The 71170-nt window shown below is 44.7% G+C and overlaps 2 protein-coding genes, 1 long non-coding RNA gene and 1 other non-coding gene across 4 annotated transcripts in view; 2 read left to right on the top strand and 2 right to left on the bottom strand.

Annotated features, from left to right (window-relative positions):
* Window positions 1-2098, top strand: part of LOC144370573 (uncharacterized) — a 4283-nt gene extending 2185 nt beyond the window's left edge. The window contains exon 2 of the long non-coding RNA XR_013430488.1: window positions 1841-2098. This is a non-coding gene — a long non-coding RNA (uncharacterized LOC144370573). The remainder of the gene's footprint in view (window positions 1-1840) is intronic.
* A 23680-nt stretch (window positions 2099-25778) lies between these two features.
* On the bottom strand, window positions 25779-29860 carry Nkx3-1 (NK3 homeobox 1). The gene is made up of 2 exons (XM_078030872.1): window positions 29493-29860; window positions 25779-28635 (listed from the first exon to the last, which is right to left on the bottom strand). Exons 1-2 carry the CDS (start codon window positions 29803-29805, stop codon window positions 28217-28219), a joined length of 732 nt encoding a protein of 243 aa, XP_077886998.1. The 5' UTR covers window positions 29806-29860; the 3' UTR covers window positions 25779-28216.
* Window positions 29861-48582: 18722 nt separating this feature from the next.
* On the top strand, window positions 48583-48686 carry LOC120884407 (small nucleolar RNA U13). The gene has a single exon (XR_013430552.1). It is a non-coding gene; the product is annotated as a small nucleolar RNA U13 (small nucleolar RNA).
* A 2618-nt stretch (window positions 48687-51304) lies between these two features.
* Window positions 51305-54568, bottom strand: Nkx2-6 (NK2 homeobox 6). Its single transcript, XM_005329327.2, has 2 exons — window positions 54301-54568; window positions 51305-51909 (listed from the first exon to the last, which is right to left on the bottom strand). Exons 1-2 carry the CDS (start codon window positions 54566-54568, stop codon window positions 51305-51307), a joined length of 873 nt encoding a protein of 290 aa, XP_005329384.2.
* Between the last annotated feature and the right edge of the window lie 16602 nt (window positions 54569-71170).

The raw sequence follows: 71170 nt of genomic DNA, 5'->3' as shown, positions 1-71170 counted from the left end.
TTATCAATTGTATAAAGACAAACAGCATTCTAGGTAGCAGCAACACAGAATTAAAAAGATTTAATTTGAAAAAATATATTATTTGCAATCATAACAAAACCCAACAAGGTACCTGGGAATCAATTTAACAAAAGATACTTAAAAATCTGTGCAAGAGCATCTAGAATGTATTGAAAGACATGAATAAAACTCAAATAAGCTTAACTAGGTGCAATGCAATTTGCGGGTTGAATTGTGTACCCCAAAAAGACATGTTGAAGTCTAGTTGCCAGGGTCTGTGAATGTGACCTTATTGGTCATACGGTCTTTGACGATGGAGTGACTAAGTTAAACTGAGTCAAGATACTAGATTAGGGTGGGCTGTAATGCCCCTGACTGGTGTCATTACAGGAAGGCCACGTGAAGACAGAGCCACACACAGGGAAGAAGGTCATATGATGGTGGGGACAGAGATGGCAAGATAGAGCTATAATCCCAGGACTGCTGAAACCCCCCTCCATCTGGGTCCCCGTAAAGAGCCAACTCTGCTGATGCCCTTTTGGGCTTTTGCCCCCCTGAGGTGTGAGAGAACAAACTTCTGTTTAAGCCACCCAGTTAGTGATACTTCGTTTGTTACAGCAGCCCTAGGAAACTAAAACAGGTTCCTACTCAGTGTTGCACAAACTCCACAAGCTGATCATAAACCCCGATGGAAGAATAAAAGACCAAAAATAAACAAGAGTGAAGAAGAGGGGGAGTTCTTGTTCTAGCGATAGGAGGACTTGCTACAAAGTTGTGGCTATTGAAATGGTTTGGATATTGACACAGGGATGATGGTGTTGACCCAGTTTCAGGGATGGACAAGCTAAAAACAGACTGATGAGTGTGTGAGGACTTAAGCATTAAAGTTAGTGAAAGGCTGCACTAGTCGATAATGGTGCAGGAACGTGGGTTTTAAGTCAATCGGTAAAATTAGATTCTCATGTCACACACAAAAGGAAACTGTATGGATTAAATATTTAAAATCTAAGACACAAAACTGAACTACATAGAATGCAATAGGGAATATCTCTGGTTTCAGATAGGTAAAAATTTCTGTAACAAAAAATACGTTTTAATGAAAAAATTAAGAAATTGGGTTATATTAAAATTCAGAGTGTTTGTTCAACAAGAGACACACCAAGTCCAAAGAAAATCCACAGACTAGGAGAAGAAATTTGTAATCCACGTTTCTAAAATCTAAAGGGAACTTCCAAAAATCATTAATGTGAAGTAAGAATTAAACAGAAAAAAAAATGGACAAATGAAATACAAAGGAAATTCTCAGAAGATGAAAATAATGGCTCATAAACTTACAGATCATTCTCAGGCTCACCATAATCTGGAAAAATAAAATGGTAGCGAGATTTATCTTGTTCCTATAAGACAGGGAAAAATCTGAAAGCCAAGTGACAATGAATGCTAGAGAAGATGTATGGAAAAGAAACTTTTGTCTGTTTCTGAGGGTTGCAGGTAGATAAATTGAAAGAGCCACCTTGGAGGACAACGTGATATCACCTAATCAAGTCCAATAATGAGCATGTCTCTGACTTAGCAATTGACATTTCTTGGCATCCTACTGCTATTGCACTGGTGTGAGCCACCATAAACCCTGATGATTGGAATAGCTTTCTAATTATTTTCCTCTGCATAGTCTCCTTTTAAAAAATATATTCAATCGTGTCACTTAAGATACACTGAATAATGCCTCTCCCCAAAGATGTCCACATCCTAATCCCTGGAAGTTGTCAATATGTTACTTATATAACACAAGGGACTTTGCAGATGTGACCTTGAGAGGGGTCCACTCTAATCCCCACAGAGTCCCTGTGAGAAGGAAGCAGAAGAGGAAGAGTCAGAGAGAGAAGACCATCTGGTGACAGAGTGGAGAGGGTCTGAAGATGCTGGCATTGATGACGGAGCCAAGGGCTAAGGATGCCTCTAGAAGGTAGGAAAGGAGTCTCTCCTCCAGACTTCAGAAGGAACCATTCCTGACAGCATGGGTTTATCCCAGGGAGACTGGTTCTGCACTTCTGATCCCCAGAACTGTAAGACAATAAATTCAAGCTTTTAAAATCCACCAAGCCTGTGGTAGTTTGTTATAGCAACAACAGGAAATGTGTATATCATTCTTTTGGTCAAAACCCCTGTATAATCTGTAGCCCCCTTTCCCCCAACCACCCAGTACCTTCCAGGTCACAGGCTTCTCTTCTCCTTCTTTGCTCCCATTCTTTCCATACCATAGCCTCCTGGCTGTTTTTCAAATGGCCAGACATTTTCTACCTTGGTACCTTCATTTTATTCTTCCTTTTACCTGGATTTCTATTGCCCCCCGATATCTTCTTAACAAAAACATCCACCCCATCATTTCCTTTCTCCTTGCTCAACATTTCCTCTTATTATAACACTTCCCATCTTCCAGCATGCTATTCAACTTACTTATGTGTTGATTTTATTGTTTATTATTGGTATCACCACTGCCGTCACCCAAGCTAGTGGGTAGCAGGAGGGACTTGGTCAGTTTTCTTCATTGATGAATCCTAAGCACCAGTGCCTAAGACATGATAGTGACTCAGTCCAGATGATCCTTGACTTAGAACAAGGTGATGTCCCAATAAGCCCATCTTAAGTTGAAAATACAGTTAATAGTAATGCATTTATTACACCTAACCTACCCAATGTGATGGCTTAGCAAGGCAGTACTCTGTACAGGGGGCCGTTTGCCCGCTGTCCAGCATCTCCAGGCAGGACCACACTACATAACATACTGTATATCCCAGATAAAGATCAAAATTCCAAAAAGCTCAGGTTCTAATGAGTGCTTATCACTTTCACACCATCATAAAGTTGAAAACTCATGTGGAACCATTGTAAATCAGGAACTGTATGTATATATTTGTGGAATGAATGCTTATTTTTAAAAATTTTATTATAATTGAGCACAAAGTAGATACAAAATACTATGTGGATATAGGCATAAATAGATACAGTGAATATTAGTGTATCCAGCAACCAGTTTAATTTTAAAAAGCGCAGCCATTACCTTTGAAATTCCCCAGTATCATATCCTGAATCAGACCCTGTTTTCTTACCACTCAGGAAAGAATCTAGCATTTTAATCTTATCATTCCTTTGCTTTTCTTCAGTTTTACCAAATATATCAGCATCCCTAAACAATGGAGCATTCACATTTATGTCCATTTGTTGTATGTGTAATATATTTGTATATCCATTTATATGCATATCATTACATGAATACTGTAGGCATTAATCTTTGCTTGCTTTTCTTTTTTTTTTAATGTTCATTTCTCTTCCTTTTATTTTTTGGATGTCATTGTAGGAAGAACACATAACATGAGATTTACCTTCCTAGGAGTTTTGAGTGTACACTACAGTATTGTCAATTAGGTACAATGTTGTCCAGCAGATCTCAGAACCTTGTTCATCTTACATTGCTGAAACTTTATACCTATTGATTAGTAAGTTCCCATTTTCTCCTCCCTTTGTTGCTGGCAACCATCATTCTACTCTGGATTTGCTTATCTTGCTTAACATTGTGTTCCTGAAGTTCAACTTTGTTGAGGCATTTAAACTGCAGATCATTTGCTTCTCAGCAATAAAGTATGGCATAAGAAAATAGAATGTTTTAATAATACACTGTTGATGAAAACTTTCCTTATTTCTACTTCATTACTGTTACCAACAGCTACTATGCCATTCTTTTGGATGTGTCCCTGGAGTGTGTGAGGGTTTCTCTAGTGTACATCCTGGGAATGATAATGCTGGGTTATTTGGTTTGAACACCTTTTTTTGTATGTGTGTGAAATTAGGGATTGAACCAGGACTTTGGGAGTGCTCAGCAAGTGCTGTATTCCCAACCCTTTTCATTTTTTTCTTTTGAGAGGGATCTCACTAAATTGCCCAGGGTGGCCTTAAACTTGAGACCCTCCTGCCTCAGCCTCCTGAGTAGCTGGGATTACTGTGCCTGCCTGGCTGGAACCATCTTAAGCCTTACCCATAATGTCAAATAGCTTTCCAAAGTCACTGGCTCATTTACCAGTGCTCTGAGTGTTCACATCTTTGTAGACTTGATGTTGAGAGGCTGAGAATTTCACCAGTCTTATGAACAAGAAATCTCTCTTTCTCATTTCAGGTGAAATTTCCATTTCTGTGAATGCTGATGAGGTTGATAATCTTTTCTCCATTGCTTATTGACTACTTGGCTTTCCTCTTCCTATTCTCATTTATGTCTTTTGCCCATTTTTCTTTGAGGTTACTCTTGCTACCCCCACCCACACCAATTTGTAGAAAATCTTTATCTTAATATATGCTAAAAATATTTTTTCTCAGTTTGTGGTTTGCCTTTTCACTCTTCTAACAATGCTCTTCTATTTATGGAAGTTATTAATTTAATGTAGTCTATTCTACTTTGCAGTTTTTGTTTCTTATTCAAGAAATCCTTTCTACCCTGAGTTAATACGTACATTATCTTATATGAGCTTCTGCAAGGGTTACAGTTTTGCCCTTCACCTTTAAGTCTTTAATCCACCTGGAATTGATTTTTGTGGAATGTGTGAGACAGGCATCCAATTTCAATTTTTCTATATAGATATCCAATCTTCTCAGTACCGTCATTCCCCATTGATCCGCAGGGCCAGTTCTGTCATGAATCAACTTCCCATTATTCTGTTTTCTTAGTCACTCTCTTAAGTATCGTAACTTTGTATAAATTCTTGATCCCTGGAGGGAAGTCCCCCTACTTCATTCTTCAAGCCAGCTATTATGGGTCCTTTTCTCTCTCGTTGTCTTTTTAAGAATCATATTGTCATAATTAAAAATAGCAAGTGCTTCTGCACTCTCCGTCCTTTATGTCCACGGATATAGCAGGTCTTCTTTAGTGTCTTTCAGTAATATTGTTACATTTTTTCTCTGGAAAAGGATGGACAGCTTTTGTAGATTTATTCTTAGGTACATTCTTTTTTTTTTTTTTAGGTAAATGTTTTCTCCTTTAAAAATGAGATTCTATTTTTTTTATTGCTGACGTATAAAACTGTGATTCATTTTATGGAATCACGATTCAACTCAAAGATTTTGGGGGTGTGGTTGATTTTTTTAAAGTAGACTTTATTTTTTAAAGTGGTTTTAGGTTCACAAACTGAATGGAAGGTACAGAGGTCTCCCACATCCACCCGCCCCCAGGCTCCCCTAGCCTCCCTTGTTACCAACACCCCCCACCGTAGAGGTACATTTGTTACAATCAATGAACCCACATCAACGCATCCTCATTGTCCAAGATCCACACTCGACATCAGGGCTCCCTCCTGGTGTACTTCTCTGGTGTGGACAAGTGTCTGATGCCAAGTATCCACCATCACAGTGTCATGCACAGTAGGTCCTCTGCCCTGAAAGTCCTCTGTCCTTCTCTGTTCTTCCCTCACTCTCCACAGTCCTTGGCAACCAAAGATCTTGGTACTGTCTTCACGGTTTGCCTGTCCCAGATTGTCACATAGTTCGAATCATCCAGACTGACTTCTTTCACTTGATAATATGCATTTAGATCCCACCCCATCTTTTCATGGCTTGGTAGCCCATGAAATAAAAATATGTCTTTTTTTCAGCACTGAATGCTATTCCATTGTCTGGATGTACTCATTTATTCATTCACCTACTGAATACCCTGATTATTTCTATGTTTTTTCCACTATGAAGAAAGCTACTGTAAACACCCATGTACAGGTTTTGTGTGGACAATGTGACCAACTTTTGAGCATTAACTTAGGATCTACCCAACAACATTGCTAAATCTCAACAATGCTAATGATTTTTCTGTACATTCATGTTACTAGATGGATGAACATTTTATCTAAGGAAAAGAGTTTTCTTTCTTTACTTCCGATTCCTGTATTTTTCCTTCCTTGCTTTGCTGAGCTGTAGAAGACATCCGAATGTTGAACCCAAGTGACAAAGGTGAACACATTTGTTAACTACCTCAAGAGGAAAGATTTTAAAGTCTCATGTTTTGATGTTTACTTATAAATTTTATAAGACACATTTTACTTGGGTAAGGCTACCCTTTTTATTACTATTTGCTGAGGTTTAATTATGGATAAATGTTAAATTTTATCATCTGTTCCATGTAAGTTGGAATGTTGAAATATTTCTCAATCCTTTAATTTGAATTAAACTTAGTCTCCTAGTGTTAGACCAATCTTGCATTCTTGGGATATATCCAAGTCATGTTGCATTACCTTTCTTTTTTATTCATTTGCTCAACTGCTGCTAATTTTACAGGATTTTGTCACAAATTTGAGTTTTTCCTCCCACAAAGTACCTTTTTTCACACTTTAATACCTTGATTATGCTCAACTCTTATATGAATTAAGGAGAATTCTCTATTTTTCTACACCCTACATAATATTGGATAAAACTGAAGTTCTTTTTTGAATGTCTGAAAGAATCTTATGGTCTAATGTTGATTTTCTTTTTTTGTGCATGTGTGTAATAATTTTCAGTCACGGGTTATTCTTTGAATATGTATAGAACATTCAGGATTACTAAATTTTATTTTGTTTTGTTTTTTGGGTTATGGAGATTGAACTCAGGGGCACTCGAGCACTGAGTCACACTTCCAGCCCTATTTTGTATTTTATTTAGAGACAGGGTCTCACTGAATTGATCAGTGCCTCACTTTTGCTTTGAACTCAAGATCCTCCTGCCTCAGTCTCCTGAGCCACTGGGATTACAGGTGAGCACCACCACATCTGGCTAGGATTTCTAAATTTTTGACAAAATTGTGATGTAATAATTTTCTGGAAATTTTATATAATTTAAGGGTTTAAATTTATTGGCACAAGTTTATTCATAATATTCTCTTAATATCTCTTTAGATTCTACTGTCTTCATCTCCCTTTTTCTATCTAATATTGTTGAGGGTTTTGTTTGTTTGTTTTTTCTTCTTTTAGAGATCAGTCTTACCAGATGTTTGTCAATTTCATATGTTTTTCCCAAGAAACCAGCTTTTGGCTTTGTTGACCTTCTGTCACACCTTTGTATTCATTAATCTTTTATCATTATTACATCTTTCTTCCATATCCTTTGGGTATAATTTGTACTTTTCTTATATTCTGGACTAGAGATCGATTTACAGATAATTGATATTTTAGCTTTTCTTCTTTACTAATATTTACTTGTAAATATAGGCACGTCTCTCTACATATCAATTTAGCTATACTCTTAAGTTTTTTTTTTAGTTGTAGATGAACACAATATCTTTATTTTTATGGGGTGCTGAGGATCGAACCCAGCACCTCACATGTGCCAGGCAGGAGCTCTACCACTGAGCCACGGCCCCATAAGTTTTGATATGTCATATTTTGTTATTATTCATCTTGCTATCAGTGGAATTTTATGTTCATATATTGAAAATATAAACTCTTGAATGTGACTGAATTTAGGCTGGGACCTAAAAGGATATATTTAAGACTAAATGAGAGTAGGTCCTGATTGATAGGTTTAATGTCTTTTAGAGTATTTATATCAAAAGTCCCCCAAAGGCTCATGTGCTGAAGGCTTGGTCCCCAGTACAACAAGGCTCAGAAGCAGACCCCTTGGGAAATGATTTGGATCTAAGGGCTTTGACCTCAAAAATGGGTTGATCCATTGATGGGTTCTTAGCTGACTGCATCTTGGGAGGTGCTAGAAATTTTAGGAGGTGAGGCTGGCTGGAGGAAGTAGGTCAGTGGGGCATTCCCTACGTGATGGTTTGGATGTGAGGTTATCTCCCACAAGCTCCTGTGTGAGACAATGCAAGGAGGTTCAGAAGAGAAATGATTGGGTTATGAAAGTCTTAACCCAATTGGGATTCACTGAGTGGCAGGTGAGGTGTGGCTGGAGGAGGTGAGCATTGGGGGCCTGGCTTTGGGGTATATATTTGTATCTGGTGAGTGGAGTCTCCCTCTCCGCTTCCTGATCATCGTGTGAGCTGTTTCCCTCCATCACACTTTTCTAACATGATGTCCTGCCTCACCTTGAGCCCCATGAAATGGAGCCTACTGTTTATGGACTAGACCTCTGAAACCAGGAGCCCTCAAATAAACTTTTCCTCCTCTACAGTTGTTCTGGTTGGGTCTTGTAGCTACAGCAGTGAAAAAGTTGACTAAAACAATCTAGAAGGGTGTTTCTTGTCCCTGGTCCCTTCTGTCTCTTTCTTTCTGCCTCCTGTCCCCCCTGAGGTAAGCAGATTCCTCTACTATGCCTTATGCCATGATATTCTGCCTCACATCAGGTCCAAAGCAATGAAGCCAGCTGTCCATGGACTGAAACCTTTGAAATCATGTGACAAAATAAGTTTTTCCTCTTTAAGTTGTTTTTCTCAGGCGTTTTGTCACAGCGAAAGAAACTAACAGAGTACTTATGAGATACCAGAAAGCCTGCTCCCTCCCCATCTCTCTCTCCCTCCCCCCACACCCCCCACCTACCTGAGGACACAGTGAGAAGGTAGCTGTATTCTGCAAGTCAGAAGACAGCCCTCACCAGAAACAAAACTCTGACAGCTTTTATGTTCTATTTGCCTCTGGTACTCCACAGTTTCCTCACATTGCAACTGATTATATTTCTTTTCTATTTTTTTCCCTTTTGATGTTTCCCCCTGAATATTTTAGACTAAGCTGTTTTTTTTTTTTTAAGTAAGTTCTGAAAAATTCTCAGACTCTATTCCTGTAGCACATCTCTCTTCTTCTTTTGGAGCTCTGATTATATATCTGTCAGGTCTTCATACTTTACCTTCCACATCATTTGATCTCTGTTTTGTATTTTACTTCTTTTTGTCTCCTTGTGCTACATTTGAATAATCTTAAGACCTAAATTCAACAAATTTCTCTTCAACTACTTTTAATATGCTGTGAGTTCATTTGTTACACTATAAATCATGAAATTTTTATGTCTCGAAGCCGTATTCAGTTCTCTTTCAAATCAGATGATTCCTTTCAGATATGATTGGGCTGTGTATTGATGGTACTGATCTCTCTTCCAATGCCTTGTTTTCTTGTGTGTTTATGATTTCAACTGTCAGATTTCTTTGAATTTTGTCTTGGGGAATTCCAACAAGATTCTGTTTAAGGTAAATTCCTTCAAGAAGGAAATGTAGAATGTGTTTCTTCAGGGCATTGGGCAGACCCCACCAACTCAGAAACCCTCTAAAGTTTTGGTATGAGTTAGTGTGCATTCAGGATGCAAATACCTGTGACTTTCTTCTTCTGGTCGTTAATCTCTGTGGAGAATTTCCTTCGCTCATTTACTCGTCATTAATTTTTGAGACAAACAAATTTTTAAGCAGTCCCCTGTGGAAGGTCAAGAGAAGGCAGGTTTATTTCTAATTCACTGTTAAATGAAGGTGTAATCCTTTGAGGTCCCAGTTCCATCCCCAAATTGGACTTTATTTCTGTCTCCCATTAGCTAATGGCGCCATGACAACTGAAGGTCAAAAAAAAAAAAAAAAAAAAAAAGAGGCACCAGCTGATGCTTACCTCTTCAGATCTCCATTTCACACAGATTTTGGTTCCAGAGTTTTCTTCCCCAGTCCGAAAACTCATCAATACACTAGGAAAAGGGTTTTTCAAAAAAGGAAATCAGTTTTCAATTATTTTCATGTGAGGGATAATTGGTGTACAGTAAAATCTACTTTTGTTAGAGTGCAGTTCTACGAGTTTGGGCAGATGCATATAGTCAAGATGGTAAGATAAAGAAGAATTCCAGAAGCCTCCAACATTCCTTCCTGCTTCCCCTTTGCAGGTGATCTCTCCTTAGACCCCCCTAGCAACCAATGAGCTGTTTTTCTGTCCCCGTTTTCTGTCCTCTGTTTCCAGAGTGTCGTAAAATGAAATCATACAATATGTAGCCTTCTGAGCTTGCCTTCTTTCACAGAGTGTAATGCACTTGAGACAGGGAAAGTATTTTTATTGAACGTATTTTTAGTTGTGTGCAGAAGAGGGTATGGAGGTATACTCTTAAGGCAGCCAAGGTCCTGCTGTCCAGCCAAAGTCCTCTGTAAAGCCTTGTGAGTTCTTTCTTATTTGCATGCCTATGATGCTTAAATTCTCTAGCATACTTATTGTGCACTAGTTGTTTCTTAGGTCAGTCTCCCATTCTTGATAGCTGGTTAGTTAAAGTCAAGGACCATGTTGTCTGCCAGAGTAATCTCTCTTTTTTTTTTTTTTAAGAGAGAGTGAGAGAGAGAGAGGGGGACAGAGAGAGAGAGAGAGAGAGAGAGAGAGAGAGAGAGAGAGAGAGAGAATTTTAACATTTATTTATTTATTTTTCTTAGTTCTCAGCGGACACAACATCTTCGTTTGTATGTGGTGCTGAGGATCAAACCCGGGCCACACGCACGCTAGGCGAGCGCGCTACCGCTTGAGCCACATCCCCAGCCCCCAGAGTAATCTCAAAACACTGTCTTTATGAGTCACTTCTCTGCCTGGTATTTTTCAATAGATATAAATGAGCTACATGGTGAAATTTTATGTTGACATGAGGAGTGATTAGGTTTTAAATTTTGGTATATTTTCTTCCCCTAATGCAAAATTGCTCTGATCAACCTGAGAAATAGAAATAAACTATATAGACACTCCAACTTAAGAGCTACCCATTTTCCTTTTTTTTAAGTGACCCTCCTTGACTTAGCTTTCAGATGTGTCTGATTACAGCTTTCTTTATTTCCTGGGCATGTGTTAAATTGCTTCGTGTTGAGTTAAAGACCTAATAGAGCTAATATATAAACCCTAATCAGTCACTTAGTATTAAAGTAGATGAGATGATCATCCTTCTTTCTAAGGAGCAGTTGTGTCTAAGGGAGTGTAAAGGAAGAAGTGGATACATGGAATCGGAATCTCAAAATTTGAATCAAAAGTAGAAATCGCAGGGCCTTTGGGAGGAAAGCTTAACAGGGAGCTGAGGAAAGGATTTTGTTGGGCTGGGCTTGGGTCTTGTCTGGAGGGCTCCAGGCCATACTAGGTTGCCCTGGTTATTTGCAGAAGAACAGGGTTTCCAGTGGAAGTCAGGGACCTGTTCATCAGCAGAACCACTTTGGGAGACTGGCAAGAGCATGTAGGCATTTGGGAGAGGGAGGTGACTGGTTCAAAAGTGCACGGGGCTGGATGGCTGAGTGAGTTTGCTCAGGAAGTGGCTGCGAGACAGGACAAACAGGGCTCCAGATGACCTCCATACAATAGATTCAATGCTCTGGCCTGGGCATGGTTCTTAGTAAAGAAAGCTTGTTGGTTCTTGGGTGGGAGGTGCTGCTCAGGTGTTGGAAGGCTCCGCCCCTTCCCAGCCTCCCCATCTTCTCTGGCTTGTCAATCCCCCTTCAGGTTTCAGCTGAGTGCAGGCCCGACCACCTCCTTCGTGCCGTTGGTAGTCAGCAGTCCTCTAGCTCTTCTGCTCTCTGCTCTGCAGGAGAATGTGGTATTGAAGAATATGGGTCTGGAGGCAGAGAGAGTGGTTTCTAATCCTGGCTTCTCCGTTTGCTTATCCACTGAGTCCTTTGGGAAAATTATTAAAACTCTCTAATGCAGTCAGGTGCCGTGGCCCACTCCTGTAATCCCAGCGGCTCGGGAGGCTGAGGCAGGAGGACCGTGAGTTCAAAGCCAGCCTCAGCAAAAGTGAGGTGCTAAGCAACTCAGTGAGACCCTGTCTCTAAAATGCGCAATAGGGCTTGGGGTGTGGCTCAGTGGTGGAGTGCTTCTGAGTTCCATCCCAAATATCAAAACCAGAAACAAACTGTCTAATGCTCAGTTTCTCTGTGAAAAGGTGAGGGATAATGGTTCTAGGGGACTCGGTCTACGCAACGCAGTGGTTGTCATGATTAATTCAGGTGATTCTTCTAAAGTGCTAATCTCAAGGCTTGGGACACAGACCATACCTTGTAAATGTCGGTTGAGGTTGTACTTGGTTCCTCTGCAGGCTTATCTATTCCCATGCTTCTTGGCACAGGCTGCCAAGATCCTTCATCTGGCTCCAGTCTTCCTGCAGAGAGCTAGAATCCTTTATCCGCTGACGTCTAGGACATCCCAGTACCACTTCCAACTCAAACTTCGGAATCTCCTGACTTCTTTGTCTCAGGAAAAACTCTGGGGCTACTTCTGAGTCTAAAGACTTTTGCCTCAATGTCCACATCTGACAAGTTGATAAACTCTGTCACCTTCAGGGGAAATTCTGCTTTTCATCTTTTGACCCCTTCTCACCCTTACTGTCTCCCCTGAGACTTCATTTCTGGGAGTCCTTCTCCCTTTTAGTTCTGGTGTAATCCAGCCCACGGATTTATCCTTGGAGATTCTCCAGATTGTACCAATTTCAAGAGATGTATGTTTCCTTTGAAACCTTATAGTATTTATTTCCTGTCGCTCCAATTTTAGTACTACTTATAGTCTACCTTGTCTCCTAGAATCTTTTGTGTTTTTCTTCTAGAGTCTTTTTACCTGTAGATCTTGGTCTCTCACTAAGCTGTCAACAGAAACTGTGGCTTGGGCTTGTCATTTCTCCCCAGTCCCTAGATCTCTGGTGAGAATATCCTAGTTTCCCAGTAAATAGACATGCGGATGGGTGAGTCCCATCAGGGTTGTTATCTTTCCTGAGATAGTGTAAGGGGTCTGTGTTCTGAGTTTAGCGACCATGCATAAAGCTCCGTTCCTCCTGCAGATATGGGAAGTGAGTAGATTTCCTCGGAATTCAAGCATTGCTATCGACTCAGAATTTGCTGTATTAAAAGTATGATTTTTCTGTATTAAAGGTTCTTGTCTTGCCTCTTAGCCATGGACAATGGCCATATATAACCAATACCATGGCACAGATTACTTCTTATCTCTGGAAATTTAGAGCTGTGTACAGTGGAACAGTATAGGGTTGAAACAGTACAGTGGAAATATCAATCCCACATTTGTCTTTTGATTTCATTGCTAGTGACTTTTTTTTTGTTTGTTTGTTTGTTTGTTTTTTTTTTTTTGCATGCAACCAGGCGTGGTGGGATCCAGTTGGACAGGGGCAGTCAGGGAGCTGATCATTTACCTCTGAGGCCTTATGGTAGTGACTTCAGGGCCCCAGGGAAGCGTGTCCCTGCCATTCTTAGAATGGCTCCTTTCCTGGTGCCTGAAGTTCCTCCTTCAGACTTGCTGTTAAGTTTTAAAGCTCAGCCTGATCTTATGGCCCTCGCAGGTATGCGAATTGAATATGGGGGGAGAGGAGAGGAAGGAGTTCAGGGACGTGGCAGAAGCAGTCCAAGCTCATATACAAATTTTTTCCTGACTCTTCTTTTAAAATAGGTTTTATGTTTAGAACAGTTTTAAATTCACAGCAAAAATGAGCAGAAAACAGGGTTATTTCCCATGTGCTCCTTTGCCCTTCCCCACTCCTTGCCTCACTATCAAATTTCCCCCAGAATAGTACATTTGTCTCAACTGACGAAACCACACGGACACAACATTATCATCCAAGGTCTATAAGGTTCATTCTTGGTGGTGTGCGTTTTATGGGGTTTGATAAATAGTAAAGGATGTGAAACAACTTATAATTTCATACAGAGTAGATTCACTGTCCTAAAAACCCTCCGCAGTGCACCTATTCATCCCCCTCACTGATCTCTGGAAACCCCTGATCTTTTTTCCCCATTTCCACCATTTTGCCTCTTGCAGAATGTCAGAGTTGGATCCACAAAGCGTGCAGACTTTTCAGATGGGCTTCTTCCACTTCACAATATGCATCTAAGCGTCCTCCAGCTCTTTTCATGGTGTGGTGGTGTGCGCCTGTTGGCACTGGGTCATATTCCACTGTCTGAGTGCAACACAGTGTATTTATCCTTTTACCTACTGACGGACATCATGGTGGCTGCCATGTTTTGGCAGTTGTGAATACAGCTGCTCTAATCCCCTTCTCTAAAGATGGTTCTGGAAAAGATGAGGGAAGTGCATGGCTGGGCAGCTGGAATGAAGCTGACAGATCTGTAGCAGCCACAGCCAGATTTTCTTTCATTTGAGGATTTTAAGTCACCAGTTCAATATCCTTATCAGCTATGGGTCTGTTCAGATTTTCTGTTTCTTTGTGAGTCAGTAGGTTTTGTTTCTATTGACCTGCCCATTTCATCAAAGTCATCAAAGTTGTGTAGGTACCATTGTCCACGATACTCTTATAACCCTTTTTGTTTCATTGGTAGTAATGAAACAAATTAACATTGGTAGTAATGTCCCTACTTTCATTTCTTATCATAGCAGCTGAGACTTCTTACTTTTTTCACAGTCAATTTAGCCAAACATTAATCATTTTTACTCGGTTTTCAAAGAACCAGATTTTGGTGTGGTTGTTTGTGTGTGTATGTGTGTGTGTGTGTGTGTGTGTGTGTGTTGTGTGTGTTGTTCTTGCTTTTCTCTCTGGCTTTTTCGTTCTCTATTTCATTTATCTCGCCTCTGATTCTCTGTCTCACATGATACTGTGGAGGAAAAGCAAGCAAGCATGTGTGAAACAGGAAAATCAGGCTGAATCCAACCTTTTTACCAAGAGCCCACCTCTATGACAATGGCCTTAATCCATCACCTCTTAAATGTCCTACCTCTCAATACGTACAATGTTGATCTGGAATGTCCCCAGCAAAGCTCACACTTTGAAAGCATGATCCCCAATGTAGCAAGGATTGAGGTCTGACTTTAAGTTAATGATTAGAGCTCTGACCTCATCAGTGGATTAATCCACCAGATGGACTGGATTAATCCATTGATAGATCAATGGACTACTGGGTGGTCACTGTAGGTAGGTAGGGCATGACTGCAAGAAGCAGGTCTCTGCAGGTGTGGCCTTGAACTATATCTTCCAGGGCTCCTTTGTCCCTCCCTGCTCTGGATCTAAAGTGAGCCTTATAAACATCACCTTGTTGGATCATGTCTTTTTTTTTTTTAAATCCATTCGATCAATCTCTGCTTTTGACTAGAAAATTCAATCCGTTTACATTAAAAGTAATTACTGATCATTTATTTTTGACTGTCATTTCCTGTATTTTCTATGTGCTTCATTTCTTGCATTACTTTCTGCTTTTGTGTTTGGTTGATTTTTTTTGTACTAAAATTTTAATTTCCTTATTTTCTCTTGTATATTTTTATAACTATTTTCTTTATAGTCACCGGGGGATTATGATTAACATCCTAAAGTTATAATACTCTAACTTAATTTTAATACCAGATTAACTTTAATAACCAACAAAAATGCTGCTCCTTTTTAAAAAATATTTTTTTAATTATACATGGGCACAATATCTTTACTTTGTTTATTCATTTTTTTTATGAGGTGCTGGGGTTAGAACCCAGGGTTTCACACGTGCAGGCGAGAGCTCTACCCTGAGCCACAACCCCAGCTTAGAAATGCTGCTCCTTTACAGCTCTGCCTCCACCCCAATTTTAGCATCACCAGCCTCTACCCAGTTCCACAGTTACTTAGATCACCACCTCCCCTTCTCCTTTACTGCAGTTGTTTTATACATTATTGTGTAATGCAGGTAAGATTCTCCATTCCTTCTTGGATCCTGACCTTTTAAATAATTTTTTCACTCTTTGTGCTATATGGTTCTATGGGTTTTGTTAAATGCATAATATCATATAGCCACTATATCACAGTATCACAGAGAAGTTCCACTGTCCTAAAATCCCTCTGTGCTCCAACTATTCATTCTTTCCACCCCCAAATCACTGGCAACCACTGATTTATTTTGATTTTATTTTATTTATTTTGGTTTTTTTTATAAATGTTTTTTTTTAAAGAGAGAGGAGAGAGAGAGAGAGAGAGAGAGAGAAATTTTTTTTAATATTTATCTTTTAATTCTCGGCGGACACAACATCTTTGTTGGTATGTGGTGCTGAGGATCGAACCCGGGCCGCACGCATGCCAGGCGAGCGCGCTACCGCTTGAGCCACATCCCCAGCCCCTGTTTGTTTGTTTTTAACTGCTACTTTAGTTATGACTTTTCCAGAGTATTGTGTAGCTGAAATCACACAGTATGTGCCCTTTGCATTCTGGTTTCTTCATTTAGCCATATGCATTTAGGTTGTATCTATGTCTTTTCAAGGTTTGCTAGCTCATTTCTTTTACTTTTAAATAATACTGAAGACCCTGGCCAAGCCAGCATCTGCAGCACCCTAGTAAGGACACCCCTGTAGTCACCTAGTTATTCTGACAGCATTGTTTCCTTTGATTCTAGCAGTCACGTGAAACAAACCCTTTGTTTAGATTATACAAATTAACTCAATCTAAACTGGGCTGGACGTTGTCACAAATTACTGGGCATCTGCTTGAACGATGTCTTCCATGCAAATGTTGTTCTTAAATTTTAATGGTTTTGAATTTAGACAGTTATGGAAAGGGTCTGACAGCTTCAAAAACAGACATTGTTAAATATAGACTGGTAGGAGCGGGAAGAGACCCTAGAGATGACTTTGTAGATGAGGAAACAAAGACATAGAAAAATGGATCATTTCCCAAGGTTATTAGACCTTTGGACAATAGTCTCATTGAATCAACTAATAGGGGAGGCCTTCTCCTCTGGCTTCTCCTCCGTCCCTCCATACTCAGAGATCTAACCTGGCCATGAAAAGTCTCCAGTCTTTGGATCCTTTCCTTTCTTTTATAAAGAATGTTGGAATTTGGGTACAGGGGCACACCCCTTAATCCCAGCTATGCTGGAGACTGAGGCAGGAGGATCACAAGGTTGAAGCCTGCCTCAGCAACTTAATGAGATCTCAAGATAAATTTTTAAAAATAGCTGAAGGTGTAACTTAATGGTATAGCATTTGTCTAACATGTGCGAGGCCCTGGGTTCAAATCCTAGTACTGAAAAAAAAGTTGGAGAAAAAGATATGGTCCACGTGGTCATAAGACACTGAACTTCAGCTTCTGAATTCCTCCCTCTAATCCACACTTAAGTGGATGAGACAGTGGCCAAGTGTAAACTGCTTAGGCAGGCTTTTTCCTGCTCCATACCTCTCCCAGGGCTGGGAGAGTCAATGAAAAACCAATCAATATAATGTTTCATTTTTGTTTTCTGTATAAATAGTTGTCTTATCTGAAATGACCTTTCTCCAAGAACTAATGGTCATAAATATTTGCGGCTGGGCATGTTTAGAAATGCCTCTTAGCTATTTTTGTTGATTTATTTTCTTTGTACTTGTGCAATCCAGTTTTGGGCAGGGAAGCAAGCAGCCCTGTTCTGTGGTCTAGCTCTAATGATTTAATTCAGAGGACATAGTCCTTCCCCTATAGGAAGCATCTCATATGTATTCTGTGGGGTTATAGCTCAGCCCAGGAGAAATTACCGTATCTTGAAGACATAAGTCTTTAATTCTCTTTGTAGTAAGTTTTTCTGCACTTCTCTTTGAGCCTGTTTTCAATCTGTTTACCTACTTTAAACTTTTGTGTCCAATAATATGGTGGTTTATATTATGGAATATTAACTTACTGGCATATTAAGTGGTCACAAAAATGCTGATGCAAATACCGCTTGTGATGTTGCTTCATGGAAAATCATGTGTATATTGAGTGAGTGTTCTGAATATGTATATATTTAATTATAGTTTGCAATTTTTAATGCATACATTTGGATAAAGTTTAGACAGTTTCTCAAAAAGAGTAAAGTGAACTGGAAATTCTTGATGACCTATTATGTGCTAGATTTATCTCATTTGATTGTTAGAACAACTCTGTAAATAAGGACTTAATTTGAAGATTATGAATTTGAGTCTCAGTTTTGTCAAATAACTTGTCTAAGGTCACACAGAACCAACCTGAAGGGACAATCAGGATTACACGTTGCACCTGAAGCTAGAACCCATCGTCTTCATCATTATTACCATACTGCATTTAGAGAATCCTGTGTGATTATTGACTCAGGAGGCAAAGGGCTTAGAACTATGACATTTCGGTTAACAATAAAAATAAACATGAAGACCTTTTTGTTCTCTTTCATACTCCCTAATTTCTGAGTTGAAGGAAAAGAGGCATAAATAATGCACTAGAGAGAAGTCATCAGATATTCATTTCAGGCAATGATGTGCATGTTCTGAGATCTAAAGTTGAAACGGCTCCAAGAGAAGAATATAATAGCTTAAGCTTAGAATATATGACTAAGCAATAAGACAATCAAAATTATTTGGCTTATAGGCAGGACTAAACTTAAATGAAATTTAGCAATAGAAATGTTTTTTTTTTTCCTTAAGCCTCCAGCCTTCTTTTGTGTATGTGTGTGTGGAGGGGAGATGGGAGTGTGCGTGCACGCTTTACCCTGATCCATTTTCTGCCTCTATTGAAATCAATAAACTTACTCATATCAGGGATAAATTATTCATTATACTTAGTTCATTATTTCTCCCAGGAATATTCAAATGGAGAGGAATTCTTAAGATTCAAGAATGAATCTCTAAGGATGGTATTTCAGATATCAGTCATCAAGTATCAATCCATCAATCAAAAGATCTCCTTTTTTGTCCCTTACACAATGGTGTCCCTTAGGAGTCAGAGATAGGACCTGTAGGAATGATTTGATTCCACTTACCACCTAAAGGATTGATTTCCTCATTTAACAAAGAAGTAGCTGAAACTCAGGGGAGCTGGGGTGATTTGCTCCCATCTCACAATTAGCAGGTATTAGCCTGGTCAGAGCCTGATACTTCTCTTTTGAATGGTAGGACCAGAGGGCTGGCAAGGATCTTGGAGTTGGACCATGCACCTCCACCTTCTTCTGACCTCTTCACCAAAGAGTTGTCCATTTCAAGGAACCTTCCCCATGACAGAGGACCCACATCAGAACCCTCCCAATTATGATGCTTAGAACTGAGCCTAGTACTTCTGGAGCAGCCTGGATTCATTCATTTGATTATTTATTCTTCATTCACCAGACACAAAGCTTCTCAAGAGTCCAACTTCTGTCTGCTCAGTGCAGGGGAAGGAGGGGCTGCTTAGCTCTGCTGCTCAGGACATCATGCCCTTCTGGTTGCTGCCCAAGGTCAAATTAGATCTGGCTTTGGGGGTTCATGGTTAACCGTGTCTTCTGAGTCCTTTCTCACGGCCTCCTGGAGTAAACGGCACCTTGTTCTCCAACACGGCTGCTTCTCTGTGTGTGAAGTGTCCTATTTGTGCAAACCCATCCTGCTCCTCTGGGATGTGTGCCTGAACAGGATCTTATAAAAACTATTTGGGTTGTAATGTGAACACCTTTCCTCAGATCCTGGTCCAGCTTTTGTTCCTTCCTGAAGCCAAAGTTGACATGCCCCCAGTCTGTCTCTCTAATAAAACTTAATTTCCAGGATATTGAGCCATCTCTCCACTCAGGGGTCAATCGGAAGCCATTGAGAGGAGTCGTGAGCTCACGTGCACACAAGGATGCCTCCACAGCCCATGGAAAACTACCTATCCAGTTCTTCCCCTTGAAACTCGTCGTCCCTCCTCTCCCTCTCTCTCCTTTGTTCTTCCTTTGCAGGTGAACTATCTCCCAGGAAACATCGAGACCCTGTGACCGGGAACTCAACTGAGATCCAGGCCTGAAAAGCATTTCTGGAGTCAGGATTCTGGAGCTACAAGGGTGCAGAACTCTGAACTCTACACTACTGTTGTCTTTAATGGGTATTCCTTGCTAGTACCACTAGCTCTCACTCCATTCCCTCCCTCTCTCTCTCTCTCTCTCTCTCTCTCTCTCTCTCTCTCTCTCTCTCTCTCTCTTTTTTCCTGTTTAAAAACTCCTGGGACTGGGCTTGTGGCTCAGTGGTGGAATTCTTACCTAGCATGCACGAGGCACTGGGTTCAATCCTCAGCATCACATAAAAATAACTAAACAAAACAAAAAAAAAACTCCTTCCAATCCTGGCATGGTGGTGCATGTTCGTAATCCCAGTGACTCGGGAGGCTGAGGCAGGGGGATGGCAGTACAAGGCCAGCCTCAGTAATGTAGTGAGGCTCTAAGCAATTTAGCAAGACACTGTCTCAAAATAAAAAATTAAAAAAGGCTGGGGATGTGGCTTAGCGGTGAAGCACCCCTGGGTTCCATCCCCAGTAACAAATAAATAAACAACTCCTTCCACCAGAATTTCTTTCTTTTTTTATTGGTTGTTCACAACATTACAAAGCTCTTGACATATTTCATACATTAGATTGAAGTGGGTTATGAACTCCCAATTTTTACCCCAAATGCAGATTGCAGAATCATGTCGGTTACACATCCACAATTTTACATAATGCCCTATTAGTAACTGTTGTATTCTGATACCTTTTCTATCCTCTACTATCCCCCCTCCCCTTCCCTCTCATCTTCTCTCTCTACCCCATCTACTGTAATTCATTTCTCTCTTTGTTTATTTTCCCATTCCCCTCACAACCTCTTATATGTAATTTTGTATAGCAATGAGGGTCTCCCTTCATTTCCATGCAATTTCCCTTTTCTCTCCCTTTCCCTCCCATCTCATGTCTCTGTTTAATGTTAATCTTTTCTTCCTGCTCTTCTCCCTGCTCTGTTCATAGTTGCTCTTATTATATCAAAGAAGACATTTGGTATTTGTTTTTTAGGGATTGGCTAGCTTCACTAAGCATAATCTGCTCTAGTGCCATCCATTTCCCTGCAAATTCCATGATTTTGTCATTTATAGTGCTGCGTAATACTCCATCCACCAGAATTTCTTAATGCAATTTGCACATTTACGTAGGGTATTGTCTATTCATTTAGCAGATAAGGAAAATGAAAAACCCAGAGTGGTTTTAATTTGCAGGAGTCACACTGAGGACCCTGGAACCTTGTCCAATCTTCCATCCTTAATTCACCCTGCCAGTTTGGGCATTTCACTAAAGGGCAACCGGAGAGAATTCTGCAGGCTCTGGATGTGTCTCACTTCTCTAGTGCAATTCAAAAGTCTGTCCTGCTGATGTCTCCGTTATTTGTTATGTTATCGCAGGAAGGAGATGTAGGCAGTCTAGCCAGAGCTCTGCTAAAGCTACATAAGTACCTTGCCTGCATCTGTACCCATGGCAATCCTCAGAACACATGCCACACTCACCACTGTCCATCTTGGCAAGACCTGAGAACCTGCAGGAATGGCCTTTGGTGCTTTGGATCTTCCTCAGAGGGGAAAATACCATGAAAGACCTAAGTAGTAGCAAGTTCCCAGCATGGAGTGGGGGAGAGATTCCAAACTTGTCATGAGAGAATCCCATCCCTTCCTGCCCCCAGGTTCCTGCTGTGACAGTCCTCTCCATGGAAGAACTGGGCAGAGGGAACTCCCTTCCATCACCCCATTTCCAAATATTGGTTGGGTCACATGGAAGCTTTTCAGGCATTGGGGTGGAGTTCTAATGCCAACTCTGCACGCAAATTTTAGCCAAAAACCTTGTTGCATATTCTTTCCCCTCCTTGAATGACTTCTACCCTTATCCATCTCTTCACCCAAGCTTAAAAAAAAAAAGTTTAATATAGCAATTTGGCAGAAGGAAGTGTAAATGTTATGTCAGCGGTAAGACACCATTTAATCCTGATGGATGGTTTGTCAGGGAAGCGTGACGTTAAATAGCACCTGCTGTTCCCAGCCATGCGCAAACAGGACTCTGTGGTTCCAGGCAGGTGAAAATCCTCAGCGACTCTAGAAGGCCATTTTATTTCCCTCCTTCCAGGGGGCAGAACATATTGCCAGCCCTGGTGGGTACGGGTTGGAGATGGGTAGTGATTGCTTCTGGATTACCAGGTAAGCAGAACACCCATGCAGGTTGGGTTCCGTAAGCATTGAGTGAGGGATTTGCTGGATAGGCTGGGTTTTCCCTGATTCTGGTGTCAGAAATTCCAAAAGGGGGATGCTTGGGAAGAAAGTAAGAAACGATCGGAAGAGCAAACCAAAGGAAGGGGGATGATGGGAAATTCCCAATGCCTCCCTTCCTGGCTGACACCTCCGGGTGACTCTCTCCTGTCCTGGCACCATTGAGGCTGAGATACTAAGGAGGACAACCCCTTGTAAAGAGGCTTAGTGAGTGAGTTGCAACCTTGGACATTAGCATTAAAAAATACTGATGTCTGAGATTCCCAAGATCTTCATCCAAGGAAATGTTAATGTGTTAAAGTAGACTCAGGGTCATCTTGTAGGTGCTCCTGAGAATGTGGGCACTACTGGTATTTGAGACTAAATGCTGCTGGACTTCCACTTTTAAGAAAGCAAAATCAGGGGCTGGGGATGTGGCTCAAGTGGTAGCTCGCTCGCCTGGCATGCGTGCGGCCCGGGTTCGATCCTCAGCACCACATACAAACAAAGATGTTGTGCCCGATGAAAACTACAAAATAAATATTAAAAAAAAAAAAAGAAAGCAAAATCAACATTTTTTGTTTTTGTTGTTGTTGTTTCTCCCATGCATCACCACACATTCTAGGCTTTTAAAAATATATCATGGTTTTATATATATATATATATATATATATATATATATATATATATATATACACACACCTGTGGCTGGGAATTTTTGTCTTATGGTTTTGAAGGCCTAAGAGTATGGCACCAATCTTGGTTGCTGGTGAGGGATTCATGGTAGATGGTATCACATTGCATGGCAGAAACACATGTGAGATGTCACATGGCGAAACAGAAAGGAAGAGACTAGGGAGGGACGGGGCTTGCTCTTCAATAACAACCCATGAAACACATTAATTGAATCATGAGAGGGAAGCCCCTGGGGCCTAATGACTTCCACTAGGTCCCACCTTTTAATGGTTCCACCACTGTGACACTGCAACACAAGGAAACAGATTTCTAGCACGCTAACCTTTGGGGGCTAAACCTCTTCCAAATGACAGCAGTCATTCCAGTGAGAAAATGGGACTAATCCCTGTCACTCCTTTCTCTGTCCCCCATCGCCTCTGGTAAAGGCTCTCCTGTGACTGAACAGGCTGGCAACTGGAGACTATCCCGTTAAAGGAGGCTACGTCTCTGTCCTAAACCCAAATCTGACCCAGTGCAGCTCAGGAAATAAGTCCAGGCCACATCTGGAGGCCCTGCAGAGGTGAGGGAAGGACACCCATGCAGGCTGGGATTCTTTTGCTCTCCCTGCAGACGTTAGATCTGCCTTTTCACAGGCTGCTCTGCCTGGGAAAGTCTGCAGGGAGGCCAAGTCCACGGTTAAACTAGGAGCCCTTCGTGTTCCAGGACTCTCGTTCCTGCCCTTTCTCTTGAGCAGTAAATAACTCAGCTTTGAAAAACATGCCTTGGTGACACGTTCATGATGGCCAAGGGAACGGCAGAGCCTGGATGCCTGAGAGTAGAGCTCAGAGCTCCAGCCCTGGTCTCACTCGCTCACACAGATTTCCTCAGTGCAGAAAATGGTGGTGACCATGGCCCCGAGGGCCACCAAGGAAGGGGTCCTATGTCTTATAGTGGTGTCCACCCAGTCCCCCTGAACAGGGTGGACATAATCCCACCAGCTGGTGGCAATATTGGTACAAAGACTTGTCACTGTGTTCCTTGATGGCCACAGCCCTACACCCAAAGAAACTGCAATTCCCAAGTTTCCTTCCACTTTCAAGAGGCAGTTAATGTGGAATTAAATGCCCATCTCACTTCTCTCAGTGTGGGACATCTTGGTTTTGCAGCTTCAAGAACTGGGTGAGGCCTCAGGCACAGCTGTGTTATTGGTCGATTATGCCCTCTCCTCAAACCTGCCTTCCTCACGGCCCTCCAGGTGTATTTCTCTCAATTTTGCATGCCGCTCTCCAACACAGGGTCCATTTCCAGGACACCTAAGCTATGTGACTTTCTCTTCATGGTCACTATTCCCTCTGAGGGCAGTTTCAAGATGCATGATATTAACATCATCCTAGAAAAATGATTTGCTATAATTACACTAAGATTTAATCTCACTCTGGTTAGAATGGCAATCATGAAGAACACAAATAATAATAAATTCTGGTAAGAATGTAGGGGGGGGAAAGTATACTTACACACCATTGGTGAGAATGTGAATTGGTACAAACGCTATGGAAATCAGACTGGAGGTTCCTCAAAAGATTAGAAACGGATCTACCATAAGACCCAGCTATACTGTTCCTCAGTATTTCTCTAAAAAAAATTAAAGTCAGAATACTGTTGTGCTACCTGCATACCTATTTATAGACTCAATAGTCAGGTTATGGAACCAGACTAAGTGTCCACCAACAGATAACTGGATAAAGAAAATGTGGTATATATACACACCGGAGTTTGTTATAAAGAATAAAAAAATTATGTCATTGCAGGAAAAGTGGATGGAACTGGAGAACATCGTGCCAAATGAAATAAGCCAGACTCCAAAGTCAGGGGTCATGTGTTTTCTTTCATATGTAGAAAGTAGAGAGGAAAAGGTTGGGCACTTCATGAAAATAGAAGGGAGACCAGGGGGAATAAAGGAGGGGAGGGGACAGTACGAAGTGGGTAGGGGACAAATTAGACCAAATTATGCTGTGTGCAGATACAAATACATCACATTGGAGCCTGTTATTGTGTATAATTATAATTTACCAATAAAAATATTTTTAAAAGGAAAATGATTTGCTTTGTGGTTAGAAGAAAAACATTTTTGTTAGGTGTAAATCCCTGACATTTACTTCCCCTCTGATGGCCATCGGCTTGCTAAGGAGGCCTGGGGAAAACCAGCAGGGCCAGAAGTGACAAAAAAGTCACTGAAAGGCAGACTGAAAAGCAGTTCCAAATAGCAGGGACATGGGACATGCCAAGGGAGCTGCTGAAAGGAGCCGGGTGTGAGATTAGCAGAGATAGCAGGGAAAGTTGGAAAGGGGACAGAAAAGAAGAGGCAGAGAGGACTACTTGAGAGATAAGATACTTTTGTTTAATTTCCTGGATTAGTTGCTTTTAAATGGTTTACCAGAAGAAAAAAAAAATCTGCTCTGTTAATTTACTGCAGGAGCTTTGTAATTGGAGAGCTAATGGCCTTCCAGGGGAAGGGAGGAAGGGAGGATGGCTGGAGATTTGTGCTCAGAGGTGAGCATGCTACAAGAAGCCCCACCTGTGTGTACAATGTACTTAAGGGATTAGAGCATACTTTGAAATTATGATATGTTTTACCTAAAGTAAGCACCTCACTTTTTAAGCTTCTATTTCCTTGAAGGAGGAGGGAAGAAAACCATCCATTCTCCCAGGTAATCAGGTGCATAAGACTTTCTGCTTGTGGGATTTAATAAAGTTTAGTGCAGGGGGATGAAGGGTGTGCTATTGATCTTTTAGCATGATAAAACTTATTGTCAACACTTGTGATTCTAATTCAAAGGTCTGGCTTGCAAGAGGTCCATCAGCTCTGGTTACAGGTAAAATTTTTTGGAAGACTCAGGAGTGAGAGGGCCAGGGAAGCTGTAATATGAGGGGTGAGAGGACATGCAAAAAGACTTTTTAAAGCAGAATTGCTGTAGTCTCCATGTTTCCTTCAGGGTCTTCCAGAAATGCAAGTAAATACTTGATGGTCTTTATTTAAATATAAAGTGTCCTGGGGCTGAAGTGGGGGTGATTATTAAAGACAGAAACTTCATCTCCCTTTCCTCTGTTTATCTGGAAGGGAGGCAGGGCCCGTTTATAAATGAATAATGCTCGTCCACTACCGGCTAAGCTGCTGTTTTGGATGATTTTGTAGCAAAAGGTTTGTCAGTCAGGCAGAGGGCCAGAGGATATGGTAACCAGAAATACCTACCTTAAACAGCATGCAGTTTTTAGGAGACTGAGAATCACACACAGATATGTCTAATAAAGACATAGAGACTTTATTTTTAAAACACTCATGTTGCAAAAAAATACATAGAAAAATAAAGTTCAACTGGGGTACTTTACTAAACTTCAAGTCACAGACCTTTATGTTACATATTGAAGCAGTGTTCGTGAACTAATTTAGTAAACAGGATAGAAACAGACTGTCCTGGTCACCCGTCAGGCTCATAAACTATTTCTTCAAATATTTTTCTACCAGTTCAGGTGTGGGTGAATGACTAGTTCCAACGGGGATTGATAAACAAAATAATTTGAAACAAACTTTCTTTTTGCAACACAATACACATCACAGGTAAATGTTTAATCCTTGTAGAACTGCAGGTTGAAAGAATTCAGAGAGGGAAGAAAGAGTACGAAGTGGAGAAGCAGCACTAAATGCTTAAGAGACTGTCCAAAGCAGACAGCAATTGAGGCTCCTCTGCATTTGGAGCCATCTATAGTACTGTGGAGGAGGGGGGGCGGCAGCCCATGGCACTGGACATTTCAACTTGGAGCACAAGCCATGGAAAAATGGGCTGAAACTGGCTAACTTTCTATCAACTCACTTTAGGAGTTTGGCCACCAACAGTAAACTGGCCCTTTTAATAGGAGGAAATTGAAACGTTTCTTACTGCACGGGATTAAGTAGTGGGAGCAATAGACTTCCCAGCCTCAGGGTACCTCATAAGCAATGTTTTTGGGTTATTCCCCCCAATGGCTCCTCTCTACCAGGTCACCTGAAGGAATACAACAGAAAAGTGCAGCCAACCTTCTTTTTTGGCTTGCTGCTGGTTTTCACTGAAGTCATTCTGGGGATCTGTTATAGTACTGAGCACAGGTCCTGAAGCTTGTGAATAGTTGTTTATTTGGTGATGGAAGCCACGACCATGTTGTTTTGGACATGGTTTCCTTTTTCTTAGCCTCTTCCTGCAGAGCATATATCCCCTCCTTCTCCTGCTCAGTGGATGAGGCTACCTACGGCCCAGGTACGTTTCTTCCCTGCTCGCTCTGGGAGCCCTTCATTTCTCCTGGACAGACGGGTCAATGACATTGGACCCTGGGCACTACATTCTTTTTTCCAATGCAAAAATGCATTAGTCCTTACCTTCTCTGCCTACAAGGATTTCCAAAGAGGGTCAGACTCTGAAGTGTAACGGAGCCACAGTGTCCTATAAATGCAGCAGTGACCTTCTCAAGCTGTCAGGTCTTTAAATAGGATTTGGGATTTAATGCTGTATATTTTTAAAGGAAAGAAATAAGCATTGCTACTTTAGAAAATGTATGTCTTTTGGCCGACTCAGAATCTGCCCCCCTCCCCCTTTTTTTCCAAGGCTGGGTGTGATAAGAGAAAAAAGAAAGACCAGATCTCGGGCTAAATAAGAAAGGCCTATTAGGTGTAGCCAAACTAAAAGCCTAGTCTGAAAAGAAGCCCTTCAGTGGGTAATTGCTGCAGAAAAGAAAAGAATAAATAAAATAAAATAAAAGGAGGGAAGAAAAGACCTTACCCTAAAAAAGAAAAAAAAATGAAAAAAAAAAGTGTCACCTCTGTTACAATGGAGAACAAATTCTACCCTAAAAACCCCAGGAACCTCTCATTCTAAATTTTCCAGCTAGGGCAGATGGGGTTGGCAGACGCCCGTCCACTTTTTGCCAATAAAACAGGCAACAGGACCCTCCTTAGGCCCCTGCTTGGATACGCGGAGGTTCTTCTGGCACAGTCCCACCCCTTCTGGTCCAGTTCTGTTTATACAGCTTGTCTTAAAAACCACAGCGAGTGCATCTTGTTCTACTCAGGCCACCCTGTAAATACTTAAATTGGCATACTACTGAAAAAGGAATAAGCAGCTCAGATTTTCACCTCCCCACCCCTGTCCCATGCCAACCTGCCCAGAGCATGAGGGCTTTTCATTGAGACCTTCCTCACTTTTACAGGAATAGAGAGAACCCTGGGCCACATTCCAAGGCCAATAGGAGTTTTTTGAACCTAAGTTTACTTCAGTAGGTGACATCCTCATCTTGGCTGTCTTTCTCTCCTTAGGTTGGCTCTTTCAGAGTTGATATCAATCACCCAGGAGGATGGGGCCACAGCAACAGAATCCTCAGGAGCAAGGCACACAGCTCATCCAAAGTCAAGCAAAGTGCTGGTAGCAGCACTTGGTTTTTCTCTTCCTCTCCTCAAACAGTAAGCTAAAAGCAACAGTGATCTATGGCAGGCACTGGGGGAACTATTTAGATAGTGAAATAGTCGCTGCCCTAGGTCTTTCACTGGCCCACCAGTGAAGAATCTGGGATTTCCACAGAAACCCCCAACAGTTTTGGTCTGCACACCTCTGGGACCCCAGCTCTTCCTGACCTCAGCCCCTTCAGTTTTCCACAGAGACTCTCCGGGGAAGGCAGTTTCTGATCGCACACAGTTGTCCTTTGAGCTGGCGTTACCAGAGAGCAGGGCTCCAGCTGCCCAGGCAATAAAGGTAGGGGTAGTAAGGGTAGCTGTTATACATGGAGATCAGGGAGGCCCTGGAGAAGCCCCCCTCCTTCAGGACTGGTAAGGAGGAGGGCTTCTCTAAGTCGCCCAGATCGGAAGACAGCTGCTTTCGTTTAGTCTTATAGCGTCTGTTCTGGAACCATATTTTCACTTGGGTCTCAGTGAGTTTGAGGTTCTTGGCCAGGTGAGCCCTTTCGGGGGCAGACAGGTACTTCTGATGGCTGAACTTCCTCTCTAACTCAATGACCTGAGTGTGGGAGAAGGCAGCTCGGGAGCGCTTCTGAGGCTGCTTGGGGGTCTGGGAAAGGCTTGGTAAGGCGTCTGAAGTGTGCTCACAGTCCAAGAGATAAGTCTCAAAGTGACTATCTGGAAAAGAGAGGAGGAGGAGGATTAGAAGAAAAAAGTTACATGTTAGCACAGAATTCAATCCACCCTTATCTCGTCCCTGAGTGAACAAAACAGCCCACTGTTATCTTGGAAACATTTCACTTTTTTCGCATGATTAAGGAACTCTCTGGAAAGGAGAATGAGTAAATTTGTATATTATGTATTAGTTTTCTAAGAATCAGCAAGAATCCGAAGTTACAGGCGTTTAGTGGTTGCACTTTCTGCCATATTGTTGAGTACAATTAAATGGGAGATTCTGGATATGTTTGTTAAAGATATGTGGGAGCAGGCAGGCAGGAAAATACCCCAGAAGTGAGACACCCGGTAAAGGGAGACAAAAAGGTATCCGGAGATAGCATCCGGGTGGGCAAGAGAGGGCTTGTGCGATGGGAGAGGCGGCAAGGGCTAATGGCAAGTTCATTCTCGGGCTTTATTCCTCTTTACCCTAAATGAGGCGTTAGGTTGGTGCAGAAGAAGTGATGGGAAAGAAAATGAGTCTACTCTATAAATATTCCAACGGTGTTATTTCTCCTTAAGACCAAAAGGAACAGTCCAAAGTACTGTGTTACGGGCCCACGAGACTGAGAAGCAAAGGGACTTCTGCTGATCAAACAATAATTAATATTAACACATTCTTATTTGTTCTAATCGCCTGAGCAGGTGCCACTGACTTTAGCGGGTCAAGCGGTGTCAAAATAGGGCACCACCCTGCACAGGGGCTCAGGTTTTAACCTCGAGGCTCGTCCGTGGCCAGGGGATAGCGAGGACAGAGATGCCGCACCCCAGCATCCCGAGCTCCGGGAGGTCCCCCTGGGACCAGGCCTCCCCGGTCTTACCTGGCTCGGACTCCGCCAGCGTCTCGGCCTCCCCCGGAGCGGCGCAGGGCCCGGCGCTCAGCGGCTCCGCAGGCGCCCGGGCGCGGCCTCCTTCTCCTCCAGCCTCGGGCTCGGGCTCAGGGTCGCGCCTTGGGTCCGGCCCGGACGGTGGCTGCGGGTGACCGGCTTGGCCGCGGCGCCGCTCGGGGCAGTCCCGCAGGATGTCCTGGATGAGGAAGGAGGTTAGCGGCTTGGACGGCGTGGGCGGCGCGGCCCGCGGACTGCAGCCGGCCGCCTCCGCCTCGCCGGGCCGCGGCTCGGGAGCCCGGAGCATCCCGGCGGCTGGCTGGGGCCCGGCCCACTGCGCTCCACCACTTTCGCTTTCCGCCGCCCCGCGCGCACTTATAGCCCCGGGGGAGCGCGCCGCGCCGCCTTCCCATTGGCCGCGGGGCCACGGGCCGCGCCGCGGATTGGCTGTCCCGCGCGCCAGGTGACCCGGAGGTGGTGGGGGTCCCTCGCACGGTCGCGCACCGCTCTTCCCAGTCTCTTCCCAGATCTCTTCCCCGACTCGCCTCCTTCGCTCCAACCCGTCTCCCAGGCTGGGCGCGAAAACCAAAGCGGTCTCCTTTGCCGCTGGACACTCGCAGGCGTCTTCCCGGGATAACGATGCCCCAGAGTCACTCCGTTTAGCTCTTACAGACCGCCGCCTTTGCTCACAGGGACAAGGCGGTCAGTCGCGACGACTCTGCTTTACCAATGAGAATCCTGGGTACCCCGTGACGGGGAGGGGTGGGGCGGGGGGATTGGTGGTAAAGCCAGGTCTGCTGAATCTCAGGTTCTCCAAGTGGTGTTGTGTGACCACTGTGCCGTGCCTGACCTCGGGCTGGATTCCGTACCAGACGTTATTTCACAAACAGGAAAGTTGAAAGTACTATCAGCATTAAATTTACTGAAGTTGAGCGCTGTGCTCTAATTGTATAAGAGAGTATTCTTAAGAAATAAAGCCTGAAGTTGTAGGAACAGAGGCACTCAGTGGAACTTATGCTGGAGTGGTTCAGAAACAATGATGTAGATTGATCAATAAATCCAACGTCAGAAAACAAATGGCTTAGAATATCCACAATTGATGAATCTGGATATCTGCATGCTGGTATTCTTTTTAACCACTTTTATGTGGTTAAACACACTCTTTTTTTTGTGTGTGTGTGTGTTTGTCTTGGTTTAAGTCGTCCTCCATTCAACTGGAATCTTTTCAAAAGGGTACCTTGTGTGTCTGGGGAGAAGGGAAGGGGAATAGGTTATTGAGGATCCAACATCTGCCAAACAGAACTATCCTGGGAAACGGGAAGGCCTTAGAAAAACTGAATTTCTTCTTTCATATGTTTTAGGCCTCCTGTCCTTTAAATTTTTGAAAATGTTTCCTTTTGAAATAGTTATAGATTCACAGGAAATTGCAAAGTAATACCTGTAGTGTTGGCCATAATGGCATCTTAAAAGAACAGAAAGTGGACTTTAGTACTTGCTGTTGACGGGATTACAGATTTCATTTTATTTTTGCCATTTAAAAATCTGCATTAATTTGAGTGTGTGTGTGTGTGTGTGTGTGTGTGTATTTTTGTACAATTGTGTCACAGTTTAGGTTCATGTAATCATCAATCACAATTAAGATAGAAAATCCTTTGCTCACTGCAAAAGAACTCTGCAGAACTGCCTGTTTGTGTCCCTGGCCCCTTATCTCCTGCCCAACCCCTGACAACCACTACCCTGTGCTGCATATCAACAATTTTACCATTCAGAGAATGATGTATAAACCCTACTCTGTAGGGTTATAGCCTTTAGAGATTGGCTTTTTTCACATGACTATAGTACTCCTGAAGTCCACTTTGATTATTGCATGTATTAATAGCTCATTCTTTTTCATTGATGAGTGATACTGTGTTGTATGGATCTATTTAACTGTTCTTATCAAAGGACACTAGAGTTGTTTACAGCTTTTTGCTATGATGAACAAAAGTGCTGTGAGCACTCATGCAAAGCATTTTTTGTGGTTTGGGTGGGTGTTCCCCCAAAGGCCCACAGAATGGCACTTCTGGGAGATGCATGGATCTTTAAGAGGTGGGACCTAATTGGGAGGTCCTTATGCCATTGAGGATGTACACTATTTTTATTTTACTATTAATAGGTATAGACTGCTATCTTGAAAGGGATTGTGACCTGGTTCTCTCTGTCTTTTTTGCTCCCCCCTCCCCTGCCGACCCCCAGCTTCCTGGCTAAGGATGTGATCATTTTCTTCCACACACACTCTTATCAAGATGTACTGCCCTGGCCTGAGGGCCAAACCAATGTAACCACCGACCTTGGACTTAAACTCTAGAACCATAAGCCTTCTTTACTTCATAAGGAGTCTATATCAGGTATTTGGTTATAGTAACAGAAAGCTGACTAATGCAATAAGTTTCATTTCTTTGGGTTAAATGTCCAAAAGTACAATTATCGAGTCTGATCTAAGTATCTGTTTAGTGTTGTAAGGAGTTGCCACATGATTTTCTAGAGTGTTTGCACCATTTTACATTTCCACAACCTATGTATGGGAGTGTCAGTTTCTCCACATCATCAGCACTTGGTTAATCACTATTTTTATTTTAGCCATTAATAGGTATAGACTGCTATCTTGTTTATTCTAGCTTTAGTTTTGATTTGCACTTGACAAATGGCTAATGATGTTGAACATGTTTTTATATGGTGGCCTATTTGCCAACCCTCTCTGTTCTATGGCAAAATATCTGTTCAAGTCTTGCCCATGTTATCATTGTATTTTCTGAATTTTAAAGATTTACTATTGAGTTTTTTAAGATTCTTTTTTATACCTTTATTTTTATTTATTTAATTTTATGTGGTGCTGAGGATCTACCACTGAACTACAACTCCAGCCCCTACTATTGAGTTTTGAGAGTTTTCTATACATTATATAAACAAGCCATTGTTGGATGTGTGGGTTTGACAATATTTGCTCAAATTTGTAGCTCTGTTTTCATCCCCTTAATGGAATTGTTTACAGAGTGTTTGGTGAGGTCCAGTTGATTAATTTTTTTTATCTTACAGATTGTGATTTTTGTGTCATGCTCAAGAACTCTTTGCCTAGCCCTAGTACTAAAGAAAGCCTCCTATAATGTCCTCTCAGTTTCATACTTTACTCTTAAATCTATGCTCCATTCTGAATTAATTTCGTATATGGCATGAGGTTTAGATTGAAGTGGCCTCTTTTCATTTTTAAAATTTAGAACGGGTGGTATTTCAAATCAGTGGGGAAATGTGAATAATTTAATAAGCCAATGCCATTCTGTGGAACTTAAAACACTATTTGTTATAAGTTCTATTCTTATAACAAAATGAATCCCAGATGACTTAAAGGTGTAAAACAAAATGGCACATTGGGGAAACACCACACTCATCATTTGAGAAACACAAATCAAAACCACATTGACACACCCCTTTCCATCTCTCAAAATGGCAAAGGTTTTATAAAAAATGAATATTGTCTGGCAGTGGTGGGCCTATGGAAGAATAGCTGATCATAGCAAGTTTGGTGGAGAGTAAACCAGTTTTGCATCTTGGATGCCAACTTGACAATGTCTATCAGCATTAAAACTGGGCATATCCTTTGACCAGCTGTTCCATGCTTAGAGATTTTCCCCTGAAACTCATGAATGTACCTACTTGGGGAGTATCTTCAGCTTGGCCTGAGACTGGTTCAAGTTGCAAAATGTATAGAGAATGAAATTATTGTATTAAAAGGTGGTGAGAAGTTATCTATATACTATTCTGCATATTTGGAAGAATATGTAAATATACATTTCTTTTTTCTATAGAGACATTATCTCAGTTCAGTAAGATGAAAATAGGTTGGGAGAAGGAAGGAGAGTGGAGCAGGATGTTTATCCTGTACTCATTTCTAATTGCTATAAATTACAAATCCAGAGCTAGGATTGAGCTGGGCCACCTCCTTCCCCATGACCTCCTCAGGTCTCAGATCTCCCTTTGGAATGGGGACACTGTTCATGACACTTGACCTCACTTGCTTTACGTCTCCTCCCCTTCGTGCTTTGCACTTGGTTTACATGACCAGGTCATTTCCTTTATCAGACTACAAGCTTCATGGAAGGGACTCGGTACACAGCAGACACTTAAGAAATGTTTGCTAGCTGAATGTCTTACTAAGAGGCATCTCACTGACTAGCAGAATTATCCATATGTTACCACAGGGTCCCAAGGCAAGTCACAGAGGAAGACAGGTGGCCCTGTCTCCTTGTTGTGTTTATGCAGCTTAAGCTGGATGCAAATGACCAAGGGTCATCAGGAGGATACACAGTGCCATGGAGGCAGAATAACAATCCCTCAAAGATGCCCACTTCCTAACCCCCAGAATCAGCGAGTATGTTCTGCAAATGGCAAGGGATAGTTAAGGTTACAGTTGGAATTAAAGCTGCTCACAAGCTGACCTTGAGGTGGGAAGATTGTTCTGGATTATTTAGGTGGCCAGAGATCCAGAGTGAGAGGAACTGGTATCTGAGGAAATCTTGGGACTGGCATGTGAGAAAGACTCAGCTGGCCACGGCTAGCTTCGAGGCTGAACGGAAACCATGAGCCGAGGACTGCAGGTGTCCCCTAGGAGCAGCAAAAGGAACGATTGATTCCCTTGTGGGTCTCCAGGAGGAATTCCGCTCTGCCTGCACTCCACATTAGCCCAGAGGGGCCCAGTTTGAACTTCTGACCTCCAGAACTGTAGGGTAATGGATTTGTGTTATTTAAAACCACCATTTTTGTGATAATTTGTCACAGTAGCTTTAAGAAGCTAATATAGTGGCCTAATAAAAGTAGCAGAATGATGGGAGAAAACCAACCAGCTCTGCTTTGATTGCAAAAATGGGAACCTTGGGTCCTTTTTTTTTAAGTTATTTATTTATTAAATTTTATTTTATTTTTTTACAAAATGGAGCACAACTTTTCATTTCTCTGGTTGTACGTGATGTAGAATCACACCATTCATGCAATCATACCCATACATAGGGTCATAATTTCCGTCTCATTGCACAATCTCCCCCCACACCTCCTTCTCTCCCCTTCCCCCATACAAAATTTCTCCATTTTTCCCTTGCCGCCCCCCCACCCCCCCCCTTATGGATCAGCATCCACTTATAAGATAAAACATTTGGCTCTTGTTTTTTTGGGATTGGCTTACTTTGCTTAACATGATATTCTGCAACTCCATCCATTTACCTGTAATGTTGGGTCTTTTTTTAAAAAAAGTTGAATTTTACATTTAGACGCATGATCCCATCTCTTCTCTAAAACTGTCTCCTTTGTATATTTCCTTCCAGACTTTCACCATATTAATTGTTGGAGAAGTGCAATGTGGTTTGCTTATCTTTTTCTGAACTTCACACTATAAATAAGCATTTATACTACATTCCATCATTCCAGAAAACAGATGATCTAAGTCCAAAGACATTTAGAGCTACGAGGGACCCCAGGATCATCTAATAAAATATCTGAGACAGAACCTCAGGTTCTCAGAGACTGCTGAAGTAGAGCGGGAAGCCGTGTCTCCTAGCCCTAGCCCAGTGCACTCCTCCCCTTCCACCCCTCCTCTCACCCTCCCCTGTGGCCCCCAGTGCTGCCCTCCGCTGGAAGAAGCAGGAGCAGAGCCGACAGAATTGTCCAGTGGACATCTGTTATAAATGTACCCGGTGCTGGTTTTTATCAGGTATGGCAAGACACGAAGACACAGGAAAGAGTTTGTGTGCTCAGAGACATAAGACCTGGAGGCAGCACACACACCGTCCAGGGCCACATGGGGAGGCACCAGGCTGGGGAGCAGGCATCGGGGTGAGGGGCAGCATGAGTCACAGACCTTAATGTGGAAAAGAAGGGGCGGGACATATAAGAAGCTGGGCACTCTTAGGGCTGGAGAGTTGGGATCATTTTGGTGTGGCCTGGGCTAAAGGCTCTGGGATGACTTGAGGTAGGGGGAATGTTGGCATAGTGTGTCCGAGTTAAACAAAGGATGTGTCTGGGAGCATGGACCCCAGGTTGGTTGTCTTGCTCTCTCTGGGGTTTGACTAACCCTAGGAGAGCCCGTTCCTTCTCAACTCCATAGGCCCCCAGATGTCAAACCATCATAAAATACAGAAAATTTTAAAGTGTGCTTCATTAGCAGACATCTCTTTCTCCTTTTAAAGTGTGATTTTCCAAGGCCTTCTGAGGTAGCCACCCCAGTTTGTACCTGACCTGCTCACACCATGATTCTCTCTTCCACGGAGGCCCTTTGCGTTGCCTTCACTAATGCAGATTGGCAAAAAGAAAAGGAAAGGAGAGGAATTGATGAGCACCTCCCCCCAACAAGAGGCCACATGCAATATGCAACGCGGGTTGCTAGGATTTCCCAGAGGTGGGGGTCCCAGTTAAGGGTGTCCAGATGGAAGCAGGAGAGGAGGGGGAGCAACCCCCAGGTCCCCCCTCACTCGCGGCAGAGCTGCCATCTGAGTGCCTTGGAGGCTCCTGCTCACGGCATAGAGAGCTCCTCTCTCTTTCGTCTTCCTCACCTCAGCCACGGTCCAGTTCCCCGTCCTAGCTGGAACTGAATGGGACTCCGTGAAAGAGGACACCCTGAGTTTCTGACTGCAGAGACCCTGCCATCCATGTTGTGAAACACTTCTCCCTGGCGCTGTGCCAGGCCTCCGGGACTCTGGGCTTTGGCGCTGGGGCGGGAGAACATTGTCCTAGTGTTCTTGGAAGCTCAGTGATATTGAAGTTCAGACTTGTCCCTTCGTTATCTTTTGGAGCTGGACTGGAACATTCAAGTTCATGGTTTGCACCTTATAGAGAAGGTCCCGTTTGTTTTCCAGCCCTCCCTCCCTCCCTCCAGGGAAGCTGAAGACGTTGTAGTCATGTGGAGACAAGAATCACTTGGAAGGAGCTCCTGGGAGTTCACCGTGTCTCGGAATCCCCAGGGACCTTGTGAAGACACAAGACAAAGAGCAGCCCTGAACCCAGGAGTCCCCGATAGAGCCAGAGTACAGAGTGCGCTGCGGCCGGGAGCCTGCCTGGGCCCCACGTGGGGGTGCTGCACCACACTCTCCACTCCGTGAAAACTCAGCCTCTCAGGGTGCTCCCGGCCCTCCCACCTGAAGGCCGAAGTTTCTCGCCTCCCCTTCCTTCCCGGCTGACGTCCCCCTGCCTCTACTGCCTGGTCATCGTTTCCACTCACGTCCTGCTGCATCCTAACCTTAGCCCTTTGGCGGGCTGGGTGTGCATCTGCAGTCTCTTGTGAGTCTTCCTGGGTTCAATTTCCACCCAAAAGACGTTGTGTGCCTCTCCAGTCTTCTCTGCTCATTGGCCCTTGGTCTCAGTTGCCAGAAGGCCGTGGAAAAACACACTTTAAAAGAAGGAAACATGGTTCATCATCTCAGCTCACTAGTTGTCTTAGTACATTTTGTGCGGCTATAAGGAGATATTATAGAAATTAACAGAAATTTCTTTTCCTCACAGTTCTGGAGACTGTCAAGTCCAAGATCAAGGTGCTGGCGGGATTGGTGTCTGGAGAGGGTGCTCTCCCCTTCCAAGATGGTGCCCCGTGGCTGTGTCCTCCAGAGAGAAGGAGTGCTGTGTTCTCTCACATGGCAGAAGGCGGACAGCCAAGCCTGGAGAACCCTGCGTAGGACTTCAGGGCTGTGACTCAGCTTCTCCTTTTCTGTACAACACCAGGAAAGGGGAGATGAAACTGACTCAGATCAAAAGCCCCATGCTAGGCTCATTACCGTGAGTCTATAGCTCACTATAGACATTTGATCCACTCTACAACCCACTGCGGGTCCTTCTTTGCAGACAAAGAGACCGAGTCTTGGAGATGGAAGGCAACATGCTCAGGTTTGCACAGCTAAGAGGCGGTTCTGCCTCCAAAGCCCATGCTGGCCCCACTGAGTCATGCACTAGGCACGTCAGGTGTTCAATGAGCACCTATCCATTTGGCTTTTCAGAGATGGCTTTGGAAGCAAATCAGGCTCATTAAGCCCTGGGTTCAGTTGATTCGGTTGACACAGGGGAGAGAGAAAATAGAGTTGCCTGGTTGTGGAGGGCAGGCAGGACTGTGGACCTCCCTTAGGATCACAGCTGTTTCCCACTGCTTTTCCAGAATTCCTTGCTTAGACTGGCCTATTTTCCCTCCCCCCACCTCCCCTCCCAAGGGAGCATGACAGCAGAACCATTAAAAGCAGGGACAAGGGCTGAATAAAACCACCTTCTGCAAGGTTAGCCCAGATCATAGGCAACTGCCTACCTGGAATGGTTCAAGGGCATTGTCTCCCCACCCATCTCACTCTGTGTCCTGTATTTTTTCCATGTGGCATTTGGGTTATTGTCATGTGTTAATATGAAATGCTGTAGAGGCTTGGGGAACGTCACATTTCCCTCAGTCATTTATCCCGTGGCATGAATTAGTGTGACCTTTATTTTCCATCTGGAGGCTGACAGAGTTCAGGGCCACAGGACACAGAGATGTGGTACAAGGGGGGAGAGGGGACATAGAGCAGCCCAGAGCACAGGAAAACTAGCCTGGTGTCTGTGTACATTTTCAGTTGCTGTACCAGAATACCACCGACCAGCTAAACTACAACCGGTAGAAGTTTATTTGGCTCATGGTATAGAGGTCAGGAAGCGCAAGATTGAGGGATTGTGTCTGCTGAGCCTTCTTGCTTACTCATAACAAGGCAGGGGGCATCAGGTGGCGAGGGGGGTGGAATATGAACGAATCAGCCCAAGCTCATTCTTTTCTCAGGAACCTGCTCCTGCAATACCAGCATTAACCCATTCCTCTGTAGAGTTTCACTACCGAGCATGTTTCAATGGCAATTAAATTTGAACTTGAGTTTTGGAGGGACATTCAGACCAGAGCACCTGGGGAGAGGAGGTGGGGGCAAGGAAACAGGACTCTGGCAGGCTGCAGCAGCTCTTCTCAGACCTTGAGGGCCTTGCTAGAATGCAGAATCTGCTTCTTTGGGTCTGGGTGAGCCCTAAGATTCTGCACGGCTTGCAAACTCCCAAGGGATGCCAATACTACTGGTTTGGGGGACCCCTACCTTTGAGAGCGGGGAGCTGAGTGAGGGCATTGTGTGGCACTTAGTGACTGGAGGACATGACATGGAGGGAATGGAGGCCTCAGTGTACTCGTGACAGGCTCCTTTCTTCTTAGGAGGTCCAGACCTTCTGTGTTCCTGAGCCCTGAATCTCACTCTGAAACCGTTCATGCTTCATATCCCAAACCTGTCCAAAGGCCTCTCTCCCTCCGTCCTAAGACCCTTTAAGACAACAAGGTCTGATTCTCCAGCTCTGGGGCTGGGTATAACCCAGCTTCCCCTTCCCTGCAGGCCACTCTGTAGGTCCCAGGGGATTGGCAAACTTTGGCAGCAGAAAATACCTTGGGCTCACGATGTCCCTCATCTGTGCTTATTGCCTGAGAAAAGCCATCAGGAAGATTTATGGGGCAGTAGGAGCCCAAGACTATTTTGCTAACAGTGCCCCTGGTCACTTCACTCACTCCCCTCCACAGCTGCAGGGCCACGTCTGCAGAAGAGTCCCTGCCCTCTAACTGGGTGGCCGCAGTCCGTCCTTGCCCGGTCTGCTCAACAGCTTAGCAGAGGCCCTCACCTGGGAGACACATTGGGGATGTTTGTCTAGAGGAGGGGGCTCTGACCTTCCCCCTGTACTGGCCGACTCTGGCAATTTGAGACCTTTCTCTCCCCGATCCCTCTGGCTCTCAGTGCCCCCATGAAACTGAGAAGGTTGTCATCGTCTCATGGTGCCCCCAAATGATGGCGTCCAGGGTGGATGAGCATCTGAGAGGATGCAGAGCTGGTTTCTGGCATGGAATGGGTGCAGATGCCTTCAGGGGCCAGGGCAGGGACTGGGATGCTGTTTGGCTCCCCAGAGAGATCTACTGGCTGTTCAGCTAGGCAGGGCTGGGGACCCAAAGAGACTGTTCCAAAAGAAAACCGCTTTCTTCCGGGGCTGCCGGCTGAGGCCTCTCTGGCAGACATATTTCTGAAAATCATTTCAGCAGCACAGCCCCGGTAGGTCTGAGTTGCCGGGCCAGGGGTTTGTTTGGCCAGAGGCAGGTCCTGCCCCTGAAGTTCCCAGGGATGAGGGTGAGGCGGGCCAGGTCCTGCTGGTGTTTTCTCAGTTCACAGGGGACCTGGTCACCCCAGGTGCAGGGGGAAGGAAGGAAGGGCCAGTCCTCCAGACCACCCAGCAGCACGCCTGCTGCCTGAGTGCTGGGGGCATGGGAAAGGCCTCTGACCCCTGCAGGTATCTACCCAGGCTTCTGTCCCCTCTGATGGGAGAGGAAAGAAAGGAGATGGAGCTAGTCCAGCAGGAATGAAAACGGTGTGCAGGAGAGAAGGACATCAGAAACAGGCAGGGTCACGGTGTCTACTTAAAAACACAGGATTACACAGGGCCTGGGGCTCCATCCCTGGCACCACAGCAGACAAGGAACCCCCAGAATAAGACACTGAGGAACCTTAGGCATCAAAAGATCAGAGCTTCGAAATGACTCACCACGACTTACACATCAGTGACCAAGTGGGAACTTCGATCCACGTCTCACCATGTGTAGGCCAGGTTTATTTTTATCTCCTGAAACGTGTTTTTTTGTTGTCGTTGTTGTTGTTTTAATATGAAATGTTTTAAACAGAAAAAGCAAAGTAAAATGCAGAGATCATTGCTATCAACTGATTTGTTTCATGTATTTTTGTGAAAAGAAGTGAAATGTCATGGTTACAGCTAAAGCTCCCTGCCAGGGCTGTAGTTCCACGGCAAGTGGCCATCATAAGGATCTGGTCCAGGTTTGTCCCCTGAGGGTTCTTAAGTTGGAAGCTTGTGGGAGGTGGTGGACCTTTAAGAGGTGGGCCATTGAGTAGTGGTTAGGTCACTGGGCTGCCTGTAGAAGGAGCTGAAGAGGAGATTGCTATGGAAGAGCACACAGCCCCTCTCTGGCATCCTGCCCTGCTATGTGAGCTCTCCCTCTGGCACAGACCCCCACCACAATGCCATCAGCCATTGTGACCACTGTCAATATTGTCAACATTGCTGTCAACTTTGTGAACACTGTTAGCCACTGTCAGCCATGGTCAGTGTAGCCAAAGGGACCCTCACCAGAGTCTGCACAAATGGGGAATCCCTGGATTTTGGACTTTTAGCCTTCAAAACTGTGAACTTTTCTTTATACAGTTTATAGCCTCAGGCATCTTGTTCCAGCAATGGAAAATAGACGAATACACATGTCAACAGAAAGGAAAGGTCTTTCAATAAGAACCCATTCCTGTGTTCTCATGTCAAAGCTAGCAAGTAGCTGATTGATAAACAGGAACAATGACGCACCAGATCATGCAGATACCTCCCTCAGAGGCCTCTGGAGAGAGTCAAGGCCAACTAAAGGAAGCCTGGGGGAAGCAGAGGGCAAGATAAGGTGGCTGGGAGGGTCCAATTATTGAGAAAATCTTGGACACCCTGATTAGTGAGCTCTGCTTAAGAACTCAAGAAACATGGCTCATGGGCATGGAGGGCCAGCCCTTCCCGATGGCCATCTCCCTCAAGAAGAGGTAAAAACTGTGTGGTGGCCATCTGAGATCTGAGCTGAAGGAGAAGAGTTGGGAGATGCAGAAGCTTAGAATGCAAGAAAGGAGAAGGCTAGGTAGGCACTTGCTCCTGAGGGACAGACTTACCCACTGCTGCTATGAGAATTCAGTGCGAGGCCAGGAAGCTGGTCCATTTCATGGGCAGGCAACCTAGCTTTGCACGAAGAGTGCATGAAAAAGCATTTTCTAAACCTTTTCTAAACTAGTGAAATTCAGCCATACAGAAATCGTTGGCTTGTCACTAAAACAATGGTTGCAATTCTTTTTTTAAAAAATATCTTTAATTGTAGATGGCCCCAATACCTTTATTTCATTCATTTATTTTTACGAGGTGCTGGGGATTGAACCCAGTGCCTCATGTGTGCTAGGCAAACACTTTACCACTGAGCCACAACCCCAGCCCGAAATTCTTAACTAATGCTTAGAACATGCTGTTCAAAGCCCTGTGCTTATATTAACTGAGTCCTTATAGCAGCCCCAGGCCTGAGCACCATTGCAGTCCCATCTACAGAAAAGGAGACAAAGGCAGGAAGAAGCTGACTAACTTCTTGTGGTACACAATTAGCAAATGGCAAAGCCCAGATGCACACCCTCTGGCCCTGGATCTAGCAGGTTTGACCACCAGGCAGTGGCCATGACCCTAGAGGAGGAAATGTCACATATTTAAGGGATGAGTAGAAATGAGGGGAATGATCCCTAGACTCAGCATGTAACTTAAATTTGGGAAGTCGGATGTCAGGATAATACACGCTATTTGCCCTTAAGGAGCTTGCGGTCCAACCAGGGTACAAGATAGTTATGGAAGAGCAGCATTTGTCCCATGTCTCCAAGGTCACTCAAGCTGCAGAAGGATGAGTGTGCTATTCCAGACGCAAAGCACTCAAGAAGCAACTGTGCACAGCATGAGAATGCACTAGTGTGACATCAATAAGGGGCCTGATGCTCGGGCGGATCCCCCTGCCTATTCTCCACTTGTTGCCTCGGAGATGATGATGTGAACCCCAGAGGCAGGAAGAGAGGATGTGAGGTGACATCTGTCCGAAGGGAATCAATTGCTGGCTCACTTCCTTTCGATTTATGGACTGTTGGACACAGGGAGGCACTGCTTCCTCTTAGGAAGGCATGATGTGCCCACGTTGCATGGCAGCCCTGGGCCTCTCCCTCACTGTAAGCCTTTGTAAGCCTCAGCGGAGGCCATACATTTGAGCTTTGCAAGTGAGCGCATTGCCCTGGGTCAGCATAACCCTGGGGAAGAAGGTAAGGAGGTTTTCAGCCTCGGAGGCTGACTTTCGAAAAGCACTCTCACCTTCCTTTGTTATTTTGTCCCCAGGATGAAGGGGAGCGTTCCACTCTGGCGTTGGCAGGGGACTGGAGCTGTAAGGTGCAGCTCTGAGCTGCCAGTAGCTGTGTGTCTGGCAGTCGGTTCAGCCAGCCTGTGATACTGAAGCTGCCCATGCAGAGAGGTGGAGGCGGGGGTGGGTGGGGAGCCACTCAAGGACTTGGGTCTGGTGCTAGGTACCCCTAGGTCCAGCTCAACCTTCTTGCCATTCAGCTATGTGGAACATCAAATTGCCTTGAATTTTTTGCTCATGCAAGTGTGAACTGGGTCTCTGTCACTTCAAGAGTCTCCTTGGTCTCAGCTCTTTTAACGTTATTCTGTTTTACCCAAGAGGAAAAGTAGAGCGGTGAAGTACCTCACCAGGCATCACCAAGCTGGTTAGCACAGAGCTAAGCCAGAGCCCAGGAGGTTCAGTGACCTCAGTTCTCCAAGCTGTCCTCAATTCAGGAAAGTTAGGGACCTCTGCTCTGAGTCAAGGACAGTTCAAGGATCATATAGATCATATTCCCTGCAAGGTCTTAGAACCTGGGCAGCAGGCAAAAAGGAAGGCAGTTGAAGGAGAATCTTTTGGCAATATTTGCTTTGCAAACCCTTCAGAGTTCGTTTCTGAACACAGCTGAATTTTAGATACACAAGGTTAACCTTGGACAGAAGACTGTGAACAAGATTAATGGCTTTTATATTCTGACTGATTTACAAGTCGGGTGACCTCGGATATAGGTCCCTCACTTTCCTCAATTTTACCAATGGTCTGAGAACGGGAACTTCTCATTTGGCACTTAAATGAGCTGGAGCTATGGAGGACGTTTAAGCCCCCCATGGATTGCATCGCCACCTGCACCTCCACATTGAAACCATTGCCAGCAATAGCTGGTGTCTGCAGAGCCCTTATCCACAGGCTCATTGTCTCCTGTTCATGCCCAACTGTCAGTATCCAGAAAGGAAGGCAAAGGGCTTGACCTGAGGTAGAAACCTGAAACATTACCCAGAAGCACATGCAGAGGCATTGGGTGGAGGCCCAAGGAACGGGGGAATTCCCTTTCTCAAGGAAACCGGAGGCGATGGCGTCCCCTGGTGGGAAGTTTAGGTTTTGCAGGCAGTGTCTTTAGTCTCCCCCAGAAAGGCAAAGTGTACCAAGATGTCGAACATCTTGAGATCTTATTATACATCTCAAACATCTGAAGGGGTTCCTTTCACTCTGATCTACTCTCTGTGAATTTGGGATGAAAACTGCAATATCAAAAAGACACTACCTTTAGTTAGAACAGATGTTGGGTGCAAATGGGCAAGGACCGCTGTGTGTCTCATTAGTTAAATAACAGAAGGAAGCAGCACCTTGCAACAATTATTAAAGGTGACAAAATATAATAGAAAGCAATGGATTTTGGAGGCTCAACAATTTCTATCTCTACCCTTAGTGGTGTTGATTTGGGCTATTTTTTTTTAATTTAGTTGTAGATGGACACAATATCTTTATTTATTTATTTTTATGGGCTGCTGAGGGTCAAACTCAGTGCCTCACACATGCTAGGCAGGTGCTCGACCACTGAGCTACAGCCGCAGCCTGATGGGATAAATTTTTTAATCACATGGAGCCTCCGTCTGCCAATTTGGGAGCTAAGGCTGCCTCCCCAAAGTCTTTGGTTCCCGTGCACCTTGTGCTCTTTGTTCTCCTCTGCATCCTTTTATGTAGACTTCCTGTCCTTCCCCTCCACCCATCCAAAGTATATTCCTTCCAAGGGGCTTGTCTCAAGTCCCTTTTCTTTGATGACGCTCTCTGGACCACTCTGACTTGCTGGATCTCTCTTGTAAACATCTACTGTTGCTCTTCTAACTACCCGCCTGTCTTCTTTGTTAGTTGAGACACATGTTTAGCTACTGTAACAAAGGCCGAGAAGTCAGTGGCTTTAGAACAGACAAACGCTAACTTTTCCCTCACCTTAAAGTTGGACTATAAGCAGAACAAAGTTGATGTTCTGGTGTCATGGTGCTGAGAATCTAGGCTTCTTCCATCTTGTTTCCTTTATCATCTAAAACGGCTGCTTCACCATTTCACCTGCAGGAAGAGAAGGAGAGAAGCCCCTCCCACTGAGGGCTACACCTGACGGCTCCCAACTGCAAAGGAGTTTGGGAAACACAGTCTTCTGCCAAGAAGCTTTGCGCTTAGCTGAAACTTGGGGTTGAATTACTAAGGAAGGAAGGGGTTAAGGATTGTGAGGTGACAGTTGGACATCTTCAGATAGGAGCCACAGCATAGGTGTTCCACTTGCTCCATTCAGAACTGGGGCTCCTGTGTGGGGTTAGGATGCCCTCTTTCTCCTGGCCACGTTATGCCAACGAGTCTCTTGGTGAAGGGGAAAGGGCTTTACACTTAGTAGAAGTTCCCTTGTGATGAGACTGGTCTTGTCTTCTCCTGAAATGCTCAGTCAAGTGTCCCTGATACTTGTTAATTAAAGTTGAAGAGCCCGGGGCTTTCTTTCCCCTTTTCTTTATGCTTTGATTGGAAATACACACTTGTGGGAACCTGAACAGGACCAGGGCCACGGTCCCCGGGCCTCTCCACACAGGGAAGGGGCTTCTTCCGGAGGATTCTGGCTGCCAAGGGGAGAGCCTGGGTCTTCACCTCAGACACTGTGGAGCAGTGCCAGGGAATCACACAGCGACGATCTCTGGTTCGATCACGTGATCAGTCAGCAAATGGCACCAGCCCCTACTCTGGGTCCTGCACAGGGTCTGTTGGAAGCACACAGACACAAGGCTGGTTGTTTAGAGAGGACAGCAGCCTTGAGGGGTCAATGCACTGAGCTGGGGACCACCAAGGTGCTCCAGCACCAGGGGACTCAGTCCAGTCTGGGCACTAAGACAGGCTTCCCACGGGGAGTGACCAGGACCAGGACCAGGACCAGGGGAGTGGCGGAGGAAGGCCAGGCGGGAGCCATGCAAGGTCCCCCTGGCCCACTCAGGTCTCCGCTGAGGATCCCAATTTCCTGGGCCCATGGGCTTCAGGGGATTAGGCTGGGCCGGTGACAGGAGGGGGCTGGAGTCAAGGAGGCAGAGATGGGGAGGAGACAGGTTTGACTGAAGCCAGCTTATGAGCCGGCCCGAGGGGACGTAGAAAGCGCTCTGAGATCTGTGGTGGGGCCCCAGGCATGTCTTTGCTTCTCCTATGGCAGAGTCTGGACTGTGTCACTGAAGCCACATCTCTCTCGGGGTGAAATGGGGGTGGGGTTTGGGCGAGTCTAAAGGGTCTGAGAGGCAGGCGGAGTGTTTCTAGGAAGCTCTGTCCTGCTGTGTGGGGGGCTGGAGGGCGGGGGGCTGGAGCTGAGGAAGAGAAACAGCTCAGGGCTGAATGTGCCCCCCCCCAAGGGCTGGCCACCCTGATGCCTGAGTCAGTGTCCCTGGAGGTTCCAAGTGCACAGAAATGGGAACTGGAACGCAGAGCCCAAGTCCTCAGGCGCAGTGCGCCCTCCCCCCTCCCACCCTCCTGCTCTTGCTCTCTGTTTGCCCCCTCTTTCTTTCTTTGAGGAGGGAACCCAGGGCCTCTCCCATGCTAAGCACGTGCTCTACCACCCAGCTGCACCCCCAGCCCCAATTTATCTCCTTTAATCTTTCCAAAAAGCCTTCTACTTCATTTATGGAGCTTTCGCTAAAGGCATAAAGGAGGTACTTCATGGTAACCTGATTTGTATAAGAACCTAAACTCTCTGCCAAGGATTCGGGGGTCGAAACCCAGGGCCAGAGGACACAAGAGGCTCAGGGGTGGGTTCCAATTCCACCACTAACTCACAGTGTGGCTGCCATTGTTTTGGCCCTTGGATGCTTCCTCTGTGGATGCAAGGCATCTTGCTGCTCCTCGGTATCCTCAGGGGATTGGTTGCAGGACATCCTCCCACTTTGGATATCAGGATCCTCTGATGCTCAAGTCCCAGGGGCTGGAGCGCTTGACCTGTACACACCTCCCATGTGCTTTAACTCTCCTCGGACTCGACACACTTCATGCCCACACACCCTTCATTCTCAGGGGTTCAGCGGAGGACTCAAGGTGAGGCAAATTCAAGTTTTGCTTTTTGGTACTTTCTGAATTAAGACACACACACACACACAAAGTTGACTGGATCAGAGGGCTAACTACTCTGCTCCTATGGAGGTGGTGAGTCCCGAGTGAAACTGCAGCAGTTGCCAGGGTCCGGGAGACCACTGGAAGGCTGCAGAAATAGCAAAAGAGCCCAGGACAAATCCCAGCTGTGGCACAGCTGCCCTCTGAGAAAGGGCACTAACTACATTTTCAGTTAACACGTACATTGACGTACAGGCATTTCATGCCATCGAATCTGCAATGAAAACCAGCTCACAATGAAAGCTACACACAACGGTATGGAGAAATCCCCAAAGATGGATTGAAGGAAGGAAGCAAATCACAAAAGAATATGTGCAGGTAACATTTGAAACCAGGTAAAATTGAATCGTGTTGCTAAGGGGTGTGTCTGTATGAGTACATCTATAAAGAGAAGCCTGAAAATGATCATCTCAGAAGTCAGAACAGCTGATACCTCCTCTGGGAAAGGAGAGGGAAAGGGGGTTCATTCTGGGTGTGTGTGTGGAGAAGAGCAGCTGAGAAGATGGGAGCCCATTTCTTGCTTTGCATGGAAATCCCATCTGTGTTCACTTTACAGCTGTTCTCTAGACTGTCGATCAATGTTTGTGTACTTTTTTGGATATGTGATTAGGGCATGTGACATCAAGAGCGAGCCACTTCAAGTCAGAATAATAGTCTCAAAGATCCTCAATTTTATAGATGTGGAGGCAAGCCCAGAGAGGTTAGGAAGCTGATTCAAGGTCACAGAGCATGTTTCTGGTTGAACTGGGACAACTCTGAAACTGCCACCAGTATCTCTTTTGTGAGACTGCTTCTTCAGGGGAAGAGGAGGAAGGAACACAGCCTTTACTCCTGGGAGTTCTCTTGTTTTGTAAAAAAGAAAAGGGGCTAGTTGGGGAGCTGATAATAATAGAGTTGGCATAAACACCGAGCATCAAGGCAATAAGAGAAAAAAATTATGGCATTTGCAGGTAAATGGATGGAGTTGCAGAATATCTGCTAAAAGTTAGACAATTCCCCCAAGTCAAAGGCTGATTGTTTACTCTGATAAGTGGATACCAATCTATAATGGGGGTGGGGCATGGGATGAGTGGAGGAATTTTGAATTTGGCAAAGGGGAGGGAGGGGAAGGGAGGAGGCATGTGGATAGGAAAAAATGTATATATAGCGAGCATCATAAATTATTTTCAAATGGAATTTCCTAAAGATTTGAATATGCTCCCTAAATCGTATGCTTGTTCATCATAATGATAACATTATAAAAGAAATACCCATACCCCAGGCAACTCTGTGAGCTGGGTAGACTCGTCCTCCACCCGATTTGCAGATGGGATCAGAGGAACTGGTTTGCAGGGGGGCTGGGGCCAGAGAGGAAGGACAGGGAGCCAGGAAGTCTGCAGATTTATTGACTTATCCACCTGGCCTAGGTGAGAACCCCTAGCCCTGGGACAGCCAGGAAAGGAACCTCTGCTATCTCTCTGAGAGCTTTTTTGTTTTGTTTAGAGGTCAATTACTTCCCATTTGGGGAACTTGTGAACATTAAGAGGTGGCTGGAGTGATGGGACTGAAGGCAGACGCAGATAAGAGGCTGATTGCTTACAGAGCGCTCCCCGGTAAAAGCCCTGGGAGGATAAGCAGTCGTCGTCGGTAGGAGGCACACAAAAAGGGGCAGCTTTCAGTGCGGAGGAGAGATTACAGAGATGGAAGGCTGGCAGCTGGGGGTGGAGGAGAGGGGCCCGGGGAGGGACGTGTTTTAAAACACTCCTGCTGGGCAGAGAGTGAGAGATGGGAGAGGAGAGTTTTTCTTCACTCTCCTTTAGGAATCTCTGGTGACGCTCAAACTGCCTTGTCTGAAAGGAAAGCCACATAGACTGCGGGAGGAGTAGGGGTTTTGCTGTTATCTTTTTTTTGTTTGTTTGTTTGTTTTTAAGGCCAGCCAAATATAGATGTGACAGCAATGGGGGTGGGGCGGAACACAGATGTGGGCTCCTGCTGTGGCCCTGGAGCCTGATGATTGGGTCCTCATGCTATTGTGGGAGATGGACCTCTCTGGAGCCTGGTTGTGACTTTGGCCCATTGCCCCTCTGGTGTGAAAAAAAAAAAAAAAAAGTGAGGCAGGCCAATGGATCTAAGGTAAGGATCCTAGGTATAGGTGTAAGCAACCCCCTCACCCCACACCTTTCTCACCTGAATGCAGTTCCCCAATTCCTGCATACTGGCTTTGATTTGTAAAATATGACTCTGGCCCTAGATATGCCCCTTTGCTTGTCTGCATTCCAAAGTCCCAGGCCTCTCCTGAAACCTCCCCCAGTGAACGGTGGAGCTGGGGTAACCCACACTGGCCTGGCTCAGTCCCCTCTTCTGCAGAGCCTGGCCGAGGCCCACCAGCTCCCACCCTGTTTTCTTTCTCTAGAGAAGGCTTGTCCTCTCTGTCCTATTTGACATCCAGAATATACTACCGTGTGTTTTTAAATATCTTTCTCTCATTGGTCTTTGCTACCCCACTCAGGGAATAAATTCCGTAAAGTAAAGGCAGCAGCAGAATCTTATTTTCTTATTCCCTGGCAGTAATGTGCAGAGGTGGGGGTTACTGGTGAGTGGCCTGCGCCTTCTTCTTCACTCAGACCCTTGCCCAGGGCTTTTATTCCCATGCTTTCCCCAGGTAGGATGCAAAGGCGAGGAGAGGGCTTGGGCATCTTTCTAAGTCAGAAGCAAGGCCTATTCAGAACAGGTCTGTGAACTGCTTCTGATACTTATCTACGTTGGAAGGAGGCACAGAAGATGAAGAGGATCAATCTGTTAATTTCCTGCTCCGTGTCAAGGATCCACACCCTGGGGGTGTGGACCTTGCCCAAAGGATTTTTTTTTTTTTAATGAACACAGATTTTTCAAATCTGATCTTGGAAAAGTTAAATACAATTCATACAGCAACTGAGGACCATGCAGATTGCAACTCAGAGGCAACACTGGCCTGAGACTCACCTGTCATGAATCTAAGGCTGGTGTCCAAGACTAACTTCTCTTCTGAGGAATAGCCCCAAAGTCAAAGAGGAAGGGGTAACAGGGTAAGGTGATTTTCACATTTTGGAGATTTTTTTGTAATCTCTTTTTTTCTCTTAGTTTTCTTGATATGTGAAGATACATCCTGCACTCTTTAATCCCAGAGACACCATACTCATTAAAAGCCATCATGATGTGTTTCTAAATACACTTTTATTAGCGGTGAAAGTTGAGAAAACAAGAGCAAGGAGTGATGAAAACAGAAAGGAAAGACAATGTAATGAAGTAGTAGAAAGAAAAATAAGGAACAGTTAATTACTTTTTGTTTCATTGGTTTAAGCATGTAACCTTTAAGGGCTATAAGCCATTGATATCCAGGTACCATTTTCACAGAACCAAGCAGTCTCAGTTTCATACTCAGGAAAACATGCAGGGCTGGTACATACTAATGAAACACAATTATTTATTAAATAATAGAATTTAAACTTTGATGAGTTAGTGAACCAGGAGAATAGAGAACTAGAACTTTCATTGTCTAAAAATGTAATCCGAGTTAGATTCTTTCTACTAAGTTTCCTTCTAAATTGGTTCCGCCAAAGACAACTTCTCATTTGTGGTTCCGGTGACTGAAGCTGGGTCCTCATGCAGCATGCTGGGCCCTGCCCCTGAGCCACATCGCAGCCCAACAATTTCCTATTTAATCCCGTGTTCTCCTTCACAAATGGAATTTGTTTTCAATCTTCAGTTGTATGACCTCAGAATATGGGGGGTGGGGAGGGGGATGTCAAGAATCCCTCATTTTAGGAAGCCTAAATTTAGGCTTTCATCTTTTTAGGGTGTAGGTCCACCTGTGGGGCCTTCCTGTTCAGATTCAGAACTTAGGAACTGATTATATTTCAAAAGAAAACCTTCGAGGAGGGAAAAGGGAGACTGTAAGAGAAGAACCAGATTTGATTCCCTGTTGTTCAGAGTTGACCAAGACAATGGGTTCTCATGGTGTACAAACAATCATGCAAACACACCAAGGATACGTGGGAGGGTCACTCGAGTTGCTGCGCTGTACATATGACACAAAATGTAGTGAGTGCAAGGCGAGAACCAGAAATGTAGAGGCTCCTTCTGGGGGTGCAAAAGTGGCCAGAGAGTGCTCTCCACTGGATTACCTGCGTCCCAGAGCACAGCTTGGGCCGGGTATTTAAACCCGCAGGAGGACTTGACTTGGGGCAATAGTCCCTCTTCTGGAACCTCCTGGATCCTCCTCCTACGCGATCTTCGTTCCCTTGCCGCACTTCTCTTTTCTCAGTCCCCCACCCACACCGCAACACACCCATTCCTTTAATTGGAGGACTGAGTCCTCGCTGTCTCCCACACCTCCAGGCTGTCGTACACAACATAAAAGGTCATCTTGGACCCCCCAGGATTGAGGCACTTAAAAGCCACCTGCCTAGACCTGCTCCAACGTCCGAAAGTGCGGCCGTCCTTGGTTTTCAGAGCTCTCAGTGCAGCTTCACGGGCGGGCGGCTGAAGAAAGCCTGGCATTATGTCTCCTTTTCCAGCGCCCCAGCACAGTGGCAGAACCAGAGATCGATCTCAGCAGTAGGGCCCCTTCCCTCCTCCACTGTGGCCCCTCAACCCGGCGCGACTCTCAGCCCAGAGAGGAGGGGGACCCAGCACCTGGCCCTGGTGGGCGTAGCGGAGCAGAGGAGCTTCACCAGGCCCTGACGCCCTGCATCGTGGAGGGCAGATGGCCCTGCGGCGTGGCGCTCGGGCCGCCAGGGTTGAAACCCGAGTTGGCCAGTGGCGTGGGTGGCGCGGGTCCCGCACTGGCATAGCCTACGTTGTAGCCTGCGCTATAGGGGGCGCTCGCGTAACCGCCGTAGCAGGAAAAGGGCGTCGCGGCAGCGGCGTAGGAGCCGGTGAAGGGCGGCTGGCCCGGGCCCAGGCAAGGCTTGCCATCGCGCACCAGCACCGGCACTGCCACTCGGCGAGGCGCTAGTGGGTGGCCAGCCAGTTCCAGGGACTTGTCCTGGCGCTGCCTCTTGCACTTGTAGCGGCGGTTCTGGAACCAGATCTTGACCTGTGTGGACGTGAGCTGCAGCGCGTTGGCCAGGTGGTCGCGTTCAGGCGCCGACAGGTACCGCTGCTGCTTGAAGCGCCGCTCCAGGGCCAGCACCTGTGCCTGTGAGAATAGAACACGTGGCTTCCGCCGCTGTCGCGTCTTGGGCTGTTGCGTGCTGCCATCGCTGTTCTCAACGCTGCGCTCCAGCACCCTTTTCCCACCTCGGAGGAGCGAAGCTGCACCCAGGCCCGGCTCTAAAAAGCACAGGAAGGAACACCATCAACTCAGGTCCCTGAGCACTTCTTACAGTGTCTTCTAGAGAGGTCCCCCTCCCTGGTAGCCCTCACTAATGCATCCTTTCCCCGCCACCCCCGTTGTGAGCCAGTCCAAATGTTCCTTTTCTCTAAAGTCTATCACTTTTGAACCCTCCAGGACCTAGATTATGACAGTCCACGGTCCCCGGTGTACATGTCACTTTCCAGAAGATAAACTCGATTAAATGTGATCATTTTCTTAAGATGTGTACGATGGTCGGGTTTGAAGAGACGTTCGCTTGGAGGATCAAGTGTGAGTGTGCGGTGCCTCTCAAATTGGCGCTGGCTTCATCAAGCATTTGGCGGTCTCCAGAGGAGAGTCCCATGAATGCATTGCTCTAATTCGAACTGACAAAATGAAACCAAATATTTCTTAGAACCTACTACCCCCTTAGCTTTGAAACAGAAGCTTCCTTTGAGGGAAATATGCTGCTGAGATCCACATTTGACTTCTTTCAGAAGCATCAGATTCTTCCTTTGGCGTCTTTCTGGCAGGCCGGTGGCACTGGCCTTACCCCAAATTTTCTTTCCTGGAGACTCCCCACTGTGCCACTGTGCCTGAACTCTGCCAAAATGTAGCCCTTTCTTCCTTCTTCCCACCTTTCTCCTGTCTTGGTTTAAGCCCTGTCTTACCCCAGAGTGGGTGCAAGCTCACCCACAGAAACTCACCCAGGAGAAATCAGGGCTCACGAAGGGGTGCAAGTTTGCGGGAGGCTGGCAGGACATGCCTAATTAGAGCCAGGCAGGTTGGAACTGGACTCTCAATCCTGAAATACCCTGGATCTTTTGGGGGATAAGGTTGTTTGGTATTTAAAAGTTGGAGGAAAGAAAAACTTTCTTCATATACCTGGCTCTCGGAAAAACTAAGCACGTGAAAAAAAAGAATACCTTCGAGATTTTTTTTTCCCTTAACAAATCAAAATGCAATTGACCTTCATCGATGTTGTACATCAAACAAGACCCCCTTTAAAAGTCGAAGACTATACAGGCGGAGATGCTGCCAGCCACCCCAGGCGCCTGCCAGCACCCTCTGCCCACCTGGTCACAAACCGCAGCCTCTCTTGTCCTCTGTCTCTGAACATTTGATGACATTGGTGCAGACGCATGAGGCCATGAAACCATCAGCACAGTCCCTTCACCGGATCCTTAGGCGCCCTGGCCCCAGGCTCAGTTTTTGGACCCCAGACTGCGTTTTTCATTTAAGGAAAGCACCCTGTGAACCCGCAGCTGGGAGAACACAGTGGTGATCTCAGTAGCTCGATCTTTTTCCAGCCGAACGGAAGCGAAAGTCAATTTGGCAGAGCAGCAGAGAGGGAATTTAGTATTTAGAGTCTACAGCAGAAAAACCACCAGCTGCTTCTCGAACACGACGAAGTTCAACAATCCTCAGGCTCCTGGAATCAGTGAATAACCAGCTTGAGAGTCTGTGGCTAGTTTGTGCCTTAACAGAAGGTGTCGGTTCACAACGTGCCGCGGGCGCTACCCGGCGTCCCAGATCTGCGAACGGAATGCCGACCGAGGTACACAGGATCGGCGAGAGGAAAGAGGCTTTTTCACTCCTTGGGATATTGAGCCTAAGCCTCCCGGGTCGTTGAAGCCACCGCAACCCTGTTCTCCGCCTGCTCCTTCCTGTCTTGCAAGCGGCTTGCAGGCGCAGGGTCCTCACTGCTAGGCGCGGCGGCACCTTCAGACACCAAAGCGCCAGGGCTGGGCAGGCAGGGGCCGTCTCCCAGGACAGTGTAAGTCTGAGCTGCTCTCAGTATGCTCCCTGATGTGCCAGCGCCCTTGGGACCTTCCGTTCCGTTGGACGCAGACACCGCTGGTCCTCACCTCCCGTTTCCCGTGTGGAGGAGTGGGGACTGGCCAGGCCATCTGCAAGCCTTAAGAACGAACTGGGTAGGGTTGGCCCCAGAGCTGTGGGGGTCTCACTGCTTTGCTGGCTACAGGGTTTTTGTTTGTTTTTCTTAGACGATTTAGGACAGGCAGGGAGGGGTTGTGGTGGAGCACAACTATGACTAGAGGATTTTGCCTGGTGACCGGCGCTGGAAGTTGTGGGAACTGTGGCTCTGTGAGTGATACGTGTGTGGGCACCATCGGGGCAGCTGTGGGCATCCTTAGGGTCCAGGACCTTTTTTCATAGGGTTCGTGAAACACAGCGGGTGTCCGAAAGAGGCAGGAGTGGGGACCGAGGAGCCTGTCTTTTGGACTCCCCAATTGAGGGGAAATGAGGTGAGATTCTGGGACCCAGGAAATAGGAGATAAGTTTTCTCGGATCGGTAACGAACCCCTCCCTCAATATCCCCGGGGTAGAAGACCTGAGCGCGTACTCACGTGGCTCCTCCACTCGTTCCGCGTCTTTCTCCATGACTGCCTCACAAGGTCCCCCAGAAGGTTCCCGTTCTTTATCGCAGCTGCCCCCATCACTGGCGTTGTTAACCTCTAATCCTCGCGGTTCCGAGTCCATTCCCAGGTACTGAGAGTTTTCCAGGCTCCTCCGCATCCCCCATTGTGGCAAGGCTTCGTGATCGCTCTGCTCTCGCTCCAGCCGTAGGATGTCATTGACGGAGAAGGGGGTGGAGGTGACCCGGCCCAGCAGCATCCCGAAGATGGAAGAGGCGGAGTCGAAGATTTCCGGGTCCCCGCAGGGCACTGCGCCCTAAGCTTCTCGTCTTGTCTCAGCAGGCCCCAGAGACAGACCCATGCTCTGGGACTTGCACCCTGTGTCCCACACTGAGTCTTCCTCTTGGCCATCTCTGGAAGCTGGGGAACCAGGACCGGGTGAGAAGACTGCGGTCCTCCATTGGTTCCCGCCGAAACCACGTGGTTAACCCTGCACCTTCCCTCCCCAAGCGCAGTGTTTCCGCGCCCTTCTAAACCTCCCCCATCCCTAGTCGCCGTCCTGGGAGGGTTTCTTTAGTACTGATGGTTCTCAAAAGCAAAGAACTTGGGGGAGATGGTGCTGCGCACAGTTCAGGTCTCGGTCAGTATGTTACAAGCCGAAGCTTCCGAAGTCAACCCTGGGTGCGCAGGGACCTTCCTACAGGGTGCACAGAAGTGGGAGGTGGAGTTCTTTTCGTGCAACCCGAGCGGGTCAGTCCGCCTTGGCGTTATCTGTATCCTCCAGTCTTCAATCTTATGGTGGTGGAAAATTGAGGTAAAGAAAGCGAGGCACCTGCGGGATTTGAGGTGCGCAATGGGGCCTTGTCCCGAGCAGGGCGGGGGTCCCGCGGCGGGCTGCTCACCCTAGAGCGCAGAGCGGGAGTGAGCCTTGACCCGCGGGCGCCTGCATTGAGCTGGGAACATCTCGCTTAGATGTGAGTTCAGGTCTACGGAGCTCAGACACACCACTACTCCGGGAGTGTAAAAGGAGTGTGAGTTCTACAACCAAGGGAGGCCCAGTGCTCTAGGAGAACTCCGCGAGTAGATGGAAGGAAGACAATAGCCTCCGCCCTCGAGAAGGCTAGGAAGAGCAGTTCACCTCGCCTTTCGCCTGTCTTCCTCCTCTTTCTCCTCCCTGAGGCTGGTTGCTCGGTGCATGCAGGTATAAAAGCGGCACCCGCCCCAGCGGCTGAAGTTTTGGCAGTATTCCATTTCCAGAAAAGCTCTTTGGACACGCTGGCACTGAGTAGACAGTGTGGGACAGTGGTTATGAATATGGAGAGAGTACTAGTTCTTGATCTGGAACATAACTATGAGTTTCCGGGCAAAGAATTAACCTCTTTAAGCTTTGCCTCCATTAAAATAATAATAAATAAATAAATAAATAAATAGGACTGGGAGAATTTAGTAAGATGTCCACCTGCTGCTCTTAATCATGTTACCTGTGTCAAGTAAACCTGACGTGGGCTCAGCAATCTCAGGAGTATTTATTGAAGGGCTGTGATCTTAATAGAGTGTTTTTTGGGATTTTGAATCAATGTTTCTTAAACCTTCTCATGCAAATTATGTGCTGCAAGAGCCATTCGGATATTATTTCCTAAAATACAGATAAACTGTCTCCTCTCCAGCTAACAGGCACAAAATTTCACTTAAAAAATTCATACAGGGCTGGGGATGTGGCTCAAGCGGTAACGCGCTTGCCTGGCATGCCTGTGGCCCCGGTTCAATTCTCAGCACCACATAGAAAGATGTGCCCGTGGAAAACCAAAAATAAATAAATAAAATTCTATCTCTCTTTAAAAAAAATCATCCAGAATTTCAGCAAATTTAATCGTGTATGCAAAAATATATGATATCATGCAATATATATCTTGAAGCTGTGTCCTGAATGTTTCCAAAACAATTTTTTTTTAAATCTTCCTTCCTTCTCCTTCCTTCTTTCTCTCTTCTCCTTTCTCTTTCTCTGTTACAAGCCGAAGCTTCCGAAGTCAACCCTGGGTGCGCAGGGAACTTCCTACGGGGTGCACAGAAGTGGGAGGTGGAGTTCTTTTCGTGCAACCCGAGCGGGTCAGTCCACCTTGGCGTTATCTGTATCCTCTGTATCTCTCTCTCTTAATAGATTTTTATTTTTTTGGTCCTAAGAGAGCTTGAAAAAAAATTTTTTTTTACGGAGGTGGTGGTGGGGGGGGGGGGACCGAGGATTGAACTGAGCCACATCCCCAGCCCTATTTTGTATTTTACGTAGTTGCTTAGCTGAAAACTAGCTTAGCGCCTGGTGGTTGCTGAGGCTGTCTCCCGAGCGCTGGGGTTACAAGCATGCGTCACCGCTCCCGGCGAGAGCTTGAAATGTTGTGATGAGTCAGTCATATAGTGACTTAAATCTGACTTTATGTTTCTGATTATTTTCGGCTTGTGCATGATGACCTTTATAGAGAAAAGCTGAAAATAAAATAAAATCCACGCAGAGATAACATTTAAGCACAATTTCTTCTGTACGTTTGCATATATAAGCTCATAGGGTATATGCGAGTTTGTATATGTTTAAATTGACATCATAAGCACGTCCAAGTACTTCATTCGTTTTTTCGAGTATGATTTAAAATAACAATCTAATATTCTATTTGATGGATGGTCATAACAGACTGTGTTTATACTTTTAGGAAATATCTATAATTTTTTGCTGCTGTAAATAAGGCCTTATTCTTGTGCCTTCTTGTTTGTGCCCTTAATCTTTGTCCCTTTATGTCCCTGCATCTTTTAGATTATTTTCTCAGGATACATAGGTAGAAGGAATATTAGTGAATCAAGTACTTCAATACTCATTAAAGCATTATCTCAAGGCTTCCTAGATCATTTACGCTTTCCTACCCTCCCCAAGAAAGGTGCTGGCTACTGTCTGATTGATGGGTATTTACATCCACCAACCACCGGACACCACAGAGATCCCGAGGACTTGAAATACCCGGGTTGAGTGAGGACTGTGCGCAGGCGCTCTACCCTCTTCATCCAGTGGCTGCTGGACAAGAAGGGTTAGGTTCCCGCCTTCCAAAGGCTGTGGACCGGGGCGAGGCCATTCCAGATAAAAACCTCAAACCGAAACCTGCCAGAGCCTTATCACTTGGAATTCTCTCGGCCAACGGTCACTCTCTCGAAGAAAAGGACATTCTGGGAGGGACTTGACATCAAAAACCCGAGTTCGAATCCTAGCCTTAAGTTCCGGCCTTGCCTTTCTGGTTTACCCGAGATACAGGACGTTCAAAGGCCCCTGGTGCTAACCTCGGGAGAAGTGTCCCTATGTCACCTGCCAGACTCTGGCGGGGAGAGAGACCGTCTTTCGGTCAAGCCTTGGGACAGGAACTTGAAACACTTACTGCGACTCAGCTTCTGGCGCTCCCTGTTTCCCGGGTTTCGTGGTCCTCGGGAGTCATCTCCCGCGGCCTGGGGATCTTGGGTCCAAACCTTCCTCCCTCCAGTATCAGGGCGCTTAGAGGGCACCTGGCCTCAGAGTAAAACCAAAACCTCTTTTCCCATTGAGTCAATTAGGGTCGCATTAGCGGTTGCACACCCCAGTGGCCAGGAGCAAGGTCTGCAGGGCAGCTAGACCAGAAAAGCCATTGAGTTCCAGGCTCTTTGAGTTCTATGGACCTGGTTCAGCGTCAGCAATGTAGTACAGCTTGGAGTGTGTGTGTGTGTGTGTGTGTCCCTTGCTCAGGAGTGGAGACACACACCTCTGTCCTCAAATGTTCTTAAAATGAGAGTGAATGTACCCTTTCTGCACCCAGGTCACACAATATAACTCTCAAACTAATGTTAAGGTCCATGTTTTGAGCGCTTATCAAGGGCCAGCTGGGAGGCCTTCATCTGAACTTGTACTGTTGCAAGAAGACAGAATTTTGAGTCCCATACAGTGTATATCTTACACAATCATATTGGATTTGTACCTGATATTTATTAAACCCCTTCTTGTAACAAAAATCTTTTTCTCCTATTGTGTTCAAACTTTGGGGGGCAGTAGTGCTGGGGACTGAATCCAGAGACTCACCAGAGCTAACACCTACTGTACCACTGGAGCTACATCCTTTTCAATGTACCATACGGAATAGGAGATTGCTATTGAAGTCTGGGTAATACTCTATGGTTTTACAGGAAATAATCGTCTGGAATGTGCAGCCATATCTGCATTGGACTAGCTAGACTTGGGCTCTGGGTCTAGTCACAGGTATGTTTCCAGAGTTTAGAATAGCAGCTGGCTAACAATAGGATTCTAGTACATATTTATTGAATAAAGATACCTGTCTTGTTGAACTGGTGATAATTCCTAGGATGCCCTGGGGAGGGTACCAGGGGAGACTATGTGTTCACAGGTATCCCTTCCTGCTTTCTCTGCAAGGTTCCTCTGGCTGGAATCCACTTTCTGATATTATAGTAACATGTTATTTTTGAGTTTTGTGAAACATTAATAAGGTTCTAAAGCCAATATTGCGCAAAAAATATGTACTTAAAGAAATGATGAGCTATGAGTATAACTCAGTGGTAGACACTTGCCTTGCATGTGCTCTAGGTTAGATTCCCAGAAAGTGGAGGTGGTGATATGTGTGTGACACTCTACTTTTATCCTTTCTGTTCTTATTTCCATCCTTCTTCTTTCTTGATTTTCTTTTTATTTTATCCATTCTGGGCTTGTTTTGTTTTAATAAATTAAAATGCATTATGAAATTAATAAAATTAATGCATTAATAAATGCATATTTTTAAACAAAAGAACAGATGCATCCATCTTTTAGTACTTCTCCTTTTTTTACACGGCAGGGTAACTTTAACATGGATCTCTTGTTGTACAGCAGTGCTGCTGCTGATGGTGGTTTTTGTATGGGTATCAAGCTTCTGGTTCGAGAACACAGGATGACAGCTGTAGCAGCAATGCCTGTGCCCTCTGCACCTGCTTCTCCTTTGCAATAAGCTTCTCGTGACTCAGGACACAGAGAAGTTCCCACACCTGGTTAATGTTAGTACAGATTTTCATAACCTTATGAAGCAGGAGTTCGATGGAATCCAGATTCTTCCCTTCTGCTGGAAGGTGGGGGCTGCATAAGTGGTTGGCCTCTGAAGCCCAGAAAGCCAGTTTTGGTGTTAGCAGTTATCAGAGTGGGGGAATTGCCTGCTGGTGTCAGTGCTCAGGGTACAGCTGGCAAAGCTGGATTCTTCTCCATGCTCCTAGTGGAGTGTTGCAGCTATCAATAGCAGGCCATGCCCCCCCCCCCCAGTGTCCTGGCAGATCCCAGCTGCCTACCAGTGGCTTCTTTCCATGTTCTTGTCTCATGAATTTGAAGGATTAAATCCTGGGATGAGGAAGAGTGAGAAGAAAAGAACAGCATTTATTCAAGTGAGAAGAAAAGACACAGCTCCTGCAGGTGAGGACGGATCCTATAGGTGTTGCCGTTTAAGTGGATTAGTCTAAGGGTTTCTATAGCTACTGAGTAGGGGCATTGATCACTGATAATGCTGATCAGGTCTTGGAAAAGTATCAAGGCTATTGGTCAAATCTGTGCTAGACAGGTATTGGAAAAGTGTTAAGGCTATTGGTTAATCTTTGAGTCTGTAGACTTCACTCAGGTTTGTCCTGAGACCCGCCCCCTACCCCAACCCCAGGACAAAGAAGTTGGTTGGAATGTTTGGAATGTTTCTACATGTTAACTTCATAGAGTGGCCTTTGCATTAAAAACAAAAACACAAACAAACAAAACAAAACAAACCTTAATCTGGGCCCATTATCTATCCTATGTTATTCCTAGTGCATATTATAATCTATAAGTAAATCATCCTAGAACAACTTGGTGATGGCTTAGCTTACCTTATTTTGCAGGTAAAGAACACAGAGATTACTATGGCTCAAGATCACACAGCTACTGCTGCTGCTGCTGATCAAATCCAGGGCCTTGTGTATGCGAGGCAAGCGCTCCAGCACTGAGCTAACATCCCAATCTTTTTACTTTATTCAGACCTCTTTCAAAAATTTTAATGCACATTTTACATTCCATCTCCCCTAGTTCTCAAAATAACTCAGAGAGATCTGTGACTAATAAGTGAGGAAACCAAGACAGAGAAAGGCCAAGGAAACCTGGGTGGGCCACATCTGCCTCCTTATTTCCAGGATGGTGCTCTTTCACAGACCAGATTAAGGCACTTGTTTAGTGACCATCTTTTGTCCTTCCTAACTTTTTGCTCAGTACCCTGTTAAAAAAAATCATTTAAATATTGTTAAATTTCCATTAAACTAGTAAGTCAATGTGTTCCATTTTATTCTATTCTACCCAGTAGACATTTGCTGACTCTATTCCATATGGAAAAGGTAATCCTATATAATCTAACATGCCTTCCTTTTCCCCTCCTTTTCTTCCTTTCTTCCTCTCTTTTTCAGTGCTGGGGATCAAACCCAGGGCCTAGTGCATGTTAGGCAAATGCTCTGATCTGGCACGGAGTTAAACCACAGAGTCCTACCAACTTGCCCAGTCTGGCCTTGAATTTGCAATTCTCTTGCCTCAGCCTCTTAAGAATCTGGGAATACAAGTCTGTGACAACACACCCTATGAACTGGGACACTTTCAAGATGAAAAGAAATACTGAAATGGACATAAACTTCAACTAATCCAGGCAAATGAGAATACATGGCCACCCTATTTTTTTAGCACCATATAATTTATTCATTAGAGGAATAGTTGATATTAATTTGCAACAATATAATTTATTGTCATATTCAGTGTGAGATAGACATTGCTAGAGAGAGAGAGAGAGAGAGAGAGAGAGAGAGAGAGAGAGAGAGAGAGAGAGAGAGAGAGATTTACAATATTTTTCTCAGCCTTACTGCGATGTGTAAATTTATTTAATTTTTTTTGGGGGGCGGGTACTGGGGATTGAACTCAGGGGCACTCCACCACTGAGCCCCATCCCTAGCCCTATTTTGTATTTTATTAGAGACAGGGTCTCACTGAGTTGCTTAGTGCCTTGCTAAATTGCTGAGGCTTGCTTTGAACTCCCAATCCTCCTGCCTCAGCATCCCAAGTCGCTGAGATTACAGATGTGTGTCACCACACCTGCTAAATTCATTTTTTAATTAAATACATTGTGTTCTGTTATGGTATTATAAATCTCATGTCAAGTTTGGTACTGAAATACAAATAGTATCCTGTTCATTAAAAAAATCCTCATATCTATATTACAGAATATAAATGTAATGGCTCTAAGTTTTGGGCAAGTAATCCTTTCTAATATAATGGCCAATGGTTATAATTCTATAGAATCTCTATCTGAAGATACCTGTACAATAATCAGGGTGAGGGCTGGGGATGTGGCTCAAGCGGTAGCGCGATCACCTGGCATATGTGTTGCCGGGGTTCGATCCTCAGCACCACATACAAAGAAAGATGTTCTGTCTGCCGAAAACTAAAAAATAAATATTTAAAAACTCTCTCTCTCTAAAAAAAAAAACAAAAAAAAAAAACAAAAAAAAACCAAAAAAATAATCAGGGTGAAATCAATATTAAAGTGAAAGTGAAGAAGACAGGGTTCTAAGTATGGAGAGATATTCATAATGATACACTTGTTATAAATTTTAAAAGACATATTTCATGTAACTGTAATGTGCTGGTTATCAATTAGTTGAATCACAAGTCCATACTCATGCCACACATCTTGCAGTGCAATAATGGAACTCAGCTCTCTGGACATTTTTTTTTTCTGTGTTACTTGGCACAATGTTAAACTTTATTAATAAAAGATTTTGGAGTGTTATTAAAAAAGAGGAATGGGTTCTTTTTTGGTGCTTCTGTTTCTCTTCTTTCATGTTTGTAATAACCTCCATTGCTATTAAATGTCGATTTTCCAGTTACATATAAATGTTAGCATGTAGGTAAATTTGCAAATACACAATCTATGAATACTAAAGATCTTTTTTAACATGTACACATTACTTACTCTGTCAAATGAGAACAGTATTTAATCTTAAACACTGATGCTGTATCCACCTGATGGACTAGTAAGACATTTTAGTGATCTAATTTGCATGAACACAAGAAGTTTCACACCCATTTTTGGATACCTTTGTTCCTTGAAGAGGATCTGAATTAATTAGTAAAAATTGTTCTATTTTATATATGGCTCAAGATGTTTGTTACAAATTAGCTGAGTTTGGCTAATTTGCTCAAAATGTTGAATCAGTTTTCATGTGAATACCCTATATTTTAGACACTTTGCAAGGCACTCAAGATATGAAGATAAATAGCACAAATTCCAAGACTCTCCAGGGCTATCCAGTCCATGGATACTGTGACATGTTGCCAGCAAACCTTTACTCACTGGACTTACCTAATTTCACTCATGTGATGAAGGATAACATTTATATCTGTAATGACACTTTCATTATTAAAACTTATGATGTGAATCTGATTATCATGTGGACTGATTGGCCACTTGTGCATCCTTTTTCTGCCCCAGGAGGCAGTTCCACCTGTTGTCACTCAAGTCAGGTGAAATTCTGCCATTAGCACAGGCTGTACCCGGCGCCCATTCATTTGTATACATACTCTTTTACAATTTGCTTTTTCCACTTAGCAGTATATCCTGGAAATCACACCATATTGGTTTAAAGAGTTTCCTTATTTTTTTTCTACACTTGCCTAATAAATATTCCATTGTGTGGGTGTACCACAGTATAGTCAACTACACTCTTATGAAGGGTTTTTGTTTTGGGGGTACAAGGAGGTCAAATCCAGGTCCTTGCACAGGCTGGGTACCAGTGAGCTACATCCAGCTACAATCCTGTGAATGAGCATTTCAATTTTCTTAGTATTTCAAAATTACAAACAAGGACATTGTTGTATTGTTAGAAGTGTATCTTCAAAGTATACTCTTACAAGTGGGATTGTGGGTCAAAAGTAAATGCATATATGAATTCTTTTGGGTATGTCGCCTGTACAAAAATTGCTCAGGTTTGTCTTCCACCAGCATTGTATGGCCTCCTGAGCAACAGGATGCACGATTGTTCCTCTTCACTCACACCAATATATAGGCAAGACATAATATCCCAGGGCTTTAGCTGTGAGTGAGGTGGAACATCTTTTTATATGTTTGAGGAATATATACATATGTGTATGTTTCTAAACACATACATAAGATATACATAAACAGAAACTACATAATTGTACATACATAAATATATGTACATAAATTGTATCCTTTGTCCATTATTTGATCACTAAATTTACTCCAAATCAGTGGTTTTTACTATCTGTAATATAAGTGGCAAATATTTTCTTCCTGTTTTGCTTCTATACAGGTTTCCACCCTGCAATTTTTGAAGGTAGTCATTTGCATTATTATTTTCTTTTATTGCACTATAATTTGAATCTTGGTGAGAAATCTTTCCCTATATCGAAGATAAAGAGGAATTCACTTATATTTTTATAGCATTTGTATGGTTTTGTTATTTGCATACTAGTGTATTCGAGTGTATGCTGTGAATTAGGATTTAATATCATCGTTTTGTAAATGGCTTGCTGGGACCATTTTAACTGTTTGCCCAGAGGCGCACTCTGTCCACTCCTGAAAATCACCGAGAAATCTGGGGTCTCGGGGAGAGACGTGGGTGGAGTGTAGAGGGAGGAGATTCTTTTATTAATTGTTTGAAATAACGGTAAAATTTTTTAAAAAAATCTCGTGTTTTACCGCTTGGCGAGCATCCCAATTCCCCGCCCCACCTCCCCACACCCCGCTTCCTGGCTTAGCTGCTGCGCTCGCTGGGGCCTGACTCGCTTGCTGCCCTGCGCACGGTGCGCGGAGCCCGGCAACCTGCCCCCGAGAATAGGAAATCATCAGAGGCTTAGGAGCCGACCCAGGCTCCCCTGTGCCGGGCCTGCCCCGATGGTGATTCGAAGGCAACAGACTGGGGCGGACGGGGACACAGCTTGGTGACGCTTATCTGCCCAGGCCCCGCAGCCCCACCTCAATTAACATTCCATCGCCCACCGAGATAGCGCCGGGCCACCAACCCGGGCTGCAGAGTTCCAACCTCTGGAAAAATAAACCCTAGGATCGGCGTGTGTGTGTGTGTGTGTGTGTGTGTGTGTGTGTGTGTGTGTGTGTGTGTGTGTGTGTCAAGATCAAATGAACAGGGCGCCGCCCGGATCGCGGAGCGGGTGCAGAGGGTGGCGGCTCCTGGACCCTCTCCCATCTGGGTAAGGTGGAGTCGGGTCGCAGAAGAGCAGAATTGCGCTCCTGGGCCGCAGAACTGCGGGATTACGGTTGCCTCTTTTAATACGCTGGTCGTGGCTGGTCTTGCTGAACCCCTGGGAATCCTCAAAGCCTGGACTGCGGGTCCAGCCCACCGCTGTGTCCCCAGAGCCCGAGAGAGGAGTTTCACACACACGTCTGACCTTCCAGGTCAGACAGATCCTTTCTAGATGTTTTTGGTATCTGGCCTATCGCTCAGTGTGCGCTTCCATGATCTCATCGATGTCCCAGGGAGATAAACCGGGCAGACGTCATTGTCTCCATTCTAGGACGGGAAGTGGAGGCGCAGAGGGGCCTAATAACTTGTTTCAACCATTCGTCGTCGCCCAGTGAGAGGGGGAATGACAGGTGTGGTGCTCTGCATGCAGGGATGAGTCCACCCATCCAGGTTGCACCTCCTTAAGAGGTTACCAAACTGCACATTTTTGTAAAGGTGTCTCTCATCGTTAGTGTTACTCTCTGAGAGTGTGAAAGACACCGCCACCTCTGTGTACAGACTACATGTATGGTCACCTCTTAAATGGGCTTATGTGTGTAGTGTGTGGGGAAGGTGATTGTTTTTTAAATGAAATCTTCTTCCCGCCCCCCCAACACAAAAAATTACCTGAGCAAAATAACTAAAAAAATATTTTAAAACATTTAAACTCACAAAGCACAATTGATTGATTTATTTATATATTTTTAGAGTTTTTAATAAGAAAAACAAACTCAGAAGCCTGCACCTTCTCTAGCAGACAATAGATGGTCCCTAGACTGGTGAGTTCTGGAACAATTCTTCTACAATAGCTATTCTGTTAAATTACTAAAAGAGAGAAGGTGGGTTAGTGCACTGGGGAGAGTCCGAGTCTTAGGGAGATGGGGCAACACAGTCCATTACTCTGTCCTCAGTGGCCACTTGTGGCAATGACAGGTTGGGGTGGGCAGCCCACACTGACAAAGACAGAGTAGGCAGGCACAGCTGTTGGTATTTGGTGCCATGTAGATAAATTATCCTGATAACCAAGTACATTTCTCCTTCCACCTCCTCCCCAGACAGTCTGACGCTGGGTAGAAGTGTTGAAGTGGGTTGGCCATCTAAGAGGTGGCCAGCCCAGGGGAGGCTCATGTTTTGAGCAGGAGCACTTATTTAGGAGAATTAGGTCCAGAGGCCCTCCCAGTGCCAGAGAGCCTGCCATCCAGCCTCTACCATAGGACATCTGTGGCCTATCCTGTTGTTTGATTCCCTCCAGGGCCTGGGTGCATACTTGGAGCAGGGCTGGAGTGGCCCTGCGGCCAGAGAGCCCTGGGCATGCCTTGGGTAGGGTAGTGGGTTGGAGGGTAAAAAGTCTACCCCAGGACAAGCTGCTAAGCAGGTGGGGGAGAGTTCCAAAATCAAATCTCAGACAGCCCAAATGTTAAAAGGTCAGAAATTCAGGATGCGATATTCACAAGCCAACTGGTCTGAACTCTGCAAAAAAGTCAATGTCATTTCAAGCAAATGTTGTGGGTTAATTCTAGATTAAAAGGAAGCAAGGGAACACTAATCTCCAACAAATTTTGTGAACTTGGATTGACTAATTGCTTTTTTGGGGCGGGGAGGGTATCCAGGATTGAACTCAGAGGCACTCAACCACTGAGCCCCAGCCCTAGCCCTGGTTTGTATTTTATTTAGAGACAGGGTCTCACTGAGTTGCTTAACACCTTGCTTTGGCTGAGGCTGGCTTTGAACTCCGCAATTCTCCTGCCTCTGGAGCGCTGGGATTATAGGCCTGCTGCACCGCACCAGTGACTAATTGCCTTTAACAAAGAAGCTACAAAAGACAATTTGGAACAATGGGGGAAATCTGAGTTTGAATGAGTGTCAGCTGACATAATAGCATTCATGTTAATTTTGTTAGATGTCTTGTTGGAAATGTTTGGGGACCTAGAGGGCATGATGTGTGCGACTTTCAAATGGTTCAAGGAATCTGTATGGAGAGAGGATGCACGTGGGAACTGGCAACAGCTGCTGAGTGGCCACGAGAAGAGTAGAAGGGCATTCATCACACTGTTATTTTATTGTTTTCTATTTGAAAAATTTCAAAATAGAACAGAGGGAAAAAAAAAAAAGGCTTGGGTGAGAAAGATGAATCAATAAGAGAGATTCTAGAGAGGAATGCAAAGACCAGAGGGGTGTTTGGAAACCAAGTGAAGGAAACATATAATGCAAGAGAGAATAAAAATGATGTAAATGCCACTGGCAGGTCCAGTATTGAGAAATGAAGTCAGTGGTGATCTGGGCAGGATAGTTGGGCCTTGGTGGTGCCATAGTCCCTTTGCTGGCTAAACCCAGAGGGTGGGCATGTTGCTCAGAGCCTAACCTCCAGGACCTAGGAGTGTGTGTGTGTGTGTGTGTGTGTGTGTGTGTGTGTGTATGACTGTATGTGTGTGTGTGTGTGTGTGTGTGTGTGTGTGTATGTCTGTCTATATATGACTCTGTGTGTGCACCTGTGTTTGCTCATCTCTATGTGGGATGTTTTATGGCAAGTAAACTGGGTGGCTGTTCTGGGACAGGAGAGGACCAAGGAGCCAGCATTCCTAGCTCTGCAGCTGGCTGGCACACATCGACATTGTTTCTCACAGTGCTTAGGGTGATCCAAACAACCTGAGTACTGTAAACACCATGGGCTGTCTTTTATCTTGCAGAGTGGATTTATTCAGATGGAGATGGATGAGCCTAGGGGGGAAATTACCTAGGATGAAGAGTACATTTATTTTGTTTCTTCATTTTGACTGCTCTCAGTAACACCAATTAGGATTAGAAAATCAAATTCTGGTCTTCCCAAAGCAAGAAGCAGTAGAGATTTTCTCCCTTTTTTTTTTTCTTTCTCCCTAACCCTACACCCCTGCACCCAAAGTATGTTGCTTGAATTACCCCTGTAGTTGCCTTGGCTCTGAGTTTTCTAGGGATGTGGTTCTGATCCGACAGCTGATTGCGTTGAAACCAGCCTTGATGATAGATCGTCCTCAATCCAATAAATGGCACGGATTTGAGAAACATCTTTGAATCAATCTCAACCCTTCTTTCTCCTTTTTTCAAAAGTAAACTAGATTCTTTTAAAAAATATTTATTTTTTAGTTATAGGTGGACACAATGTCTTTATTTTACTTTATGTGGTGCTGAGGATCCAGCCTCACACATCCCAGGCGAGCATTCTCTCTCTGAGCCACAGCCCCTAAACTAGATTCTTAAAAAGCATCATATATTCGTGGGGGTAGGAGAAAAATAAAGAAAAATAAAAAAATTTAAAAGTTCTAATCCCACTGCCTAGAGAAAATATCTTGATATCTGTTTATATTTATGTATGTATAATTAAATCTTTGTAAATAAACAAGCACATGGAGGCTTACTGGGGGCTGGTGGCACACACCTGTAAACCCAGCAGCTGGGGAGGTTGAGGCAGGAGGATCACAAGTTCAAAGCTAGCCTCAGCAATTTAGCGAGGCCCTAATCACTCGGTGAGAACCTGTCTCTAAATAAAACAAAAAAAAGGGCTGGGGATGTGTCTCTGTGGTTAAGCAACCCTGGGTTCAATCCCTGATACAAAAAACAAACCAGAAAGGTTCTACCACTGAGCCACGCCCCTTCCCCAGGCTGGACGTATTTTCTCCTATTCATAGGTACCTTTTCTAGTTTTCGATATTGGGGATCCAGCCCGCGCTCTACCACTGGGCTACATCCTCAGTCCCGCATATGTACTATTTACTTTCTTTTGAGTGATCTTTAGATCTTCCCAATTTTCATTTGTATGTGTAACATTGCTGTTCACTTTCCTATAAGTGATATTTTCCTTGCTTCTCAGATTGTTTCCTCGAAGGGTGGAGGGAGAAGAGAAGGAGAAGGGCATTCGTTTTTTTTTGCAGAAAGATGTGGTGGCAGAACCCGCTAGGGGGAAAAAAAGCAAGAAAGAAAGAAAGGAAAAGAGAAAAGAAAGAAAAGTAGTCACCCGCGGATTCTCGGGTAGACACCTAGGGGCGCGCCCTGGGCAGGAGGCCTAGCCAGAGGGCCATCCAAAGCCGCCCCTTCCCTCCAGGGGTCTTTCCCTATCCCCTAGGAGATGTGCGGGAAGAAACAAAGGCGGTTCCTGGTTGCTAGAGCGTTGGTTCCCTGGACAAGGGATGGCTGCGAGGCTCAGCGAGGCACGGCCCTCAGCTGCAGCTTGGACGCCAGCGCACCGCAGCCGGCTTCTTCTCTTTTGCGAATTGCTTTGGGGACACCAGAGGCGAACCAGGAGCTGGGTGGCGCCTTCTGGCTTTGAGAGCAGAGCTCGGCTTAGTTGCATGGGAGCAGTTCGGAAAAGGAATCGTCCTGGGCTGCATGGGGCTTCCGGCTGCCTCTGGCTTAATCTAGAGAAATTACTTCCTCCAGGCCACACCCGAAATCTCCAGAGCATTTGCTTTGCACAGCAGAACATCTCCCGGTGGAGACTCAGAGCATCGCTGTTATCCCCTAAATGCGAAGAGCAAACCGTTAACATAAAAATAGAAGCATATATTTTCATGAACTGGGGACAAGGAGGGATTTCTCACACTAGGCACAATCTATAAAGGAAAAGATCCGTTACCCGGCTGTGTTTTGGTCATCAAAAGCATGGCTGACATCAATCAATTGAATTTTTCAAGATTGCTGGTAGAGAGGATTTGGAATGTTTCCAACCCAAATGATAAATGTCTGAGGTGATAGATGATAGACGTACTGCTTGCCCTCATCGGATCATTACACATGGTCACAATGTAACCATCGATATGTACAATTGCTATGTGTCAGTTAAATGAAAATGTTTTTTGAAAAAAGTTAAAGGTGATCTATTGAGCAAAGAGGCTGGCCAGAAGGGAGACTTTTGCAGCACATCATGGATAAAGTCAGGTATCCAAAACATAGGCCAAACTTTCCCAAATCAATATAAACACAGAAAAATGGGCAAATAATGTTCTTTTTACAGAGAAGAAATTTAAATGGACAATAAGCATAATAAAGGGTGCCCCCAGTAGTCACGCTGAGATTTTGAAGCTAGGATTTTGAAGCTAGGATGCCACAAGTGGGGAATCTTGATACATTGTTCCTGGGAGTGAAAATTGGAAATCTGTATGGGCCAGATCCAATTATTCTGTGGCCTAGGAGTCCCACTAAACACCATGTTCCCTAAACACCACTGAAGTATGTGGGCAGGTGCTCTAGGGACACATACAGTGTAACATTCAGAGAAGCATTATTCATAATAGCTCAGAAGCAGAAACAATTCAAATGTTCACCAACAGTAAAATAGGATGGAACAAATTGTGTTATAGTCAATAGTGTGAAATGGTATAGAAGAGAGATATGCATGGCATAGTAATTAAATGAGAAGTACAAAATACTATATAACAGCAAAAAAAAAAAAAAGAACTACAGGTATATATAGCAAAGATGAATCTTAAAGGCACAATGTCAAGCAAATTAAGCCATACAGCAGAGCACATACAAAATGTTTCTTTTGTATGAAGTTTTAAAGCAGACAAAATTAAACTACTGTATATATTTTTAGGGGTGCCTAGGTAATGTAACTATTAAATAACAACAACAACAACAACAAGAAAATCATCAGAGAAATGAATACCATAAAAGTAAAAGTGATGGTTACTATTAGTATTGAGGAAGAAGGAGAGGGAACTTCATATTCTTGAAGTAGTTTGTGAGAGTTTCTGGAATGTCCTGACCTGGTTGGATGTTATCTCAATGTTAGTTTTAAGATAAGTTCAAACAGATCAACTGTTTGGCATTTAGGCATTATAATGTTTTAGACATTTGGGGGTATGGCGGTTTGCTGTATTGATACCCCTGCCCAATTAAATAAAGTGGTAGAAATGATCTGGGTTAGGAGTTCTGAGAACCCTCACTGTTTTCTGATGAAAGGATGGAGAGATAGAAGAATAAAGTTTTGCTGTTTTCAGTTTTCAACTATGCACAATAAAATGGACTATGCTAAGAATTGTGGACATTGTATTTATTTCCTAGTGGAGATTACTCACTTCTGTAGCAGAAGAGATGAATTTTGATTTACTTGTCTGTAATGGAAGTATCAAGACAGCCTGAAATATTGCTTTGATTTATGATAGTTGCTTCACTGATTAAAAAAGCTAATCAGTCCCTTTGCATGGACTTCACAGGTTAATCGCTGCTGGTGATACATTATCTAGGTCCTTATTTTCTTTTGTTTGTTTTCATGGGAAAACTTTTCTCAACTCAGTAAAAGACACTTCAAATGAGTCCCTCTCCCAGATCAGGCTTCCATCTTTGACCTTGTAGAACCCTGTGGAACCCTGAGGTGGAAGGTCCCAAGCCACCTTCTTCCCCTTTCCTCTCCCAGAGGAGAGCTGCTGGCGGCTGTACATATTACTGGGAATGTACAGACCATCAGGGGAAATAATTCCGTAGCAAAATTAGGGAGGAACAGAAAATTAGAAAATGCAGGAGTTGGGCTCACAGGGAAGGCAGAACTTGCTGGGTGATTGGCATTCTGAAGTGTAAAGTGATAGGCAGT

The sequence above is a fragment of the Ictidomys tridecemlineatus genome, chromosome 14, assembly GCF_052094955.1.
Source record: "Ictidomys tridecemlineatus isolate mIctTri1 chromosome 14, mIctTri1.hap1, whole genome shotgun sequence".
In the NCBI taxonomy this organism is placed as follows: Eukaryota; Metazoa; Chordata; class Mammalia; order Rodentia; family Sciuridae; genus Ictidomys; species Ictidomys tridecemlineatus.
This window is presented reverse-complemented; position numbering and strand designations above follow the sequence as displayed.

Coding starts and splice junctions, on each gene's coding strand:
- Nkx3-1 (XM_078030872.1), bottom strand. CDS start 29,805: ATGCTCCGGGCTCCCGAGCCGCGGCCCGGCGAGGCGGAGGCGGCCGGC. Junction 28,636..29,492: donor GCTGGCGGAGTCCGAGCCAG/GTAAGACCGGGG, acceptor TCTCTTTTCCAG/ATAGTCACTTTGAGACTTAT.
- Nkx2-6 (XM_005329327.2), bottom strand. CDS start 54,568: ATGCTGCTGGGCCGGGTCACCTCCACCCCCTTCTCCGTCAATGACATC. Junction 51,910..54,300: donor GGAACGAGTGGAGGAGCCAC/GTGAGTACGCGC, acceptor TGTGCTTTTTAG/AGCCGGGCCTGGGTGCAGCT.